This window comes from Cyclopterus lumpus, chromosome 5, assembly GCF_009769545.1.
Source record: "Cyclopterus lumpus isolate fCycLum1 chromosome 5, fCycLum1.pri, whole genome shotgun sequence".
Lineage (NCBI taxonomy): Eukaryota > Metazoa > Chordata > Actinopteri > Perciformes > Cyclopteridae > Cyclopterus > Cyclopterus lumpus.
Genome location: NC_046970.1, coordinates 13584587 through 13656675, shown reverse-complemented (window position 1 = coordinate 13656675; position 72089 = coordinate 13584587). Strand labels below are relative to the sequence as shown.

The 72089-nt window shown below is 40.5% G+C and overlaps 1 protein-coding gene across 1 annotated transcript; it reads left to right on the top strand.

Annotated features, from left to right (window-relative positions):
* Positions 1-13143: 13143 nt before the first annotated feature.
* Positions 13144-67402, top strand: col7a1 (collagen, type VII, alpha 1). Its single transcript, XM_034533592.1, has 119 exons — positions 13144-13346; positions 19531-19603; positions 19700-19880; positions 19991-20147; positions 20255-20348; positions 20440-20598; positions 20754-20911; positions 21211-21340; positions 21466-21585; positions 22602-22757; positions 23384-23503; positions 23603-23746; positions 26683-26799; positions 27142-27288; positions 27461-27586; positions 27702-27848; positions 28080-28202; positions 28354-28620; positions 28823-28966; positions 29274-29405; positions 29873-30023; positions 30472-30593; positions 30723-30872; positions 30971-31107; positions 31220-31346; positions 31439-31582; positions 32182-32351; positions 32535-32576; positions 32727-32753; positions 32848-32892; positions 32992-33111; positions 33195-33266; positions 33360-33395; positions 33481-33534; positions 33684-33758; positions 33913-34026; positions 35124-35150; positions 35244-35297; positions 35407-35478; positions 35563-35622; positions 35954-35989; positions 36072-36116; positions 36847-36882; positions 36992-37036; positions 37156-37191; positions 37335-37370; positions 37508-37540; positions 37638-37709; positions 37806-37862; positions 38086-38121; positions 38201-38281; positions 38877-38912; positions 39013-39057; positions 39148-39219; positions 39357-39401; positions 39491-39526; positions 39665-39706; positions 39836-39916; positions 40083-40118; positions 40225-40260; positions 40499-40579; positions 40686-40721; positions 41437-41508; positions 41636-41680; positions 42021-42056; positions 42443-42478; positions 43008-43112; positions 43205-43270; positions 43701-43736; positions 43826-43861; positions 43955-44002; positions 44099-44134; positions 45182-45307; positions 45485-45694; positions 45778-45813; positions 45930-45974; positions 46104-46220; positions 46309-46380; positions 46479-46523; positions 47332-47367; positions 48483-48518; positions 48608-48652; positions 48759-48791; positions 48899-48961; positions 49077-49112; positions 49639-49719; positions 49895-49963; positions 52771-52806; positions 52987-53046; positions 53138-53182; positions 53267-53302; positions 54988-55023; positions 55108-55167; positions 55288-55413; positions 55502-55573; positions 55692-55727; positions 55819-55878; positions 55986-56030; positions 56479-56514; positions 56656-56691; positions 56955-57011; positions 57107-57178; positions 57736-57807; positions 57940-57975; positions 58080-58160; positions 59360-59413; positions 60051-60104; positions 60199-60261; positions 60348-60410; positions 60566-60682; positions 61650-61727; positions 62103-62156; positions 62298-62346; positions 62571-62579; positions 63416-63499; positions 63870-63995; positions 64731-64904; positions 65351-65533; positions 65619-67402. The coding sequence occupies exons 2-119, from the start codon at positions 19540-19542 to the stop codon at positions 65645-65647; spliced, it is 9249 nt and encodes a 3082-aa protein (XP_034389483.1). The 5' UTR covers positions 13144-13346; positions 19531-19539; the 3' UTR covers positions 65648-67402.
* Positions 67403-72089: the final 4687 nt, after the last annotated feature.

Sequence of the window (72089 nt, the reverse complement as noted above, 5' to 3'; positions counted from 1 at the left end):
CATCTTTCCATTTAAAGCTCAAAGGAATCAAAGACAGCTCATGTCTTTCTCTAACATGACCATGACTCGGTCTCGTCCCCCTATCGATCACACTCTATCACTCTCAGGCAGGATGTGCTCTCTGTGTGTCTCTCCCCATCTCTGATCACATACAGGAAGTAGCCTGATGCTTGCTTTGCCTCAAAATTCTCTCATATGTTTCATTAACGCTGAATGTAAGATATTAATTTATATATTTCCACACATTGTCAATGTTAAATAAAATAATGTGCTATTGTTTGTGAGAAATGTATTGTTACTCCTGTTTGTATTATTGCTCTTATGTTAACCCCAGGAAATTAACATTTACCCCCAGTAGCTGTGCTCCATATAATGTACTCATTTTATCTTTTCGCCTGTGTATACATTCAAGACGGATAGAGAAAGAGCAGTGAAAGAAACCCAGACAGAGTTGGAGACAGAAACGCCAACAGAGATCATAAAATACAGGAAAGAGAGAGCAAACATTCAGGAGACCTCAGTTTCACTGATGGATGGCTCCATCTTGGAAACTCAGACATGTGAACCAGATGGTGGACAAGCCATTGAAACAGGACTGAGCTGAGGAATGGGATGAAAGTGAGGTTCACATTTAAACTAGAGCTTATTTAATTATGTACAGTTGCAAGGTCTTGAACAAATACGATTCTTTAAAGAGAAATTATCATTTTGTCATTAGTAATTGCTGGTGAATGATTGTAACATCACCAACTTCATAACATTCAGCATGTGCTTTGGTCTCTGGAAATGAAGAGGCCCCTCGGCGTCAATACATTCCTCTCTTTCAATTAAATCAAAAACAGTAAGTCAGTCAGCTGAGGACAATGGTGGAAGAACAACTTAGATATTTTACTTATAACCACCTCAAGGAACACTTTCATTTTGTGTTCATTTTGGCAGTGCCTGTGGACAAAACCCATCATGTATCCATGAGCAGCGCAGCCTCAATGAAACATGTCCAAATGATCTTGACCTCACGAGCATGAGCAATAGTTTTGGAAGAGAGTGGCTGTCAAAATGTAAAGATAGACTCCTCCGGTTTGCGTATGATTATTATTACCATTACAGTTATTATTATTATGACTATACTCATTATGACTACTTTACAGTGATAGTAGATACAAGTTGATACTAAGTACACAAATAGTAGTACTAAAATATACTTAAAGTACCAAATGTAAAAGTACATACAGTATTTATTATTGGGTGCATTGATATTTACATCACTATGTTGATATTGTAGTTGAGTAAATGTATTTAGTTACTTTTCACCACTAGCTAAGACTCTTTAGTTGGGGACTGGTCTGATGTTCACACTGTGGCTTTAATTCAGAGGTCACTCACTACTCACAGGACTAACAGCATCACTTCATCAGCAACGATGTAAACAATGTTTTTTGACATCAGTATTGGTTATCATAGTTAGATATATTCACAAAGTTAACACAATGCTTTCAATATGTATATTCAAAGTAATTCAGATAGTTTGAAATAGAGTTTGGACCCCACTGTTGACAAGTAATGACTAAAAATACAATTGAACATAGTTTATGGTGTTTCCGAAAAGATAATAAGACCCCGAAAAACAATGTGAACATTGGTTCTAGAAGAAAACCAAAGACATTGAAGAAAGTTGTAACTGCCTCAGGCTTTTGGCACCAGAGTGAAACAGACATTTCTAAGCAGGAGAGCTGACCCAAAGCAGCAGAGCTAAATGTGACATTGATTAATCAATAGTAAACAGATAGAGTCTTCATTATCTAGTCTCTCATGACTTAATGGTGGCTTGAGCTTGGGGGAGGACAGAGAAGAAAGAAAGACTCATTGTTCTGGTATTTGTATGACTGACCTTTACGTCGTTCTTTCTATGAACTCGGACAGCATTTTGTGAATTAAGAGCCACGGAGCATTGCGACTTTGCATCTGAGACTGCTGTGGCAACAATTAAAGGACACATTTGTCATCAGGCACGACGGTAACACACATATAAGATCAAATTTGCTATTTTATGTTTGGTCAGTTTACAGCATTATGATTTCCCCTTCTCCATGCTTTAAAACAAATGGACTGGCATGTATCCCACAGTGGACATATGAGTGTGAGGTTCCCAGAGGTTGTGGAGGGTCCAGGAGAAAGACATGGGAGACAACACCAGGGGGTCATCGAAGGGAGTTCAATTTCAAGCTGAAGAGATTTTAAAACCCTAAATAGACTGCAAAGTCACTAGTAGTGCACCAACGTTCTCATATTGTGAAAGAAATGTCCAGAAATGTATCTTAAGTATAAGTTCACAGCAAGGTGTATTATTAATAATTATGGTTTTGTCACAATATTAATACAATGATAGTGAATTCATGAAGCATTTTAGAGAAAGAAGGGTGAACTCTGGTCTGACTCCTACCTTCTAAAAAACAGATTATGCTCCAGGGCTCATGGTAGGTCTGAGTCTAGAGCGGGGGCTGTGGAGGATGTGGAGTAAGGGGGTCGGAGGGTGAACGGCAGACTGTACACACTGCAAAGAAATTAGACAGGTTGTCAGCTGAGTGTGCAGCAGGGCTTTGGCGGCCAGCCCTCCTCTGGGATCTGGAGGAGAGGCATGCAGGAACGGAGGAGTGTGTGAGCCGTGCACAAGGGGTTGAGACACGGTTTCCTGTGTGTATTTCCTGTGTGTTTAATGTGGAGCTCAGGGCCAGGGCCTGTTTCCTGTGTGTGATGGGTGCCAGGCCCAGGATCCCGACACAAAGACAACACGTCACGAGAGCCCACCAATGTCAGTAACAGGCCAGCAAGCCGGTACACACATCAGGACGGTTTCACAGGCTTATATATACAGACTAGGAGCTTCAAAGTTTACAAAATGTCGCTCTTGAGAGGCAGAGGTTTCTCTGTTTCTCTGTCTTTGTCATTATCTCTGCTGGCAGACCTCTGCCTGGAGGACTTGTTACACCGAGGTGTGCCACTTGACATGTACACTATGGTGGAATTACAGTTAATCAATAAGGCTGTTATTCTATATTAATTCTATATTTTTCTAATGCCAACAAATACTACAAAAAGACCAGAACATTTGTCCTTTGTTTGTGACTCTCAGCCTCAACAAGCCCATTGTGTACTACTCAAGATATTTAGTATAAATATATATTTTTTAAAGGCATGGTAATTTCCTTGAACATCAAGGCACTTCCACTTTTTGCAAATGGTCCTCAAACAGGAAGTAGTACATCTGTGTGTGACTATTTTAAGTGCACATTTGGTGCAGTATTTACAGCAGGATGGTTCACAGCAAAACAAACTACAGTGCTCACGTTCATTTTGATGAAGGAACATGTTCCTTTGCTGTGATGTTCACCATATAACTTTTGGTGCTGAGCACGATGTACGATGGGGGTTGGAAGAAACAACTTCCTGCATTGATGGAAGCGCTGAGAGTGAACCACACATCTAAACAATGAGCTGAAAGATGCTAAAATGCTCTGTAGAGGTGATAATCATCCGTAAGTTCATCACTAAGCAGTTTCTTTCACATGTAAGCGGTAATGTGATCCATTGTTATGATAAGGATATTGATTGCTGCCGCTTTTTGACTGGACAAACATTGTGTTTGAGCTTGATTGAGGTGTGTGCTTGGACATGTGGTAGAGTGTGTGTGAGGGTCAACCCAGGAGCTCTGACAAAGTAGCAAAACTTCACTCAAGAAAGCAGAGCATGTTTGCCTAGTAAGAGTAGCCTTAAACACACATCCAACACAAACGAAGACCCTGAGCATATGGGAAGATAAAGAAACTACAGAGAGGGAGAGGAGGGCAGGGATGGAGAGAACATGACTGAAGCTGTTAATTCACCTCAGACAAGCACAGACACACACACTGAAACTGTGACGCACTCACTGACTCTCCCTGGAATTCTCCACTTTGTGTGTGGAAGTGTGCGGTGAAGATGATCTGCGCATGCACATCATCTTCAAGCTGTGATGTATTTATGGTTGTGACACGCTTTGCTTACTGATTTGTTGAATTCCCGACAACACATCCTCAGGCCAAATTCATAAAGCTAAACACATGACTTGACTGGTGAGACAGAAACACACACTGAGATGTATGTGTGTTGGGGATTTTATGAGTCCATCAGACTCACACAGATAGGTGAGCCAGACTCCCTCCAGAGGGAAGGCCTCTTGAATGAAATAGGCTGCCAGTTCTCTATCATCAAGCGCCAGTACGCTGCAGTCAGGGATAAACACAGATGAGAAGTCTAAGGCAGCCATAGACTCCTCATCTGCACTGTAAAATATCAGTACAAAGGTAAGAGGCAGTAGATTGAATGGGAGGCAGTCAATGAGGATAAGGGAATGAAGGTCAGCTGGTGTAATAAGAGGCATAATAATAATAATAATATCCTTAAATATTCTGTTGTATATCCCTTAAAACGTTATTCACACACAGCGCAGATAGTGTGTTTCTCTCCTGATTTCTACAGAAACATTGTGAATTATATCATGTGATACAAATGAAAAGCCAATCTCAGATACAGTAGCGTGAGATTTACAGTTGTTTTGATTTGGGATTTCCAACCAGGGTTACTATTATTTAGTATATTTACAGTCACAATAACAGGCTGGTTGTATAGGACACACCTCCCACAAACCTGGTTGTTACATGTTGACACCATTGTGCCGCAACTACAGCAGCTGGCACGTGAGCAGAGAAAAATTAAATGAGCAGCGGAAAGTATCAATTCACTGTTGAATCTTCTGTCACTCCAAGTGGTTGTACGAATGCAAACTGGACATTGAAACTAGAATGATTGTATCAATATCTATTTAATAATTTGTATAGGCCTAATTAAAAGTGTTAAATAATTAAGTTAAACATATATTCAAACATGTTTGGCACATAACAAGTGTTGATTAAGCTTTGTTTGTCGGACAAAAACGGTTGAATTGTTTATGTGACATGCGATATTAGCTTTGCACATTGTAAGTCTAAAAACACATATATTTTGTGAATGATGAGGTAAAAATGCAGATATGACGAGATGCAGTAATGAGCGCAAAGATCAGCAGGATACTATTGTATCTCAAAACACAACTCCCAAGACATCCATTAATCATGAATCTGAGCAGGTACCAGATCAATTATATATGAACCTCATCTCAGCCCTCTACCCAAAGATATAAGTCTCCCGTCACTCAGCTCTCGATTCTATTCTATACATTTGTCCACCCTGCAGTTCACTGGTAATGAGCAAAGCTGCCAATCACTGAAGTGTGTGCGTGTGTCCACCGGGGCTGAAAAGATTGAAGAGGAAAGTCTATGTGATTATGTACAAAAAAGACCATGTTGGAGTCCATTCAAAAGGCTCTTGAGAACAGAAAAGACCTCTCACCCATTACGAGGAATCCCCAAAGCCCTTTAAATTTTTTTTCCACATGCGGCGTTTCATTTATCAGACGAATGAAAGGAGTCCATCTAAATGGGTGTGTATATTATTAATCTGTGTAAGAAAAATGTATATCTATTCATCTGCTCTCACAACATGCATGACTGATAAAAGCGCAGCGGTGGCCTTGTTACCAGCTGTGTATGTCTGAAGCATAATGATCTGTCAATAACAAATAACCCAGACTGAATTTCACCAAAACATTAGGATGGGCAGGAACACGGACACTCTAATCCAAGACATGCCCATTATTGCTCCACTTTTTGCAGTGTCACTAACTGACACGTCTGAACATGACAGCAAAGCCAGAAGGGTGGAAAACAAATGACATTAAAAGAATGCTTGGTACAACAGTGGAAACTGAAATCCATATGCAAAGTGTTGCAGCTTATTGTATATTAGACATTATTACAACCACTTAATTTGAAACACTAAATTCTGTACAACAACACACTCATCCTCAGCGGATGGGGGACATTACTGTTTCTGTTGTTTTTAAACTAAACGTCAGAGAGACGTACTGTTGTCCTGTTGGAGAACAACAACTTTCCATTCTGCTTTAAGTATCTAAATCCTCTAAGTAAACAGAACTTTGACATTTAAAATGTGACCTTTCCTCTGGATACTCTGCTTGTTGTTTCTTCATGTTATACCGTATATGTGGCCATTCTTTATTAATACCTCCAAAGCTTTTGTCAACAAGGCTGAACAAAATTCTGAGTTGATCTCAAATGCACTGAGTCTCTAGCTGAATCTCTGCTGCTCTCTGGGGACGAAGTAGTTTCATAACATGTTGGTAAGAAATCAGCATGCAACATTGCCAGTCTCATACTATAAGTATGTTCAGTGCAGTCTGCTCAGTTTGACTTCAAGCCTTCAGAATATATCCTAAGTCATATTTATTAATAAAGACTAGTTAAAGCCTCGGGGGATTTCAATTTCAAGATAAAATACTAGCCTTCCTAAATCACATACTATTTAGTCATAATGCGTGGACGTGAAACAAACTGCTGTTGTCCTGTGGTGCTCTCTACTGGTGGTGCTGTAGTATGACTCAGGCTACACAAATGTCACAAATGTGTTGCTTATATTTAAAAAAACACTGACCTCATAGTAAACAACTTCTGTTAGCTCATTTATTACTTATCTGTCTTCTGTTGTTCTGACGTTTGTACCGTACTTTAGATTTCGATGAGTTTTATATTCTTGTGTAATCATCTATAGATGAAAGTAATTTTTTGCGTCATGAAGCAAGATACTTTTTTTACTTATTGTAAATTACTACAAACACCAATATTCATAAATTCATACATTAATTTGTACTTCTATGGTGAAACACTAGAGGACCTCAGAGAGTTGTTGTGGATAAGAATAAACACTACATTCAAATGAGACAGTGTCTGAGAACCCCCCAGATTATTTGTTTAGGATGAGGCAGTGTGAGGATTTTCTTAGTCATCTATCTGACGATCAAAAGAGGGATTATACAGTCACGACACAAATTCCTTTAGCAATAGCTCAACGTTTCCCACCTGTGACTATTGTTGTTTTCCTTTTATGTTTCTGAAAACTCAGTCGGAGCTACTAAATTTACCAAGTAGAGTTTTTGTGTTATTCACCACATCTACAGTCAATATTCCTCTTTTATTTAAGGTTGATACAAGTTGCAGGAAGAAACTTGCATAATACGTGTCTAATGAATACATTACAATGACAGCAGTGTGTACTAGATAAATACTCTGAAACATACGCAACCACTATTATTAGTGGCTTTCTACGACTGAACATATTTATTCATAAAGAGTTAGACCACAAACTCTATCTGTCTGCAGCTTCAGTGGATTTCCATTCTACAGTTAGACATTTATATCATAAAAACAAACTATAGACAAATAACCTTTGAAACTCTGCAACATAAGCTTCATATTTTTCGCAGAGGCATGACATTATTATTATATACTCAGCAAAGTGAATATGTGTAAATATTGAACACTGCCTTTGTTGATGATACTGTACAATTAATTAAAGTACAAAGTGTTAAGAGAATGATGAGTTCATCTTTCACCTGAAGAAATGAGACTCTGAACACATTTATTCATAAAGAGAATGGAGTTGATCTGCAGACACAAATGCATTCATAACTCTTAAGCAAAGCATCATCGTGGTATCCAACACTGAATGTAAAGACTCTGAATCCTGTTGTTATAGAGAGTTATGGGACAGCATGAAGGGAAAGTGGTATAGTATGGATGAGGAAGACATAATGATTTCATTTGTTTAATCCTGATGTTTTTCCTTTAAATCTTTTAAACTTGTCAGATCTTCCAGCCAAGAGAGAGGATGCCCACCAGCGCTTTTATTGAGGAAACGAACAACCAAGCCACACTGGCGAATCATCAAAGACGGTGCCTTTATCTGCATCAGTTTGTTCAGACATGTTATTAAAAACGTGGTATTACCATCAGCTGCAGCTTTCTGTCTACGCATGACGTTATTTCCATTGCAGAATAGCACAGAGCTGTGGAAGTCAAGTTGTTACAGTAAATGAGCTGCAACTAATGGAAAAGAGTCTTGATAGATAGCGTGGAAGCACAATCTGGTTCTTTGTAAACAAATGATTATTATTATAAAAGAGATCTCTGTTATCGATTTATAGGTCTATTGTAGAATTCAATTCAATTAAATTCAGTTTATTTTGTATAGCCCAAAAATCACAAATTACAATACATGATATTTCTATTTGGACGTTACTTTTTAATCCTTAGAACTAGTACACATAAACGCTCTTCATTAACCTCAAGGTTTTATTGGTATCATTAATTGTCAAAACATGTATCCATAGCTGCAGTTGGCATGTCAAGACTTTCTTACGGGCAATTTTCCAACAATTTTCCAAATGCAATTTGGCGTGCAGGACTGTGAAAGCAGATTGGTATAATAACATAACATGATTTGATTTGAACCTTTGTGTATACAGACCTTATGCCGTAAGAGTTAACATTTAATATCACAGCACTGGACCTGTTTTAGGCCCTAGTTCTTCCATTTCCTAAAGAAGATAACATAAAGGATCATAATAACATAGTTCAGAATCATAAACATGAACATCTTCTGTACAATTTTTACAGGAAGCTATAATTTACAAAGACTTGCTGGCTCAACAGTTTCCTATAATTTCAGCGGAATGTTCTAATATCTTTCTTGTTTTGATAAATGCGCTGCACTTAGTTCACTTCTAAGTCCTCATCAATAACATTTGCATGCTTTGAATGTCAGCCACCAATTGTTCTTTTGCTTCACTGTTATAATATATTTGATTTATGCTTCTTCCCTTTTTAGTTTTGTCTCTGTGCAGCATGTTTATGTCCATGTGTCCATTGTCGGTGCAAATATGTATCAATGCTAATATCAATAGCTAACCATGGCTTCAGAGCAGACCTCTGAGCACTTCCTCTCAGCTGTTTGTGGTTTTATTTCTGAGATATGAGTTATGATGTCACTCTGTGGTGTCTCTCGTATAAAAATGTAAGATGATGTAAGGATGCCCTATCTTTCAAAGATTATCAACATGTTCTTGAGTTATTACCAGACAAAGCATTCTACCTTCTACAATAAATAGGTGTTTGACACATCATCACTTTTTATATCCTTAATGCATCTGTACAGGTTATGTAACTATAACTGTGAGAGAAAAATAAATCCTTTGGAAAATAGCCTTATTTGCTTTCTTGTCAAGAATTTGATGAGAATAAGTTAAGAAGTTAAAAAGAAGTTAAGTTTAGCTTAGCATAAAGGCTGGTAACAGCGAAACAGCTGGCCTGGCTCTGCACAAACTCCAAAATGTGACCGACCATCACATCTAAAGCTCACAAGTTTGATCTTGTTTGTTTAATCTGTACAAAAGCAACAATTCACCGTTTAACAAAAGGGTTTAATTACTATACTTTTATACTTTTATATACTAGGATCAGTTACTTTCTGGATGTCTTTGCTGGTTGCTTGGCAACTGGTCCTTGCCGTTAGACTAACCTAAAGCCTAAACCAAGTGTACCAGACTGTATTTCTAAAATAAACTATAACCCCTCAATAGTTATGACTTTGAACTGAATAGCACTTAAATATCTAACTTGGACAACCTGAATAAAGGTTGAAGGCCAGTTTGTGCATTAATTCAGCTACTTGGCCACTCATATACAGTTTTATTATTATATCTGTTAAATTGGTAGACAGTTTTCATAATATTTTTCTAGTCCCAGTGCAACATATACAATTGTATATGCTTGGATAATTTCAGTTACTTTGCTTTCTCCTTTCCCCAATTTTAATCACAGGCCTGTAATTGAGGTATAGAGCAGGTCACTGTGCTATTTGTCACCTGGACAGGTGGTCTTTGGAGAAAAAGCTGCAGGCGATTGAGGAACACAACAAGAGAGCCTTGCTGTTTATCCGCCTCGCTCCTCTCCAACTTTGCCTGAAAGAACGAGGTGATGAGGTAAACCATCCCTCCTTCATGTCCCTCTGGCAGAAAAACAGTCAGGTCAGAACCAAATTATTCTTAAGGATAACTAAGCAAACACACACTCTGAGCTTTGGCTATCTCTCAGACGACATGAACGTAAGCCGATTTATCTCTTTCGTCACCGGTCTGCACTCAGAGATGTATACACAAACACAGAAAATCCACCCGGAAATAGTATATGTATAAAGCTGAAAAGGAAAATGACTCTCGACAGGGAATAGACTGCACTCTCTTGTGATCTCTCCGGTCCACCATGTTGTCACACATCTTTAACTCCAGTTAAATCAGCTAAACATGTAGAGCAACCAGTGTTGGAGGAGAGAGTACCAATCACAAAAGAAAGCAAAGATCACAGACATCACCTGTCATTATTCAGTCCCTTTGCATTCCTATTTCCATTGAGAAAGAAAACCTGCACTTTAAAACAGCAAGTAAAATGTGATTTCCTCTCATCTTTGTTTTCAGAATTACAAATTGATTACATTTCAAGAGGACAGCAAACAAAATCATTCACCTCTCTAATTACTAAAATATGTTACAATGTTTTTGTTTTGAATGATCAAGCAATCTCATTGTAAAATCAAAGGTATTGTCAAAGAGATGACAGCGATACATCTTTGTTTAAAGGGATAATGAGACATCTGTATGTACATCTATGTAGAGAAATGATGATTTACCATTTTTTAAGTGTACAACTCCAACTCATTCCCACAAAATAAAAACCTGTTCACACCTGTTGACAGCAGCTTGCTAGTAGGAGTTCATTATCACACATTACAACAAGCTGCACTTCATGCCTACTTTACTCCTCTTGTTTCAATGGTTTACTGGGTGGGTCCTGCTGCCTGACTGCACACTGAACCCTCGCATGAGAAGCCAAAGCGCTGGCAGACAATGACAGAAATTGCTCACTGTAGGCCAAAACATTTGTTGGAGATCTTATGACATTTTCTCCTGGCGACAAATCATGTTTGCCCACTTTTCAGGAGGGTTTGCTGAGCATGTCATTCAAACACTTATTTCTTTTGCTATTTTATATTCACAGAGTCAAATCCTTGTTGTAGTTGTAAAATCATATCAGCTACTGAACAAATCCAATCAATGACACTGAGTGAAGGTGGAGAATTGTGTGCAAATTGAAGCAGTTTAAACCACAAGTCATGTTGTCTCTGATGTCCTTAACCAACGCGGGCTAAAAAAAGCAGTGTTGGGAGAACACACATTCTAGTGCTGGAATGTGTTTTAATTAATGAAGCATGGTGACGGGTTACGCTTTGTTGGCTGGTTCAAAGATGCAGAGCTGCATAACACATCTGCCTCGCATGTATGCCTTACAGCTGTGTCTGCCTGTCTTGGCTGGTGGTTTATACCAGCCTGTCTTTCTCCCGAAAAACACAGAAGACACTAAACTTTAAATCAGTTGCTAAGTGTAAATGGATATAAAAGAAATACACCACTCATCTGAACTGCAATTGTGTTGTTAAGGCCGTTTTTTTAATCCTAAAAATAAGATGAAAGATGCACTTTGCATCGCTGACATATGATGAAACGTATATATATATATATATATATATATATATATATATATATATATATATATATATATATATATATATATATATAGATAGAATATCAGTGATATTTCCTTTGGCTTCCCCAACCGAAGTTACCAAATTCTCAATTTTAATAATTTTATAAAAAAGTGAAATGCCACAAAAATCTATTCTCTAAAGCGGGTAATTGTATCTATAACAAATGCACAGAAATGTGTTTTATTGGTGCATAATTTGTGTTGAATTAAATGATGAGGTTGAGCCTGAGAAGGGCTGGTGGGGTGACAGAAAGAAGATAATAGAATCTTGATTCTTTCAGACTATTAAGTAACAACACTTTCTCTGTCTTATTGATTTTCATAACCAGAAAACAGATTCCAGTTGGCTGTCCCTCTCCGTGCGATTGTGGTTACTTTGCCTATTGCTATGATGAGGGTCAACTGATGGAACCAAGGAGGACCTTGAGAAGATCAGGAATAAAGAGCTCTTCGGTTATGAGTAGCTTGTTCTTCATAAATCCATCCCGTACAGAAGCTGTGCAAACATTTGTGACACAGCCGACCTGGATGAGGGGCTAAATGTAGTCAGAGAGCTTGTATTTGAGAAGGCCATATTGAAGCCCAACACCTCGATACAATGTGTGCTGCTGCCTTGTCAAGGTGACTTCTAGTTATAAAGTCATAAAATCAATGATGGCTAAATTCCCTTAAGATGCTTTTCATGGTCCTCATATTGTTCATGCTTGCTCACTGTCTAGGCCAACAAGTTAAGATGTCAGCTGTGACCAGTTTGTGAATCTTTGACAGGTATGTCACACATTTGACAATAAGTGTATAGCTGCAGAAGAAACTATTAGGGAGAACATTTCAGTTATCTAAATATATAAATAAAAACAGTAGAAAGCCAGCTAATATTGTATTGGAGGTGAGCATCTGGCAATGTACAGTGACATAGCCAGCTAAGCTAACACTACTATGCTTTTCATACCACAAAGGGTGCTCAATAGCTATATTTCATGGATGTTTTGGTGTCGCCATAAGTGTTCCCTTGGTTCCAGATCTCAAAATCATTCTTTTAAAATAAAAATAAAAAATTCACAAAAGCAGAGACATTACTGAACTCCTTGAGTTGGAAAATGCTCTGGATTTCCATTTTAGCACTGAATAAATTATAAAAATAGCAATTTTGAAACGCAAAAAAAAATGTAATTATTAAATACACACAGGCCAACAGCAATACAAGTAAAGCTGCCCACAGTACTTTCTGATATTTTTATTGTCAATGTCCCAAGTTCCTTACAGGTACTGAACCAAGTGGGTTGACCGTAAATAAAGGCAATCGGCGTGAAATCATGTGACCCCCGAGCCTGAAAAGTAGCGACATTGTTTGGCTAATGTTTCAACTCTGCATGGTTACATGGGCTGCTTGCAGGCAGGAGCTGGGAGGGACAAGAGGCAAAGAGAAAGAGGTGGGGAGGAAACAAATCAGAAAGGAAGAGCTTAGGACTCCCCTTCAGGCATCTGAACAAGTCTGGACTGTTCAGCTGCTGCTGGTGTTCAGCTCCACGGGAATCAGAAAGAGAGCTTTCTTCTGCAGGGATGCAACGACAGGAGTTCACTTATTGAGCTGCAGTGCTTTTTGTGCTTTTAGTTGAAGCTGTGACACTGGACACCGCTGACTGGGAATACTACTGTGTGTCCAGCCACTGCACGGGGAGCTAGGGCTGGATATGCCACAGGGGGACAGGTGAGGAGCGGCAGGCTGTGGCCCAGGTGCGCGGAGCAGAGATCCCCCAGGTAAGATGAGGTCCCGCCCCGGGCTCCGTGGCAGCCTCCTAATAAAGATACATTTATGGGAATACCGGTGTGCTACAGGGATTAGGGTTGTGCGATTCTGCTGTACATTTTTGTTTTGAATTGATTTGACTATGTCTCTTGTGTGCACGTTACCCCTTTGCTGCTGTAATCCGGTACATTTCCCCACTGCGGGACTAATAAAGGATTATCTTATCTTTAATTATCTTATCTTTATTGACGTGTATGTGTGCGATATCTAAATGTATGTATGAAAATATTGATTTTTTAAAATTGATTTATTCTGCACGTGCATACTGGGAAGCGATAACTCTTATACTTTAGAGCACTTATCTGAATTGTAGCCAATTGTTTTCCCTGCAGAAAAAAAACCTTGCCTTTGGACATGACCGAGCAGAACATGTATCATTTCATTTTCACCGTTTCTGAAATTGTATTTATCTCAGAAGATTCAGTGATTAGACAAAAAACATTGTAATGCATTTTTAAATGAATGAATGTCGAACCCCGACACATCCTGTAAATATACTCATTTGCACTGTCTGCATTAGTCTTCATGAAAGTTATAACGTGGGAGTATCAACCACGTTGACCTCAGCTGAACTCCCTTAGTTATAGGGCATCACTCCTGCTTCACACCATGATCCGTTTTTTGGGGAGTTTTTCCTGATCCGATGTATGTGTCGTAAGTGTACAGATTGTAAAGCCCTCTGAGGCAAATTTGTCATTTGTGATATTGGGCTATACAAAATAAACTGAATTGAATTTAATTGAATTTAATTGATCCTGCACAGAAGAAGGGACTCTCACTCTTCTGTTTGCGCCTCTGACTTTATGGTTTCAGTTGTCTGTTCCACTTCAAAGTGCATCCATGTCTTTGCTGTGGTTTGGCTGATGCAACAGCAAGACATCCCCAATTGACATGGAATTTAAAACAATGTCTGAAAAACCTTCAGCGGGACTGATTAGACTCTTCCTCTCTGACTCAACTTCAGCCTCCCACTCGCTCATCTTTTCATTGACTGCACTGCTGCAGCCTTACTGTGGCGTGCACTCTGTGGCATAGCTAATGGCTCCCAAGTGTGTCATCTATGGAGGGCTGCTGCTGCTGCTGGTTACTGTGTGGGTTTGTAAGGGAACATTTTGTTGTCCATTATTTTCAGATCTTCCTCACTTTTTAAGAGTAATACTTTAGATAATTGTATCAACGCTTTTTTTTTTGGAAAACCTTTGCAGCCTTATGCATATGTGCATATTTTGAGTGTTACTGGTGCTTAAATGTCTTACTGTCTTTTAATGAGATAACCTATTAATTAATCCAGTTTTTTCTCTGATTTATTCCAGCTGGCTTGTAATACAAAGCTTGTGAAATATTTCAAAAGGAGGATAAGATCATTCTGTGACCTCTTGTTCCAACAAGACTTTAAAAAAGCTGCCTGTTTTTAGTACTTTTGTTTAGTTTGGATGAAAAAACTGACTAACAATCCATTACTAGCAGACATGATAATCTCTGTACTTGACCTGAGGGTAGTGGTCAAAGGTGACAGGATCAGTTTATCCTGTTTTTGACTCCCAGACAGCCTCAGAGTAAGGCTCTTCTGTTCTTGCCACCAGCAGATTATGGCATGCAACTCTGGTGTGTGAGCAAATTTGCAGGAGACTTTGGTAATTTACTGTGACAGCCCCGTACTCCTTTGACCCCTCCATCCCCTTGTCCAGTTGTGTCACTCTCCCTGGTGACCGATTGTGCTGAGGGAGCCTGGCTCTTACACAATCCTGCACTCTGTCACATTGCAGTGGCCTGTGGCCCGCAGACGCCCCTGGGAGAATGGCATCTCTACTAAACCGCAACTCTGTGATCCTGCCTGAGCTGAACTTTCACTAAGCACAGCCCAACCTCTGTGGAGCTCCCACAAGAAGCTCTAGGATGAGCTTAATCTTGTTTTCTTCCTGTTCCTGAAAAGTTATTTTCTTTCCCTGTCAGTGTTGATGCATACAGGTTTTTTTTCCACACTAAGGCCTCACTTGATGCCTGTTGTGGATAGCTTTTAGCTGCACTTTGCTACTAAGACATTGATCTTCAACCCATGTGTAATTTCCAGGTGGCCTATAGTGGGTGTGGCCATATCTATAAACCATGTACTTCAAGTCCCAGGTGTGGAGGCCACCCCAGGAATGTTGTTGATTAATAACTTTACATATGCTGTAAGAAAAAAGGAGCTCATCAGAAGAAGTGTGTTACTCCCTCAATTGGCATGTGACCTAGACCAGTGCATTATTTGAACACATATTTGAAAATATGTACCAGCCGGATTGTATTTACTCACAGATTAGAATAGGGCCTGAAAATAGAGTATGGTTGTGGGAGTACTAGGAAGAAAATGAAATGTGGGCTTTGTGAGGCTTTTAACATTTACTGCCACTTCTTGTAGTACTCAGCTGGTGTTTTTAATGGCCCTCAAATCATTAATGCCTTTCAATTGTGATCTGTTAAGTTAGCCATTACGTACGTGCTTAGAATAGGCTGTGGGTATGGACTGTGGTCTAAACACCTGGATTGTGACATAATGAAACCTGTAATCAATAGTGTTTGGATGTGGCTCGTTAGGAGCTAATTGTACATCATTTAATTTTAAAGATGTAGAAGTCTTAGAATACTTTGGAAAAAGGGAAATGGGCATTACATGTGTTACATATTAAGTGTTATGTGATCGGCATCTTACAGAGGAAGCAAACTTGTATGGCTAATTATGATATTCTGGCTTCAGGCAACGTCGGCCAATGGAGTCTGGTGTCAACTGTTTTTTAGAGAATTGCTGCACTGCCTGTATGTACTTTATATACGATACAATATATGAAAGTAGTTACTCAAGTATTGTTCTAGAAAGACCCAAGACCCTCAAACTCTCTTGCCATACTTCTTAAAGAAATAGTATGACATTTTGGGAAATTTGCTCATTTGCTTTCTAATCGAGAGATAGATCAGACTCTCATGTCTGTAGGTACATGTATAGCTACAGCCAGGAGATGTTAGCTGAGCTTATCATAAAAACTGAAGAGCTTGGCTCTGTCCAAAGTTAATGAAATCCACCTGCCAACACTTCCAAAGTCCAATAATTTACATGCTGTTATCTTGTTTGTTTGATTCCTACAAAAACGTTATGGTTTCATGAGGGGTTATGTGCCCAACTATCTCTCAACTGGGTGCAGTGATTTAAAAACACAGTTGTTGCTCTTTAGTTTTTGTACTGACGAAATAACTGATATTCATCCCCGTCTCCAGTATTTATGCTAAGATATGCTAACAGGTTGCTGGCTGTAGCCTTCAATTTACCAGACAGTTGTGAGAGTCTTAGCAATAAAGCAAACAAATGTATGTGAAACTATTGGTAAGAGCAATTATATTTGTCAACATAGTTGTTATACAGCACTACAACAAAGTGGGAGCCATTCAACGTAGTTTTCTGTCTGCTGAATGTAATCAGCCCTGTCAACATGAGTTAACTCCAGCTTTCTTTCATGTGGGCTAGTTCTGACGCTGGAAACACTAACAGTCTGTCTGGTTCAGGTCAGTGTTCTAACGAGACAGCAAAGAAAATGACCCAATTCCAGATGATGTTGAAGCTTCTTGCATTCCTATACAAGCTCAGAAAACCACTTCTGTCTGCTGTTGTCACGCTGCCCTCACTTATACATTTGGTCTCATCAACGTAAGTGGCTTCTCAGAGTTTTGATCCCAGGAATGTTTACTCTAGCTTCCGTAGCTCTACAGAGTAGATCAGAGGTTTTGTTTGTTGGCTCAACTTCTGTCAGTTATTTCGCTATGTTGTGCATCACCTCTGTAAAAAGGTACATGTCAATAGAGGCTGTAATAAAAAGAAGAGGTGGTTTTCAGTGGTTGGTATCACTGATCATTTGTAAAGGTAAAAATCTAAATCTAAATGAGAAAGTTGTGAGAAATATATTTTTGTAAATATATTTTTGTATATTGTTTATACGGTTTTGGCATCTGCATCCCAGACATATAGTAGTGAAGTTTGAGAGTGTTATCGGTCATACCGTGGGGAGTGATATCAACAAAAAGAGACTAATCTGATCAAAGGACTATGGAAGAGTTCATCTGCTCCGATGAGGTCAAGTGAAAACACACAGGGAGACAATGTTGTCATATTGCAGCATTATCTTATTGGTTTGTGTCTCTCTGCACATATGTTTTTGTCTTAGTGTACCACGTTTAGAATTTACATAAATGTGCATGCGGATCATCATTAGGTCTACATTTTACAAAGTCTTGGCATGTTTTTTAACCGATCGTTTTAGACACTTACACAAATCGGTTCAGTAATAAGAAGAAATCTTAGCTTTTTTAGGACAGGAATTAGAATGAACACTAATGAAATGCTATCTGCGAATACATGCAGCCCTTTGTAATGTAAATGTCACAACAGGGGTGGTTAATATGTCTCCTCTCAACATCAGTGTAAGTTAGGACCAGCATTTGTGTCTGCTATTGTTGGCAGCTTGAATCCACTTAGAAATGATCCAGAGATATTGGAGTAACCATTACCAGAGTTGATATGCACTTAAACATAAATGTATTCACAAAATGGCAAAGATAAAAGAGGTAAGACATAATGAATGATTATGGCTGTATTCTGCTGTTTCAGTGAGTTTTGATCGTAAGGTTTATAAGACTTTGAAATCTGTGAATTCTGCTTTCATGATGAAATACCGTTTGCACGAGTAGGATGGAGTAGCAAAATCGCTAGCACCACTATGCACGCATTTCGTTGCTTTTTGTTGTTATTGTTGTTTTGTTGAGGTAAAAATGGTTGTCCTGGGCTTTTAGCCAAGCCTCTTTCCATTATGTGGTCGTGCAGAATGAATTTTGATATGTCTAACATGTCCTTATCTGGTGTTTACGGCAATGTGTGCAATTAAGTTTCAATGTATCCACAGTGCTTGATAGACAATGTTATTTTGTCTTTCCAGTTGAGGAATACAATCTTGATGACAATGCTAATAAAATGAAGTGTTTAAGGAGAAAAGTTCACTTGGATTTAAGATGGTTGATGCTGGAGTGGTTGGTCCGAAGGGACACTTTCCCCATTCTGCACAAGCAGTGATTCTTAGGGATGTCTGATATCTTGCTCATTACTCACAAACAATATCATTAAAGTATGGTGGAGAGAGCAAGAGAACATGAAAGTATTCTGTTTTCATGCTTAGAATTAATAGGCATAATCATATTTTCACTTGAGATCTTCATCCTCAGCTATGGTAATATAGCACCTTATGGAACACAACTCAACATTGCATTCTGGCTTTTTTATTTGTAATCAGGAACACATCTCTTACTGGGAAGAGACAAATGGGAAAGGAGTAAGCTGTTTGCCTAGTTTGTGTACATCTACTAGGAATAATATTAACATGTGTTAATGTGTGGACGGGTTGTACTCAGAAAGATCAGCTGTGCGCTAATGACTTCATATTCTTGCATTACCTTACACTGAAAGCTCCGGTTTTGTTCATCATACTAATGATTTATTCAGAGTGCTCCGATAACGGTAACACTCACTGAAACTGTATCATGCAAATATAAGTTGGACCTTAAACAGACTTGTGAAGCTTGACTGGTATGATAAGAGATACTTTACTCTGTAGAAAACATGTTCAAAGAGACGTGGTTGGCAGGCAGGGTATCAAAGATGCTCGGTGGTTTAGAACAGGTACGGGCAGGAACAATGGCTATAACTCTAAAGAAACAGACAATCTGACAAATAACAGGGCTCAACCGCCCTCAACGTATACTGAGGAACATATGACCAATTGGCTGCAGCTGCACAGGAAAGTGACAATCGGGTGACTCGCAGAAACAGGAAATTTGATGGGGATGAATAGTAATTAACTCAGGGATTGCAGCTTTTTCTCTAATAAGAGTTGGTAACTAATATAACCTGGAGACGCAAGAAAACGAAGAGTAGTGATTAAAAACAAAAAACAAGGCCCTTCAACATCTGCAAGCATGAATACTGAATCAGTGGATAGATGTTAATAGAGTTACTGTTAAAAGCAGTATGAAATCCTAATGTGGTCAGACTGTTTTGTCGTGAGTTGAATTAGTTTGTGACATAATTAAATGTTGCTCTGCTCTTCGTGTACCCAGGTTGTGAAGATGTGGAGCTGGTTTTTCACTGTGACTGTCCTGCTGTCCTCCATGAAACGGATTGAAGCTCAGGGTATGAATAACTCTAATTCTCCTCCTCAAAGTGTTCTCCTCAGATGTATGTCTGTTTATGTGCTCACATGTATTCTCCATCGCTTTGTATTTGCAGGCAGGTGTAATAATGTGCAAGCAGCAGATATTGTTTTCCTGGTTGATGGGTCTTCCAGTATTGGCCGAGCTAATTTCCTGAAGGTGAAAGGCTTTATGGCTGGGATCGTCAAGCCATTCGCCAGCTCTGTCGGCGAGTCAGGGATACGGTTTGGGGTCATACAGTACAGCGACACCTCCAGGTGACTAACAGGATTAATATTCACCTCAGTACTTTCCTGTGCATGCAATGGAAGATGATCTTACTGCAGGTGCAGACATATGTATTTAAAGGGCATTTCTCTCCCTCCAGAGTTGAATTTACATTTAGTACCTATTTGGTTGGCACTGAGCTGGTCAACGCTGTAGAGAATCTGAACTACAAGGGAGGAAACACACGCACTGGTGCTGGTCTCAAGTTTGTCATTGATAACTTCTTCAACCCTGCGTCCAGTCGGGATGTACCAAAGGTCTGAGGAGCAGCCATTCTTTGGGGGTTTATAATTATAAAACTGCATATTTAACATAGGACCTCTTGTGTTACTAATTCGTCCTGTGGGTCCTCTTTAACTTTCAGATCACTGTCCTGATTACAGATGGAAAGTCACAAGATAGTGTGGAAGAACCAGCACAGAAGCTGCGCGGTCAAGGAGTGCATGTTTTTGCAGTCGGTAGGTGTCTAACATGCAGTCTCTTCTTTCTTATTCAAAGCTTGACTTGCTTCTGAGCCATTGTGATTGCCAATTTTCTGTGGTTTGTTAGGTATAAAGAGCGCAGATAGGAACGAACTGGCTCAGCTTGCCTCCCAGCCCAGTAGTGATTTCATCTTCTTTGTTGGGGACTTCAAACTGCTGAACACACTTCTTCCTCTTGTGAGCCCCCAAGTGTGTTCCAAAGCAGGAGGGGTCTATGCTAGTGATGGTATGTTGGTTAACTTAAATAACATAACATCAGTATATAAAAATACACACAGTCAACATGTGTCTTATTATTATCTTAGACTTCATTGTGAGATTGTAAACCTGCATTTAATTGTTTATATCTCATCCTGCTTCCACTCTCTTGTCTCCTGTCAGAGGCCTTTTCTGGTCCGTCCAACATTCAGTTCACAGGCCAAACGTCTGATACTCTCAGGATTCGCTGGAATGCAGCAGGTGGGCCTGTGAGTGGCTATGTGGTCCAGTATGTGCCACTCTCAGGTCTGGGTCAACCTATCACATCAGAGCTGCGTCAGGTGAGTCCAGGTGTTAGATGAATATTCCTTACACATGGAGATGACCTAGATAGAAGTAGCAAATTGCGAGAGAAATGCATGCCTTCAGGCTGAGTATGAACATGTCCAATGGGTGGATCTTCTTTGTGTAGATGCTATTGAGATTAAAATTTGGCAGAACAAAGAGTGAAATTCCCTTCTGCTGGCAGACATGATGCAGATAGAAGAATGTCATGACTGACCGATCTATTTCAGTCATTCACTATGTTAAAACTTGTCTTAGGATTGACTGCTTACAAAAACGACTGATCTCTCTACAGGAGACTGTCTCTGCCACTCAGAGAACCTTTGCCGCACAAGAGCTGAGGTCCGGAACAGACTACCTGGTGACTGTCATCGCCCAATACCCCAACAGTGTGGGGGAGTCTGTTTCTGCCAAGCAACGAACCAGTGAGTAAAAAGTTAAGGATAGCAGTGTAACCTGCCAAAATGCTAGAGCAACCTGCCTCACTCGACAGAAAGAAACCTTACTGTTGAACTTATTACAGTCATGTCTTTTTTTTATCCTCCTTTAGGGTCTTTGCCAGGGGTTACCAGTCTCCGCCTGGTCCAGGCAGGCTTCTTCTCTCTTTCTGTGGGCTGGGATCAGCCTTCGTCTCCTGTGCAAGGCTACAGACTCACCTATGGACCACGAGGTCAGGCACACATATACCTGTTTACCTGTATTTCTCTTTCGGTCTGCCACTCATCTGACTTGTGCAATTGTGTTTTAATAACACTTACAGTACATTAGCAACATCTCCTCTTTTCAACTTTAAAAAAAAAAATGACACCACGTACTTTTGTTATGGCATAATAATCTTATCACAAAATTATTCTTGCCAGAATGAATGATTACAGTAACAATGAAGGAGGAAAAGAAGCTACAGGACTGAATAACAGTTATCCTTTGGTTGCAAGTTGGAAATGTATGCATTGACTGCTGTACATGTTGTACTGGCTGAGTATGGGTAACATGAGCTTTTCTATCACCTTGCCTCCCTCAGGCACTGGCTGTAAGGATTTTGATTGGCCAATCCTTACTTCATATTAAATACATTTGTATCATCACCAGAATTGAAATTAAGATGGAGAGTGAAAATCTTCACTTATGTCACGGATAGTCAGTAATTTTGTCTTCACATTTCTAATGACAGGGTGTGGCATAGATTATAACAGTGTCAAGATGTCTAGGTGCCTTTGCTGTGATTCAGGAGAGAAAAGTGGCCCCTGAAGGCTGATATAAACAGTGTCTCCCTCTGAACATGTGGCAGGAGTGCCAGTCTCCCACGGAGATCCTCCTCTGACTAGCCACATCCAGTATGTGAGAGTATTTAATTGAGGCCAGTGTGTATCCCTTAACAAGAGGCAAGACAAGGCATGTTTGTATAGCACATTTCAACAACAAGGCAATTCAAAAGGCTTCACATAAAACCATTAAAAGCATCAAAACATAATGCAAAAGAAAACAAGATTTGTTGCGCTGAGGTGATAGCGAGGTAACGTCGATGAAGTGAAGACACCTTTTGTATCTTTTCAGCTTTTTGTCAGCTAATTTGTCGAATGACATACTGTGTACAGTATCATTTGTGATTGCTATCAGTGCACTAATTGATCCTATGCATGCCCTCCATGACTACTCACCCTGTCTATTATGTGTTTGGGGGAGCAGGTCAGCCAGCAGCTCAGCTGTTGGAGCAGTCTCTGTCTGCAGACTCCACATCTGTCACCTTAGAGTCACTTCAGCCCGACACAGAGTACGTCGTCAGCCTCTATCCCCTGTTCCCCCGAAACTCGGCGTCCCCGTCCATCCTCAACGCCCGCACATGTGAGTCCACCCTGTGGCCCATTGGAATTACTTTGGTACTGTTATATTATTATGTAAGTGCTTGTAATTTAATTGTAATCAGTCGACACAGTATAATACAGTTGTTGATTTTGGGATAAAGTTACATGATGTAGCAATATTAGGTACATAATTGGTAGGGGTGGGCTTATAGTCTGGTGTGAATTAGATACTTGACAAACAAAAAAAATACTAGTTATTATGTAACAACCTTTTTGGAAAATGAACACAACAGTTTATTGAAAAAGAACATGAATAAATAGACTGATTTGACTCAACTATGCTGGCGTATTCCTACGTGCAAAATGCCTATCAATTGAGATTTTATGAGATGTTTGAGTTAGTATGTGCTTGTTATTATAAATCTAGACGCCGTAATTGTATTTCACGATATCTTGATATCTGATTAATTCAAGGTATTTCAATGAAAAATAATAAATTATTATATTGAATTATTGCCCAGCCCGAAGTACGCAGTATGTACGTTATACAGTATATGCACAGCATACAGTACACATTAAAAGTGATACTGTTTCTTCGGAATGTGTTTCAGTATAATTAGAAGATATGAGTTAAAGTGTCTGTGTTCATGTTTTTGCACATGTCAGTGCGCCTTGAGGCAGTGGAGCAGTTATCAGTGGAGACGGAGTCAGAGGGCAGCGTTCGTGTGCGGTGGAGAGCTGTCGTTGGTGCGCGGGCCTATCGTGTGGTTTGGGGACCATTTACAGGTCAGGACAAAGCCGACATGAGACAACATCTTGTATTTCTGCCAGTCAGTCTTTCATTTCTTTCTTTACAAATTAGCTTTTTTTTTTCTGTTAACAAAGGTCGAAACGTCGAGACAGTGGAGGTTGCTGATGAGTTTCACACCTTGTCCAGACTGCAGTCCGACACTGAGTACATCGTCACCATCATCCCGCTGTATGAGGGCAACACCGAGGGCCCGGTAGCAACCGCCAGGTTCAAGATAGGTAGGTGTGGCTTCAGTAGTTCAACACCAAACATCTGTCTCTGCTCTCTGGGAATTATTCTATTAGTGTTCATTGTACCGTCTTACCTCTCAAAATTCAGAGTTACACGCACACCAAAACTGCTAATTACACATGACACCAAATTCCATCCGTTTTTTATGTTTGTGCTTTTTAAATTAGTAATCATTGTAAAATAATGCTCGTTGAATAAGTGCTTGCCTTCTGTTGTGTGCTGCTAAAGGCAGGGAGAGATTAAGCTGACCAACAGTCTGCTCTGCTGTTCATCTCTCTTCTGAAAACATTCACATGTTACTGTTTAGCTTTGTTTAGAGAACATTTCGAGTACACCTACACACTCATTACACACACACACCATCTGTCTCTCGTGAGTAAGGCCCATATGGTGTCACTTCATGGGGTTCATGGGTGTTATTAGAATGAAGGCTGAGTCACTGCTATCCACTGAGCAGAGAGCCGGCAGAAATGGAGTACTAAAAACCTTTTGTGTGGCCTAGTTGTGCCATCAAAGAAGTAAGATATACAGTGCTCTACATACTGAACGCCATAGTAACCTAAACTGCAGCTGAGCTTGTTTCTCTCTTGTTTGTTCCTGTGTAAACCTGAGGAGAAGCAACTATTTGTGGTGTCCGTCGTTTGGGATGAGTAGTCTGTTCCTTCTTTTTTGCTTTAGTGAGGAACACATTGAATGAAGCCTTCATCTTTATTTGCAAATGTATGTATTCAGCAATACTATTAAGTCTTCATACATGTAGGGTGTCAAACATTACATGCAAAACAATTTATCGAAGACTGCATGACATTTAAAGTTGAAGTTGAAGTTTTTTATAGATGGATTTTTGCCTATGTTTATCGATTATCTTTGTATCTTCGTTAATCTTTCCCAACCACTTCACTAGATTTTGGTGGAATTCAATCAAGCAAATATGTCATGGAATAACATGTTTTATTTATTAGTGTATAGTCTAAAAAAGACATCAGTGGGTGCTTTAGGCTTAGTTATTTGGCCTGTGTGCTCCCACTAACACCTGGCACTTTCTTGTGGATTTGTTGACATGTTCGTCACACGAACAAGAGAAGACCTGTGGCCACATACGGTATCACAGAGAAAGGGTTTGCGGGTCTGACCTTTGTGATAATTTACTGCCTCTGTAGCGGCAATAGAAGGCCGCAAGGCCTCAGGTCTACTCGTCCTACTGTGTGATATCTCAGGAGCGCCTTGAGGGAACTTCTTTACATTTTTGTGTCAACGTCCACTAGGGTTGCAAAAGGGCGGAAAGTTTCCATGGGAAATTTGTCTCGGCTGGACCCTGAATGCAGCTGGTTGGGAACATTGTCTGCCAGAAACATAAACGTTTTTGAACGTCTTTGTCATCAGTGTTGCGTCTGAACGTTTCAGCCCTATGCCTGGCAAGTGTGAGAGCGCTGAGTGGCGTAGAGGCCAAGAGCGGTATTGCAGACAGATAGATATTTCAATTATAGCTCGCAACATATTGAGAAAAATAACTGAACTAGTTAATTTTTTGGAGCTGTGAACTTAGTTCAACATTTTTAATTATGAACTAAGTATATTATATTAAAATATGTGAACTATGAACTGAACTAGTTCATGTAGAAAGTGAACTTTCCCAACACTGTTTGTCATTACCTAGCATATTGATTACTTGTTCATGTTTATTTGTATACAGTAGACTAACTTTTTACAGCAGTGAGGAGGATGTTGATGAGGTCCAGGAAGAAAGTATTTAGACCTGAAAGGATTCAGGGAAAAACACACAAAAAAAAAAAAATTGGGTTGGGTGATCATAGGGAATACACTTTTTTTTATTCATGTTTTTGTTGTTCGATGAAAGAATAAAGTTCTACTCACAAAATGTCAAAAAAGTTTTAAAAGTTGTATTATAAATGTTTGCATGCATGTCTGCTTATGACAAGGTAAATACAGTTAAATTACCCCAAAATGTCTAGTTTATTCCCGATTATTCCCGTTTATTCCCGTTTATTCCCATTAATTCCCGTGGAAAGTTTCCAACTTTGAATATTACCGGAATTTTGCAACCCTGATGTCTACTTTGACTCAACAATGAGTTGATTACATTTTGGTGGAGGAAAATGTGCAGGTTATGTACCGGTATGTGAATATCCTAAAAACACTGCATTGGGCTGTAGTACACATGGGTTTGGTAGAGTTTCAAAGTGGCATGTTATAGCATGACCACTTTAGTTGGTTTAGTTGTTCTGGGTTTAACTCTTCTTTAAATACCCTAAATTATCTGTTAATCTTTAGGACAATTGGAACAAGGCTTTATAAATATCTTGTGTTGGTTTTAAGAATGGTTATTTGATGGCTTAATTGATTATGAACTAACTTTGGTTTGTCTGTCGGAGAAACTTTCTGTTTTAAAAGCAAGGCGTAGCAGCTCCTCAGGAGGAGTCCATTGTTGAAGTTAGTTAAGTTCAGGTGCAGACCTGCCGGTTCGTTGCCGCAAGCCGTACCTTTTTTCAATTGACTTATGGACTTCCTTATGTTATTTTTAAATGTTTTTTGTAGGTAGTTTAGTGCAGTGTACTATAGTATAACTTTACCAAAACCAGCCTGCTTTTTGGTGTTATATAAACTGCCAATCCTTGCAACACCTGCTTGATTTGACTGGTTTCGCCCTCTGAAGCCTTGTTCTAGCCTCAACTGCACTTAAACTGCATTTTTATACAGACCAGGCACTGTGTGTTTTGTCCCCATCACATTGAAACCACTTTAGGAAGGAATGATTATAGCAACCAATAATAGGCATTATTGTTTTTAATATTATGACTATGGGGTTTAACATATTTTATTGATTGATTGATTGATGGGGACAGAGGTTTAATTATGATGTTACATAATTACATATATGTAAAATATATTTTCTTTACCTCAGAGCGTCAGGAGCAGCAGATGCTCAGAGCAGCCACCACCGGCCCCTCCTCTATTCGCCTCACCTGGAGAATCATTCAGTTATCTCGAGGGTACCGGCTGGAATGGAGGGATGGCGAAGGTCAGATGTGCATGTCATATGCAGGCTCACACATTCACTTGTTCCTTTTGTATTCTGTTTGTACATTACATGTAACATTCTGTAGATTTAAGGAGGGCTGTGCAACATGGACAAGTTATTCTAATGATCACAATAAATCATTGTGATGTCAACATACACAACATTAATGCTATGTGTACTGTATCACACTGTTGTTTGTATACATAATTTGACAGAAATATAGCCAAATACTGTAGTAAATGCCAGCTCCACTTCTAAGTTGCAGTTAGTAGGATGAGTATATTGCACTGCAGGTATATTGAACATAAAACCACTGATCTTGGACCGTTGTTCTGTCTCCAGGAGGCCGTGTCCAGAGCCTAACCTTTCCTCGAACCACTGCCAGCTATGCGCTAAAAGGCCTTCAGCCCAACACAGAATACATCATCACCCTGTACACCCTGTTTGAAGGCCGTGAGGAGGCCACACCTGTCTCCACTACATCCAGAGGTCAGCACTGAAGCACTGAAGCACACAACTCTGAGTTAATTTTGGGTGGATTTATTGGACATAAATGTGCTGGGGTTGAATTCCGAGTGAATATGTTTTCCTTTAGGTATGCTTAAAAGATGTTGTGCCTGTATCCATGTTGTACGAGTGTTCTGATCCTCTGGTGTTGCAGAGGAACAGCCAGTGGGGAGGGTGTCCAACCTGAGAGTTGTGGAGTCTCTGGGCAGCACTGTCAGACTAGGCTGGACGGGTGTAGCCGGGGCCACACAGTACCGCATCATTATCCTGAACACAGAAGGTGCACTGACGCTTCTATTCATTGTTTTATTTGTCATTAAGATGATTGATTGCTCAATTATGAATGAAAACATGCTTGTGAAAATAGTCTCTTTGTTCGTTGCATGACATGTCAGCGGGATCAGAGGAAATACGGCTTATCCCTGGAAACCAGACGACCCTTGACCTCAGAGACCTGACGGTGGGAGTGTCTTATGGTGTCAGTGTCACAGCGCTGGTGGGAGAAAATGAAGGGGAGCCAGTTACTGTTTACATCAAACCAGGTGGGTTGAACAGTGTCACTGTGCTGCTGTGGTATTCATCCTGTTGTCTTGGTCCTGTAAATAGCCAGTCCTAAATAGCAGATCACTAATTTTAAATGTTTTTTTTTTTTCCCGGTTAATTCATTCTTTCTTCTTTATCTTGACATTTGAAATAAGTTAAATACTTTTTTATTTGTATTGATGTATACATTGAATGTTGTCACCTGAGGCGCTGTATACCCTTAATTTCAGAGCAAGGTGCGGGCAGAGTGACTAACCTCAGAGTGACAAATGCAAACAGTCGGAGAATTCGAATTGCCTGGATAGGTGCTCCAGGGGCAACAGGTTACAGGGTCACTTGGAGACAAGGCAACAGTAAGTGTTTAATGTCGCCATGTGTTTGCGAGTTTATCCTTTTGAGTCACATATTATTATATTAGTTAATTGAAGATTGAGCAAAAGCTGTATTTAGATTTTATTTTTTACATGCAGATTGTTATATTACCTCACCACCTCTGCCTTGTAGATGCAGAGCAGTCCCGTATTCTGGGGGCGGAGGTCACATCCTTTACCATAGACGGCCTGCAACCAGACGAGGCGCTGGTAATTGGTGTTGCATCTGTGGTTGATCAACGGGTTGGAGAGGTGGTCACACTCTCTAGTCGGACTAATCCCAACGGTGGATCAGTGTCTGGCCTTCGCATCGTAGACGTTACATCTCAGAAGATACGCATTGCATGGTCACGGTCCACGAGGGCAACTGGCTATAAGGTCACTTGGCGCCGTGATGATGGTACGCAATGTTTGGCATTAATACTCAGTATTTTAAAGACACAAGATACAACCAAACAGGGCAATATGAAGAATTGTATTGTAAAGGCTTAGTACGTAGATGTGGGTAGTGATCTGGCTGTCAACCTCTTCTATTCTCATGTATCTGTAATTGGAAGAAAAAAATAATTTCTACATTTCTATTTCTCTGCTATGTTTTGCAGGAGTTGAATCAACTCGTAACATGGCTGCCAACGTATCCTCTTTCACCATTGATGGGCTACAGTCAGATTCAACCTACAGCATATTAGTTTCTTCACTCACTGGCTCTCGAGAGGGAAGTCCTTCCACCCTGAGTATCAGAACAGGTACGATACTGAATCTTTGCTGTTGTCCAGAGTGTCTTTTGGGAGAAACTAAGCTATTCAATTCAGTTTATTTTATTTGCCCAATATCACAAATTACAAATTTGCCTCAGAGGGCTTTACAATCTGTACACATACGACATCCCTGTCCCAGGACCTCACATCGAATCAGGAAAAACTCCCCAAAAATAACCTTTCACAGGGAAAAAAGGAAAGAAACCTTCAGGAGAGCAACAGAGGAGGATCCCTCTCCCCAGATGGACAAATGCAAAAAAAAAACTGACTGATTGTTTTCCGTCCCGACCTTCAGAATCAGATCAATCTCTGGTCGGGACTGTGACGTCACTGCAAATCCAGGAGGGCCGTGGAGAGGTTGTCCGAGTCACTTGGGTTGGTGTGCAGGGAGCGACGGCTTATCGGGTGTCTTGGAGGAAAACGGATGGTAGATCGATTGCTGGTCCATTTCACTTGTGTTATAAAGTCCTAAATATAAATATAACATATTGTAAGCATTAATTTGCTCTTAAAGGCATAGTTTCGATGTTTTGAATTGGGTTTTTATAAGGTACTTAAAGTCACTGTATTACCGACAGTAGATGGCGTTCGGTACACTCAGTTTGGAGAAACAAAAACCTCAGTTACTGCACGGAAGTAAAGCAATGTACTGCAGAAACACGTAAAGTCACCTGACAGCAGTACTTTGTTTTGCTCTTGCCTCAGTACCACTGTCTGTTTCTCCAAACTGGGGGCGTATCGCCCATCATCTACTGTAAGTAAAATCATCTACTGTAAGTAAAACACTTACTATGGATAACAACCTCATACAACCCTACTTAAAAACATCAGAACTATCTTTTTTAACGAGAACTGTGTTACCCCACTCACTGTTGCGACTATGTTCTGCTGTAGGTGGGGAACAGAGGAGTCAACTGCTGGGGGGAGATGTGACAGCAGTGGATTTAGACCAGTTGGACCCCGGAGCCCAGTATGAGGTGCAGGTCATGGCTTTAGTTCAAAACAGAGAGGGAACCCCTGTGTCTGTCAGAGTCACCACACGTGAGTCCTGCCTTCATATATTAGTTCACGGTTCTGGCAGGTTTCTTTAAAAGAGTGTTGACTGGAGGAAATAAACAGTGGATGTTAGGAGTTTTCTAAAATGAATGAATGAATGGATTAAACACTACTTTATGTTTTTTTAAATAAAAGTATTTCACAAAGGCTGAATATGGTAAAAATATAACATACTACACATTGTACTGTGGGCCTTAGTAATATCTTCTATAATGTCAAGTCTTAACCTAAAACAATACAGTATTTAATAACTAAGTAAAACCTTGTAAGTCACTGAGAAGCCTTTGAACTTGATGCATAGATAAACATGGGAACACTGCCTTCCTTGAGTGCACTAGTTCAATATTGCACAATATACAACATCTTACATTTCAAGAAATATATTGGATTAAATGTCAAATTAAATGTCATTGCTGCTTCTGTGTCCATGTTTACAGCGGGTACCCCTCGCCCACCCTAACTGTACGGGTGGCAGAGGTTACCCAGAATTCTATGCGGATTGGCTGGAATCCACTACCAGGTGCCACAGGATATATTCTACGCTGGAGAGACGAGACAGGTGACATAACATAACATATATATATATATATATATATATATATATATATATATATATATATATATATATATATATATATAATTATATTTTGTAATCCTCTGCATCATTTGAACTGTTCACATCTCCCAGAGGTTGGTCGAGGCTTGTCCGTTACGCTCCCTGCCTCGTCCAGCTCTTACCAGGTGACTGGGCTGCGTTTGGGCCGCCGTTATCGCTTTACGGTGCAGCCCACCTTCGAAAATGTATTGGGAACTGAAAGCTCTGTTGTTGAACGCACCGGTAATGCACCAACCACACATCCTCTTTCATATACTTACCATACCTATAACCACCTTGTGATACCGTACTTTAAACCCTACAAACTTTGCTGCCAGCAGTTTGTGTGGGCGGGCGTCTGGATGTGGTGTTTCTGGTCCCGGCATCCACTGACCGGAGTAGCCTCGCAAGACCTCTGCGTGAACTGCTATCAAGTGCAGCTGGGTCACTCGAAACTATTGGAGCCAGCGACTCTCAGGTACGGCCCTTCACGAACAAGTCTCTCAACAGGGAGCGGGGAGGCTCCCAAAATCTGATGTCATTGTCACTTTTTGCTGACTAACAATTGTATTATTTTCTGCCTGTTTCAGTTCGGAGTTGTAGTGTACGGTTACAGACCCAAATTATGGTTCCTGCTTAATCGCCATGGCAGGTCTGAAACACTTTTTCAAGAGATCCAGTCCACACCATTTGATGAAAGTCCTGGGAATAACATTGGTCAGTTTCTTTCTCACCTTTTCTGTACTTACTGCTCGATGTGTGTGTATTTGTGTGTTACGAGTTGTGATATTGTCTGTCTCCCTCTGCAGGTGAGGCGGTGACATACACTAGGCAGTACCTTCTGACCCCCTCAGCTGGACGGAGGCCGAGGGTCCCTGGTGCTGTCGTTATCATTGCTGACAAAAACTCCGCTGACAACCTGACTCTTGCAGCCACCAGTCTCAGGGCTTCAGGTGGGCTGGAGACCAACAAGCAGTTACACTGCATCGTCTGTGAACTAAACTTATGGTTTGCTTTAGTCTGTCCTGCAGCCACCAGATCACTAATGTTAGTGTCATCTGGACCATTTAGTTTCAAGATTTCAGCCACAATTATTTTCAGCCTTAATTTTCACACTCAAACTGTGTTACCTTGAATTCTTGAAGACAACTTTGTTTTTGTCACATGCCTCTATGGTGAATGAATAATAAAACAGAAAACAATCTTATCAATTTAAGTAAATGGAAGCCAGGCTTAACTTTATCAAAACATTCTTCTACAAACTCTTTGTTGATTCTCCGATCACCGTGGAGGCATGCAAGAAAAACACATTTTCTTCAAGGTAACATTGGTTGAGTAGTTGATATACAAAAGATTAGTTTACAGGTGAAGTATTCCTTTAAGTCACTGGGCCACAAATGTCGCCATCTGTAGTTGATCATTTTGTTGTACTTTTTGTTTTCTTCTGAACTTCAACTATATGTAGACATATTTTACCCTGACTCATACAAATCCAAAATCCACCTCTGTTATGTGAGACAAATGTCTTGGTGTGTGTGTGTGTGTCTGTTAGGTGTGACAGTGTTAGCAGTTGGTATAGAACAGGCGAATACCGAGGAGCTGCGACAGGCAGTGACGGACGGCAGCCCCCAGAACATCCTGTATACGCGCGATGCAGCACAGCTGGACAGCGTGCACACTGATTTGGCAGACTTGCTCTGTGGCATTGCCAGAATACCAGACGTAAGAAGAAACCTGGGAAAATCCTATTTTTTGTTTAGTCATGTTTTGAAAGCTTTGTGTGATCTGTAGACAACTATTCATTGCACTTTGTAGCTTTTTTTATGGCAATAACATTGAAGGTAATAATGCTGTAATAAAGGAGGATATACTATAAAAAAACATCTACCTAATGTCCTTGTTTAGGTAGGTCCAGGTCCTGAGCAGTGTACCGGTCAGTGCCCACAGGTGAGTTCTCCAGCTGTACGTTCATACAGTATGAACCTGTGATAATAATGCACCATAGATTTCTATACTGCCAAAAACATCCTTAACGTTCTCTTGGCTCCTCCTCTCTACTGAATGATTTCTAAGTACAATCTTTCCTATTTACTTTAGGGAGAGAGGGGATATCGTGGAGAAAAGGTACATTACAGGAAGTTGCTAAATGTTTTGCCCCTCCTTGTAATTAGCATTTTCAGCTTTTTAAGGTGCCATTTTGTTTGGTTTTACTCTGCAGGGTGAGAGAGGCAGAGACGGTACAGATGGGCGCAAGGGCGATGTGGTGAGTCATTCATTATCACTGACCTATTAACAGCAATATACTGCTTTTACAAAATACAATTGATTGGACACTAATGTGGTGTCTGTATGTGTGGTGTAGGGTCGGGTTGGTCAGCCTGGGAGGGAAGGCCCCAGAGGCCCTGAAGGACGCCCAGGTACACCTGGCCAAGCCATCCCTATTGACCCCTCACTGGGGGTGAAAGGAGAAAAGGGGGAGAGAGTGAGTACAGCTAAGGCCATACCAAAACCATACACACTTCCCTCATGAGGACTGAAGAAACAAGCTGTTTGTTTTCATTTTAGGGCTTTCCTGGCATTGATGGAAGTCCAGGGTTGCCTGGACGACCAGGTTCCTCTGGAAATGCAGGGGTCCCGGTGAGTTTGAGGGAGCAAAACCCACGGACCCATTGGATGTTCATGTTGTCTACTTAGCATAGAAGTAACACAACAATGTTGTTCTCGTGTCAGGGTTCGCAGGGCCTACCTGGTATCAGAGGAGATTCAGTGAGTAACTCTTAACCTGCAGAATTGTTAGGTGGACATTTATATATGAAGTACAAGGCTTCTTAAGTGTTTTCTGTTGTTATAGGGTGAACCAGGTGGGACAGGGTCACCGGGGCCAATGGGGAGTAAAGGTGAAAGGGTGAGCAGAGCGATCATTTATTTTTCCTAAACCATCTCACACGTGTTTGTAGCTCCTTTGTGGCAGTTTGAAAGAGACAGAAAACAAAGTGTGTGTGCGTGTGTATGTGTGTGTGTGTGTGTGCTTACGGTGCTTTGCTGATGCTTCAGGGTGAACCAGGCTCGGCTATATCAGGAGGTGGTCTTCCTGGGAGGAAAGGAGAGCCAGGCATGCCAGGTATTCTGGTAAGAAACAAACCGGAGTGACAGTCCTAAATTGGCTTTGTACATTGGCCTACACTCACACAAACCATCCACACTCTAATCTGTAAGGTGATGTCCAGCTGCGGTAAAAAGGTTAGGGTGTAGCTGTCTGGATGTGTCTGTGTTGTGTACTAAGGGTACTCCTGGTCGGCCAGGCATCGATGGGATCAAAGGAGCCCTCGGAGCTTCGGGACCACCTGGTCAGGATGGTCGCCCAGGTTTATCAGGAACACCAGGACTCTCCATCAAGGTGAGCGTCCTCTACTGCTTCTCTCCATTTCCCTCAATTTGGAAAGTAACTTTTGAATGCTATCAGCTCTTAAAGTGGTTCTCTTGAAAATACAGCAGTCAGAAATAATGTTGGCTATAATAGAGAGGATTCCATCACTCCAACAGAGATATCATTATTTATTCTATTAGCCTATCCAAACTCAGTCAAAACACAAGCTGTCTTGGAAACTGCTGTGAGCGCAGAGAGGTGCACATGATCTGACGTTGGTAGGTTCAGCTTCATCAGGACAGAGAGGTCCAACGTTAGATCATCCCTTTGGCATTTTGGAGTGACATATAGCTGTGTTGGTAAACACGAGTGTGCTGTGTTCAGTTTAATAATGTAATGATTTTAATGGGAAAATATTTTTTGAATAATTTACATTATTGCAATATTTAAATATTCAGGCTTTTCCAGGAATTGTTTTTTACAGACATTAGATTTACAATTTTTCTGTTTTAAACTAAGCCAATAAAAAATATTTATTTTGTCATTTTTTACTTTACTATGTTAATTACATTATGAAAGATTTGCTAAAAATGCATGCATGCTCTCATTTAGATTTCCACTTGCGAAAAGAAAAATCTTTTCGAGATCGGGCCATTATAGAGACCTCTTTAATCTCAGTCAATGGAGTCTTTTGGCTCCAACCACTGCACCAAGATTAAACTGTTGTTGTCAGACTCGTGCACATGGTGGTAGCATTGAGCCACTTTTACTGTATGTGCTAGGAATGCTGACATTTGATGGGTAGTTTTTGTTACACAATAACTAAACTGACATAATATGAACACAATAAACACAATAACTAAACTGACATAATATGAATTAATGAATAATTAAATGACCCATAACTTATTGCTGTCATGTAAAAAATGTAGTTTACGTCCTGGTTCTGTGTTGTTATCAGTTTTCCTTTTTAAGCTTTTTCCTTAATGTCGAGATTCTATGTGGAGTATCAGAGAAGTGGGTTACATACACATGAAGCATGTCAATGTCTGTGGTTATTATAGATAAACTTTTCCTAACAATATTCAGCATTCTCTCTCTCTCTCTTTCTCTCTTGTTTTCTGCAGGGAGACAAGGGCACTCCAGGAGACCGGGTGAGTCACACCAGCTTGTCCTCTCACGGTAGAAATATTCTGAGGAATACATACGCATAATGATCCTCAGCTCTTATCTCTCTTTGCTGACAGGGACCTCCAGGAGTCGGCAGCGGGGTGGCCGTGAAGGGCGAGAGAGGCTCCCCAGTAAGCGCTGCCGATCACTGCCAATGTGCTGACATGTTGAGTTTGCAGATGAACTCGGTGTGCATGTGGGGGTGTATTTTGCATTTACTAATTGCATTTTTATTATCAGGGTATTGCAGGACCTCCAGGAGCTCAGAGTCCTAGTGGGCCAGTAGGACCTCAAGGCAGCAAAGGAGACAAGGTAGCTGAAGATTGATTAAGTGTATGAATGTTTAAGAATGGGAGGTGTTTATCCCAGAGTGATGGCTTGTGGTTGTTTTTTCAGGGCGATAGCGGCAATGGGGAGCCTGGACCTCCGGGCAGGCAAGGAGACCCTGGGGACAGGGTAGGTTGAGCACACAGCCATTTTAGATGGCTGATTTAGTTTTTTTGAACAATATAAATACAGTAGAAAGCATTGAGGGCACATACCTCTGCTACGCCTGCACAAACCCACAAGTTCCAAACTTTTGATGTGTGTCTGTTTTAAGATGCTTCTGATTCTCACAGTTGTGAAATATATAAGGTGCTTTATAAATGTCCACATGGTAGCGCTGTTTCAGTTAAGACTATTCAGTTTGTTTGTGTACCATGGCCCAACTTTCACTGACGAAAACTTGACCTCCTGAGTGAAATTAATACATTTATGATCAAGCATTTTTGCTCATATATTTCAGGGTCCTCGTGGGCCTGCAGGGGAAATTAGTATCAAGGTAAGATACATTTAAGACAGATGACTTTGTTGGTAAGCTGTTAACAGAGGAATAACATTTGTCACTCGCTCTATTGCGATAGGGGGACCGAGGACAGCCAGGTGAGCCTGGATCACAGGGGGACAGGGTGAGTACAGTTATGAGTGAATCAGTCAAGTATGTGCATGTCTGTATGTGAGCATCTATGTGTGTGGCATTTATAGTCTAAAGAATCTGTGTGTCAGGGATTTAATAGACTTAATGACTATGGTCCATATTCACAGGTATGGCACCAGGTGTTGTCGCACATTTTACCACAGGGAAGAAAGAGCACATGCAATTTCAACTAAATTAAAAGGTCAAAATGGGACATTTACAATCTTGCTGAGACGGTTGTGTGTCTCATCAAGCTCAGGTCTGAAAAGTTCAAGTTAAAAACTGTTGGTTACAAAAAGGTGGAGACACAGCAGGCGGCCTCTTTTCTTCGGTCCAATAAATAATATGCTGCAGAGAACGAGTTGGTACCTGAACTGAGAGATGGTTTTAATGTTGATTCAACGTCTTGCTGTCCTCATTTTATTTTTCCAATTCTTTTGGATAAGATGGACGTTTGTCTGTGCAATACTATGTTTCTAGTTTATAGTGCACACTTTCTGGAAATGTGGTATAGGCTGGTAAATAAAGTAAATCACTAATTTTTCCTGAAATGACACTTATTTGTAGAAGAACCATCCCAAGTAACGAACACATTTACATGATGATCATTCTAGGTTACGTAATGTACCCTTCTTTGCCAGATGCAGGATTTGCTGACAGTGAGTCAGATAATCAAAGAAGGGTCACAGAACATGTGAACCTGTAAATGTGTTTCTTTGCAGGGGGAGAGAGGACCGGCTGGTGAACCTGGGGAGAGAGTGAGTAGAGCAGAGTTAGTTAAGTTATTAATCTAGATTAGTTTACCTGTTGACATCCTGTCCTTTTAGTGGAATCATGTGCTGTTATCTGAATATTGTTTTGTCGCAGGGGGACCTTGGGAAGCCGGGCCTCGCAGGAGCACCAGGTTTGAGAGTGAGTGACAGACTGCCATGTTGCTAATAACATCAGCGTTAGTTTCATACTTGCCTCGTGACCTGACTTTTATAAATGCATAAAGTCTCATGAATGAAGTCTTTCCTTTTCGTCACCAGGGCTTATCGGGGCCCAGTGGAGCGGCAGGAGAAAAGGTGAGGCTGATTTAAATGAAGTGTAATCATACGAGAAGCAGCAGGTCAATGGGAACGTGACTCTGTCACGGAACATTTCATAATCTGATGTAATGAATTTTATTGGCAAAGATGAAAGAACAGTTGCACTTGTCTGTTTCCAGGGAAATGAAGGTGCTCGCGGGGAGCCGGGCAGAAGTGTGAGTTATCAGATGACAGAAAAAAAATGCTGACATATAATAACTGATCTGTCCTTTCATTTTGTATTTGGAGTTAATGTCCGTGACAGTCTTTGTCTGTGATGACGAGTCCTCACTGTATTATTCAAATCATGCAGGTTCCAGGTATTCCCGGGAAGAAAGGGGAACATGTAAGCTATAAAGTTCTGTTCTCGTCAGACTTTTCATCTGGACAGAACTTTTTCCTTCACTCTGACGTGTTTCCACTCCTCTGCTGTTCCTCTAAAGGGGGAGCGAGGTCTGCCTGGTACCGAGGGGGCGAGTGGAGAAAAGGGAGAGGCTGGACAGAGAGGAGAGAAAGTGAGAAACCAGGGGATGATGATGTTGATGGAAATCTGTGTCACATACAGTCTGACATCCGTCTCATTGACATGTCCTTCTCCGTAATTTTGCAAGGGGTCTTCAGGGTCAGGACTGTCAGCTGTTGGACCTAAAGGAGAGTCGGGAGAGAGAGTGAGTTCACACTGGAGTCATAGTCCCACCTCTTTATCTACATCTACATCTACATGGTATCTTTAACTAATGTCACAATGGTATCGTTTACAGCTGCTATGATATATATTATATAATTGCATTCATTACTCATGAAACATTCCCTCGTGCCAGCTGTTAGTGTAAGTCATGCCCCAAAAGCAGTTTAGTCCCAACATACATAACACCTGTGCTCTTCCCTCAGGGACCTGCTGGTTTCAGTGGAAGGCCAGGTGCCAAGGTGAGAGGCCTGCTGTGGTGTTTTTAGTTTACTTTTCTATTTATTCGATTATCAAACTGGTGTTTTAACTGTTCTTTAGGGAGATGCTGGTGAACCAGGAGAGAGGGCGGAGAATGGGAGGCCAGGAATCCCAGGAAAGCCTGGTCTTCCTGGGAAAGAGGTGAAATTGGCTCCATTGTGGAAAGTAACATGATTCACTCTTGTTATTAGCATTCTCCACATAGAGTTGGAAGCCGGGCTGGGCGATAATTAGGCCCTGAGAAATTGTTACATTTTTAAAAAATGTGTTTTTATAGACAGAACCATTATTGAAGAAAATCCACAGGTAAATCAATAGTGCACATTATTGTTAGATACAGCTCTAGTGATCTTATCATGGTATGTCTTTCTTTGAGTGGATTTCCTTACAGTGAAGTAAGGCATTACTCTGTACTGTTGTAAAATCATAGTCAGACAGTTATTGTCATTGTTGCATGTTGGTCTCAGTGCTGTAATCCAACATCAGACTGCCTGTTGAGCTTTCTTTTGTTCCTTCCAACATGCATCTCTATCTAATGATGCCATTTTAGAGGTAAAAGTTACACTTTGTGTGCATGACATTACATTTTCTAACAATTTATTTTGTATATGCAACTCCTACCCTCTACCCAGTTGTTATTGTTGTTGTTGTTGTTGTTGTTGTAATTAAGGTGTCCTTCTAGTTAAAATGATCTTGAATAAAATATTTCATTATTATGAATACTTGTGTCCTAAAGGGAGAGAGAGGAGAGAAGGGTGATGAAGGCACACCTGTAAGTACAATACATCTCGACGTCCACTCTCTTCATAACAGTGTGTGTTTATTTATAAAGATCAATGTCGACACGTCACTGCAAACTTGCTTTTCATCAGGGGGAGTCTGGACTTCCTGGGAAGGCAGGAGAAAGAGGACTGAGGGTAGTAGAAGTGTCTTTGACATACTAAAACTTAAAGATTACGACCAATGGAAAGTTCAGTCACCAGATATTTTTAATTGACCACCCTCAGGGACTGGCTGGTCAGCTGGGTCGACCAGGAGAGAAAGGAGACATGGGAGACCCGGGAGAGCACGGACGAAATGTAAGGCACACATTTATCTTTCATCATACAGAAAGCTTTTCAATATGCACTTGTGCTTTTCCACTAAAGCCTTGAGAGCAGAAACAGTGAGGAAGGTCAGCTGCTCCGTATATTTATTGATCTGTGTTCGATTATAGGGCAGCCCTGGACCCGCAGGACTGAGAGGAGTGAAAGGAGACCTGGTTTGTTGTCTGCTTTATTTTTCACAAAGTGCTTATGAAGCTTTACATCTACTGTTAGTTGGCTTAAGTATTTCACTCTATTCTTAAAGGGAACTCAAGGGCCTCCAGGACCACCAGGAAAAGTGGTGAGTGTATCATTTTGATCATAGAAAACTAGAGTTAGGAACTACATTTTGCAGAATATTCTTACCATTGAGAGAACTTCCTAAAGTTCAGCTCAACTCAATTCAACCCTGACGCTACATATTTGTGTTCTTCAAAAGGCTGACATCCAGGGCCAGTTGAAAGGAGAGAGAGGAGAGAAGGTATGTACTGTACCTGTTGCAAATAAGCATTTAACCAAATCCAGTCTTATTGCAGACACATTGTGAAAAAACTCTTAAGAAATGTCATGATTATCCAAAGGTTTCACCTCATGTTATTGTTATTTCCAGGGTGACGATGGCGACCCGGGAGAGCACGGCAGCAAAGGTCAGATAGGCGAAGCCGGGACTCCCGGAGCCTCAGGCCTACGAGTGAGTTTGCCTCATTCTTGCAATTTGTAAATGCTTCTGTGAGCATCTGATGAGCCACCGTACAGCATCTGCATCTGTATGCACACTGACCCCTTTCCCTGTTCATTAGGTATGCATGACTGATGATCATTTGTGACTTCTTGTTCTTTCTCCGCTACTTATACAGGGTCCAGAGGGACAACGGGGACTTGCAGGCACAAGAGTGAGTTGGCTTTCTGTCACTGCTTCTCTACTTCAATTTTCATCACTAGATATCTGTTAATACCTGAGTGATTTGTTCACATTATTTTCCCTTCTAATGTTTACAGGGCGACGCAGGGGAAAGAGGAGTGCCTGGAGAGAAGGTTTGAAATCAATCAGAGGAGCTGGTCCTCACAATATCAAGTCATTTTATCAATATTTTAAAAAATTAATAATCTAGCAGTTCTTGCTGTCCTTCTGTTGACCATGCAGTAATCCTCAGTGGGATGCAAAGGGGCTTGCAGAATTATTCATGGCCTAAATTTGAATTCAGCCACTGTTTTCTAACTGTAGACTCTAGATTGAATGTGACTTTCTGACTCTAAACATCTGTGTGATCAGGGAGAAAGGGGACCATCTGGGTTAGATGGACGTCCTGGTCTGGATGGTAAACCAGGTGCTGCTGGACCACCTGGTCAGAGGGTACTTTATGCCATCTTTTCTCAAAACTTAAATGACATATGCATGTATGTGCAGCCTCACTGGCTTATGAATGTGTGTAACTGATGCACTGTTCTTTGTGTTACAGGGGGATCCTGGGAAACAGGGGGATCCTGGAAGAGACGTGAGTTTAATTTCTCCTATTTGGTTGTTTGAAATATACAATTGGCCCTGATGTTGTATTAGTTATCAGTAATTATATGAAAATAGATGCTGATATTTTTTGCTTCTGCTTACTTTAGTTGTACGATTTGTATTTATTTAGTGAGTAGTTTAAATGTTTTTTTTCAGATTTTAATAATATTATACAAATACTGTATTAAACACATTTTCAGTAAACTCATACCTGCCCCTGATTTGTAATCCCGTCTGCACATTGTGTGTGGGTGCTGCAGGGGGCGCTGTGGAGGCATTAAAGATCAGTCTTAACTACTGTGGCCAGTTGCATAAGGCAACTGTAGGGAAAGACATCACTAGGCTAGTCCAGTTTCATAGGAGACTATTATGTAATATTTGCCATAATAATTATTCTAAAAGTCCTGCTAAATGTACAGCTTAGTTAAAGAGTCTAAACCATATTTTGATGGGTAGACACAAAAACTGCTGCTGTACATCCAAAACAAATTACAGTTGCTATTTTTGTCTTATCTGCTTTACTACACTTTAAAACTAATAAATTAAACATTTTAAATTCTCTTCTCTTTTGTAAATTCTCTTTCTGCTCACAATACAGTGCTACATGTGAGCAAATCTAAACCGGTCTGAGCTTGGCAGGCTTTTAATCTGAATAAAAGTGGGATTAAGCCATTCATTGTAATGCGTGTTTGTTTGATTTACAGGGTTTTCAAGGACTAAGAGGGGAGCAGGGTCCCTCAGGGCCTGTTGGGCCCCCGGGCACTGCAGGGACACCTGTGAGTAGACACACACCCTAAAACACAAGCTTGTATTTTCATATTAACGTGTCACTCTATCAGTCTCATCCATTCTTGTTGTTTATTTGCACCACATAGTGTCATCGTCCGTGTTGTTATATTTCAGGGTAAAGCAGCTGAAGATGGCAAACCTGGTTCTCCTGGCAAAATGGTAACTCCTTGTTATAAGACTTTTCTTAGCTTATATACTTCAGCATCTTCTTGACCTCACTGATACTTTGATATTTATTCCAAACAGTCAGAATATGATTCTTGTTTAGTAGTGCTTGTTTTTTTCTTTCTGTCTTTCTTTCTATCATTCTCTAATTTGGTAATGGCCCTGACAATAAAGCTGTGAGGACATTTATTTCAGGCCCTTCTGCATAATGGTGGTCTTAAGTGAGTCTCTAAAGCAATAGCTATGAATTATCTGAGTGCTCCTGCAGCAGACCGGACATTATTCAGTTGGTTTGTTAGTTCAAGTCTGTGATGCATTTTATTTTGACTTACAGGGCGAGGATGGTATGCCCGGTGAAGATGGGAGAAAGGTTTGTGGCTATTATCAGTTTATATAATCATCTGGCACTGACAGATGCTCAACAACAGCATTTTTCTGTTTCACAAATGTACAGTATGTGGCCAATCTTAAAACATTTCCCCAAAGATATCCTCTTATGGATGTTATCATGTAAAATGGTCTGTTAAAGTGTAGCATCTTTGATAAAGTACTATTTGTGAATATCATCTTTGCAGTGCTTTTAATACAGGACACACGTCCATGTAAAAATAGCAAACAAAAATGATTTAAAATAGAATCAAACAGTACTTTAAATAGATAGGACTATTGTCTTTTTATTCATTTGTTTTCTGAAATTGTTTACTTATTATGTCTGTATTCTTTTGTGAATCTGACTGTGCTGTCTTTAATGTGCAGGGTGACAAAGGAGAATCAGGATCTGCTGGAAGAGATGTCAGTTTTTCCAAATCTCTTTCATATCATTATTATCTCTTTGTGTTTGGTTTGTTTCTACGCTGTATCCTGTCCTGTCAAGCTGCCCCTTCTCACCCCCGTCTTCCTGTATTAATCCTTGACTTTATTGTATTACAAATCAGCTTTCCTCCTTTCCTTTCTCCTCATTACTTTCCCACTCTAGTGTATTTATCAACTGTAGTTGGCTCTGACATTGACATTACCATCACACCCTCACTTACTGCTGAATCAATAGGCTTCTCAGAAGCAGCTATACAAATTAACTAGCCTCTAATGATCAAGCCTAGTCTTTAAGGGGGAACCACTTCTGAGAGGAATCCAGAGAGGCACCAAATGTCAGTGCTGTGCTGTTTTCATGTGCAAATTCACATTAATTATCTCTAGAACATCAGTGGAGGGGGGCAGAGGCCACCTGCTTTGATTTTATAGTTCAGCCTCTTCTGTATCGCAGGAGGAAGCAACTCTTTATAGAGAGAGTCTCAGTTGTGTAATTGCACCTGTTTTCCAGGGCCAAGATGCACAGAAAGGAGACCGGGGTCTTGCTGGGTCTGTCGGACCCTCTGGCCCTTCCGGGCCTCCTGGAGTACCTGGCAGCATTGGTCCTCCTGGACAGGTGTGACTGTTGTAGACACATTTTAAATATATAATTAATGGGAATTATAATGTGTCATCTTTACTAATCTTTACATTGTTCCTGTCTCTCAGGTGGTGTACTTTAAAGGAGTCGAAGCAGCACCAATCCCTGGACCGCAGGGGCCTCCAGGAACCCCTGTGAGTATGCATGACTTTGCAGCATTCTGACATTGTTGTTAATTACAGTCTTTAAATGCAAGTTACTGCTTTTAGTGAAGGGTTGTCTGCTAGAAATTATGAAGACCTTCAGGGCTAATATGTACTAGTGGGAGATAAAATCATTATATGCACAGGATAATTCCTCTCTATGTAATTATGTTTTCATTTCTTGCTTCTTTTTGCATACTATCATATATAATAGTTTATTTTACAGAAACATCAAATGAGAGACCTCTAGCCAATATGTAGCCCTCGTGTGGTCATGTTGTCCCCAGCAGCATTGCTCTCTCTCCCACATGTAGTGGCAAATGTGTGTTCCTATCTCCATCTGTCCCCGTGTGCTACTGCAGCCCCCCCCACAGTTTTATCTGTTGATGTTTTTCATCATTGTCCTTGCTCTGTCCTTCAGGGCGTGCCTGGGATCCCTGGAACTGTGGGAGCCAGAGTAAGTTGTGGATGTCTGTTGATCCCAGTTTGCTTTAGATTTGTAAACACTTGGTTGTTCTCTTGACCTTCTAACTTTCTTTGTTCCAGGGGGATAGAGGCCAATTTGGCCAGAAAGGTGATGCTGTAAGTTAAAAGTCCATTTTTATTGTATTGAAAATGTGTCGTGAGTGAGGTTTTATGTGTTTTGTGTGGACACTGATGTCATTTTATTGGCAGGGAGACCCAGGAGAGGACGGGTCGCCGGGCAGACCTGGGACAGCAGCGGTAAGATGTCAGCTCATCGCTGTGACTTGTAGAACCCTTTATTGTCAATATTGTTGATATCTCTTTCGACTGATGTTTGTGTATTTCTCTGACCAGGATGTACAAAAGGCTCTGGCCAACCAGGGCATTCAGGTACGTAGACAGGCACACAATTAGGATTTGCAGTTCAATTATTCTGTAACATTTTAGTTTGTTAGGCCTTTTAAGGTGCAGAAAGGTTTCTCGTCTTAAGTAGTTTATTAAATATAAGGAGATGTATTTAAATGCAATGGATACATCTTTACTCTGGCTTTGAACATGATTAGGTTATAGCATGAAGATCCCTTCTGAGATAGAAATGTATATATGTGTTGATGAAGAGTAATGCTTTCACTGACACTAAAGCACAAATATATTTTTGAGGGACAATTTTTATTGTTAGTCCTTTCATCAATACTTATTTCCAAAAGCCTTGCACCTGCATGTCATGTGGGTATAACTACTTTCCCACTTGTCGGTGTAGCGCTAAACATTCCTGGTTAGTAGACAGAAATGTTCATTAGGCATATTTAAAATGTCAACATTAATGTGTGCTGTCATTTGAAAATACATTTGGGAAATTGTAGTTTCCCATAAAAACAGTAACACGATTTTAATTTGTATTAATTCCTTGCAGCCATAATCTTAATTCGTACTCATTTATCTGTATTAGATATATATATGAACATGTTAGCATAATGGTTATGCTAATGGTAAATGCCCTGGAACTTGTGCAAAGTGTTTTTATTTGTTCTTGCAAGTTTCATCATGCCATTTACAGCTTCCAGATGTATTTATAACTAACAATTATTCTGAAAATACAACGTCATCAACCAGTAAAAGAGGATTAACAGAGTTACCACGGTGCAATATGGGATTGGCTCTTGCTTAATGGGCATTATAAAAATAGGACTGCAAGTAGTTAAAACCCACAGCAGCATGTGAGGCTTGATGTCATAGACGTAAAATAAACGTTGCCCCGATAGTGTGGAGGAGTTTGTTAACCTCGTTCAATATTTTTTCAGATGAAAAACGATCTCAATCCCTCACAGTAAAACAGTAAAAAGTTGTGTGCAAATACATTTTAAAATGACCATTAGGCCTGTGGCTGAAAGTGATGTAGCTCTTGCCAACCATTTCCCTTTTCTTCCCTCCACAAAGATGTCGGATCTGAAGGCCGTTGTGGACAGGAAGGACTTATTACTGCCTTTTCCAGTGCAGAAGGTAGTGAAAGGTGAAAAAGGAGACAGTGGTGAATCTGGACCGAGAGGACCGTCTGGTGCAGACGTAAGTACGACGAAGGGCATCTTGGAGGCTGGCAGTGAATACAAAATATACTTGACGAAGACCCTCAGTCAGACCACAGCAAATCCAGATGTTGCAGTCCATGTTGATGTCTAAACAACATAAGTCAGTTTAATATTTAGAGTTGTTTCTCTCTCTCCTTTTCCTGTTGTGCACCAGGGTTCCCGTGGTTTTCAAGGAGAGAGAGGGGCTAAAGGAGATCAAGGGGAGCGAGGACCCTTGGGAGCAACTGGGCCTGCAGGTAGAGCCATTGGAGAGCGAGGGCCAGAGGGACCCCCAGGGCCTGCTGGAGTGTCAGGCAAACCAGGAATACCGGGAGTTCCTGGGCGAGTTGGGGAACAAGGCGAGGCTGGAAGACCGGGAGATAAGGTGAGTTGAGAAGAGTTGGGTGAACAAATTAAGACTTTTCATTGAACATGATTCTGCTAATAAAATGTATATCTGCATTTCAGGGGGAGAGAGCAGAGAAAGGAGACAGAGGAGAAGGTGTAAGTGTTTATTTTACATTGACATATTTTGGTCCAACACATCAAGGTAGTGAGAAGAAATTCATGTTTTATGTAATGACTTCCAAATTGAACTGAGAATGTAATCTATTTTTCAGGGTAAACCCGGGCTAACGGGAGTAGCCGGCCCACCAGGTCAAAAGGTAAACTCCTTCTCAGCTTTTGTTATTAATGCAGTAAAACTAAGAAGATTTACCATTTAAATAATGTAAATATTAGATACACAGTACATAGAATGGAGTTCATAAATATATTGTGTGCACATACTGTAGGGAGCATCTGCTGAATCTGTACTGATTGGTCCGTCTGGAGCCAGAGGCCCTCCAGGAGTTGGAGGACACAAGGGAGAACCTGGTGCTGCAGGATTACCAGGACCTCAAGGAGAACGGGTAAGATTTACTCATAGTACAAAAACTTTTGTCATGCACTGTCACATGTTTCTATGTGCAAATGAGCTATATGTCATGTGTCCTACAGGGTGTTGTGGGGTCTCGTGGCGACAATGGAGACCGAGGACAGTCTGGAGAAACAGGACGTGATGGCTCGAAGGTGAGCTGAGCATTGTAATAATAAAATAATCTGGTTTTGATCTTATTGTTACGACATCCAAGACATGATAAAAAGCAATGTTTACTTTGTCCTTTTAGGGATCACCAGGAGAACTAGGAAAACCGGGTCAGGATGGGAAACCGGTAAGTGTGAAGTACTGGTCGTCGCCTCACTTTTTTTATGAGAGCGTTATAGTAATGACTTTCTTGGTTTACACACACGCGTGTAACTATTTAGTGAATGTTTCTTTCAACAGACTTGGTAAGTAAGTTCTTTTTTCTTTTGAGAATAACAATATATTGTTAATAATACTTAATAAATGATTAATTTACAGTATTCTATATATGAGTATTAATTCATATAAAAGACATAATGCACCCGCTCAGTTTTTATGAAAATATTAAAACCAGCATAATTCCAGTTAACATCAGAGGTCACATTAAGGTTTGATCTATATCCTTACCATAGTATTTACAGTGATCACCTAAAGCCCAAACACAAATGATGTGATGTATGTCATGATTGCGTGGTCGGGTGCAGAAATGTCAGGAGAGGTGAAGTATTAAGCACTTCCTCACACTCTGTGTTTTCCTTCCCTCCATGTCGGAGCAGGGCCCAACAGGGCCCGCTGGTCTTCTGGGCCAACCAGTGAGTAACCAGTAGCCCACCAAAGTGGCTCTCTCTTTGGCTTAATCCTCAGAGTAAACCACAGGGTTGGCTGATGGAGATCTCTTTTCCCCCTCTTGGGCCGAGGCTTCATAGATCCTTAGACTGTAACCGTTTGCAGCTGTGCGGCTAACACCTTACTCTCTGACTTCCTCTCTCTCCTCATATGTGTCTTATCTCTGTCCTGTGTGTTGTTTGTTTCCCCTCTTCCAACACTGTTCTTCACCAACCTGTCTCCCCCTCCCCTCCTGTGATCCACCCTCCTCCGTCTTTCGTCCTCTCCAGGGCCTGCCTGGGTTCCCAGGAGTTCTAGGCAGACCGGTAGGTTCCCTGCTGCTGGCTGGCATGCTTTAGCTCTGGAGGAGGGAGGGCTGCGAAAACCTGTCCCTTTGGTATCTTATGCAGATGGGGAAAGCACCAAAGTGTTAGAGATGCCAGTGGGGTTTAGCTTAGACAGGAAATAGCTTGAAAGATGTATCCGCATTTAGCAACAGGAGACTAGAACAACCTATCATCAGGATGCACACATCGTCATATACCTCCCAGGCAAATTTCCCCCCTTTAATCTCAATGCATTTGTATTGGAAACATCCTTCTGGGAGCTGGGATAAGAGTCAGACGTTGATCAGTTGCTCATCAAATATTAATCAATACCAACTGTCCCCAAAGCATCCGTGTCAAACTCAATAGTTAAATTTTTATGACACCAAAGATTTGTTGGAAGAGATGACAGGAAGTCAGCTACATCCTGAGATAAAACTCTCGCCAGGATGTAGTGTACAATAGTAGAGGGGAATACAAAATTGGGTTTTTGGTACTCCAAAAAGTCCTGTGTTGTCAATTCGCTTGAGTCTGCTTATCGTGCATGCAGCTGTTCCTGATGCTGTCTGATGTGTGCTTATCCCTCTCACAGCACTGGTTTTTCAGAGCTTACCATGCCAGTGTGTCTTTGTTGACATTGTTGATCCTCTGTGTTTGTATTGTCAAATGTTTTATGTGACACATCTATGTATTATGTATGTGAACTCCATGTTGTCCAATTTTGAGTAAAGAAAAATTTATTTACAGTTTTAATTAATCAAGTTTTATAGACATACAGTATGTATTCAGAGATATGTTGCTTTAAGGAATAGTTTAATATTTTGGGAAATACAGTTATTCTCTTTCTTGCCGATAGTTGGATGAGAAGGCCAATGCTGCTCCCATATCTGTTTGCTGAATATGAAGCTGAAGCCAGTTAGCTTAGCCAGTTTCCTTAGACTCCAGGAAGTCATTTTAATGACAAACACAAGAGCGGTATCAGTCTTTTCGTCTAACTTAAGCAAATAAACTCTTCCAAGATGTCAAAATCTATGTTTTTAAAATGTGGCTTGTGTGCTGTTAGTGAGTATTTTATGATGTGAGTACACCGTACATGACTTGTATTTTTCTGCTAGGGAAACCTAGGAGAGCCTGGAATTAGGGGGCCAACTGTAAGTATCACACGCGGGATGAAGCATGACCACATTCACAGACTCTCAACAGCAACTGTTTACATGTTGGTGGTATGTGTTTCAATTAGGGCCCCATGGGTGCCAACGGGCTTCCAGGTCCCCCAGGCGTGAAGGTGAGTGAAATACATCCCAGTGTGCTATGTGTCACAGCATGTACACTGAGATTCTTTTGTTTGTTGCTTGCCGGCCAAAGTCATAAAATGCTTGTGTCTCTCACAGGGTAATCAAGGAGAGCCAGGTGTTGGCGTCAAGGTAAAACAATTCCAGTTGTATTTTGCATATTTTAGTCGCACCAAATCACATAATAATCTAGTTAGTAAGGGTTTAGAACAGTAAGTGAGTTTTTCTGTTATCTGCAGGGTCCTCCCGGTGCCCAGGGGAGTACAGGTCTGCCAGGACTACAAGGTCCCCCTGGAGCTGTGGTAAGTGTCCCCTGGGAGAAACCAGCTTTGGTGTTTTCGCATGAAATTCATAAAAACCTCATGGTGTGTATCAGATTGTGTGCATTTTTACCACTGCATTTATTTTCTTCTGCAGGGTCCACAGGGCCCTCCGGGACTGTCAGGGCAGGTGGTGAGTATGTGATCAGTATGTGATGTGAGCACAGTGAGGAAGTGTAACATTGAAGAAATGTTCTTAGCCTGGGGCATTTTAATTATAACTGAAAATGTGAAGGTAATTAAATAGAAATGCCAAAACATGTGTACCAAGCTTTTGGTGACAAATGGCGGCTTCAGCTTTGTTTTGTGTTCATAATTTGAAAAAGGCAAGTTACATAACGTGTGATTTGTTGTACCGAAAATGAGCAATCCTCTCGGCATGTTGTGTACACTGTCCGGACTTTCTATAACTCTTCTGCAACCTTTTCCTTTTGGTTGTCAACTGTTGGCTGTTTGTGTGATTATTATGGAAAAAATATGTAAAATAAGTGGAGACCCCATTACTGATCCATATTAATTGATGATGTGTGGTGTTAATTGAAGCACATATCTTTTTAGATGATTTGCTACCTTTTGTAGTGCACTCAAATGCAAATGTGACTGCACATGCTTGTGAATACACATACTACAAACCTACTGAAGTATGTGCTGCTCCTCAGGGTGAATCGGGTAAACCAGGAGTCCCTGGAAGAGATGGGGTGCCTGGCAAAGAAGGAATACCTGGATTACCAGGAAAGCAGGTGTGTGTGTGCGTGTGTGTGTGTGTTTGTGTGTGTGTGTGTGTGTGTATGTGTTTCACTATCTGCCAATGTCTGTATGTTTTCATGCGGCGACTGTTTCTGTAATAGGCAGTGTGCACTGTGCTGTTTTTATCAGGTCTTCCTCTGCGTCCTCATTGTGTAATTTGTTCCTCAGGGCATTGCTGGACCTCCAGGCCATGCTGGTTTGAAGGGGGAGCAGGGAGACAGCGGTCCTCCAGGGAAGGTGAGAACATGCTGTATCTACCGAGCAGCCTTTGGCTAAAAGGACAGTCAATGAAATTGGTTTTGTGGGAGATTTTATTGGATGTGATAACAGCTACAGAATTATTTGCCGCCAGAAGTGATACAAAAAAAACATTTCTGTAGTGCTATTATTAGCTTCTAACTGTGCCAGTTTTCATCTGATGCCTATTCTGAGTCTTCCTTCAGGGGCTGTGGTTGGGCTGCTGTTGTTTGTCCACCTGGGGCCGGTGCCGATTGTAACCTAAATTGTGCTCCAGAGACATTCACAATTTGTACACAATGTAATGTTGTCCAGATGTACCACTGTTAGCTGGTTATATGCTGCTGCTAGCTGTCTCTATAAACTGATGTTTGATATGTCGTAGTAGGCTGCAGCAGTGTGAGGTATGAGGCTGTATGGAGAGGAACAAGATCAGCGCTCCAAATGGCTCTCAAACAGAAAACCTTAGAATATGTAGACAATCTCTATCGATGAGGGGATCTTTCCGTAGCCTGTAGTTGAAGTCAATACAATGGGCAAGGCAGAAATTGAGGGTGTTTAAGTCATAAACTGAACTCTACTTAGCAACATGAAGCACAAGAACATCGTACTTTGATGGAGTTGCACCAGATAACCTGCTCTCATCTGTTTTTCATTTTGCGTCGACATATGCAAACAAGGTGGTTGGCTACATACATCTAATTTAGGAGATAATTAGTGTCGGTTATGAATTGTATGTGTCCTGGTGAAAACGTGTCCAAAGCTACAGATCTGAATGAAAACATTTGAGTAATTGGTTTTCATTAATTTATCCTAAGGTGTATATGGTACCCAGAATCAGGAGACACACCCAACTCTTATAGTTACATTATTTTTTTTATTCTGTGAGTGAGCTACCTTCTGTAATATCAAATAGCCAGCATAAAATTTGCCGGTTATTTTGAGCTTGGGTAAGGCAGAAAAACAAGAGCTCCATCTTCCCTTGCAAGTTCTCTCAGTGGTATCTTTCTGTTATATGACTGTTATTGATTGACATTCAAAGATCAAATTCTCTGGCACATATCGGAACATATTTAGTCACTCTTTATGTTCACACTACCCTCATATGTCTATATTATCTGCAGCAATACAGCTCTGGAGTTGTTTGCATAAATGTAGCTAAATGGGGAAAATCCCTGTGTAGGTCTGAAGTGCCTCCCACTCTAAAAATAACCGAAGAATCAACCATGAATGTGAATTTCAGCTAAATCCTTGTATAGATTTTTGGATAATTGGCTTAAGTGTTCTATTAACAGCCAGTCTGCAAGTGGCAAAAACTGGTCTAGATTAGAATATATATTTAGATAGAACAAGAATAAGAGCCTGAGAACAGTCTTCACAGATATAATGCATGCTAGTTCTAAGAGTTCATCATCTTATCATTCACTACCGCACACAATCTATTTCTGGAATTGGCAAATCAGAGTGAACTGGATGTTCTAATGTAACTGCTCCCATTATTGCTTGAATTTAATATTATTCTCTTAAAATGTACATGCATTAACATTTTAAGTGCAAAGCACACTTTGGTAGATGACTAACTTGAACTCCTACATTATAGTAAGTTCTGCTTCTGCTCAACAGTGATTTGTCAGCGCCACTTGGATTATACATGCAAACTACCTTACCACTGACACTGACATATTATTGCGAGCCAGTTCTCTGTATTTGAATGACTGCAGTCATCTGTTTAATAGGGATTGGCGCAGCGTGATAACATCCGGGCCAATTCTGATGATGAGGATCTCAATTAAGCCACATTTCAGCTCAGGGAGACTGAAAATGACAGAGAAGGTCACATGTATTCATAACTTTCTCTCTGCAGGGCTCATCACATCATCACACGAGTCAAAATCATCTCTGTTCACTTTTTATCCAATATGGCTATTACAATATCAATATTAATACACTGCAAATATTGTGGCAGCACCAATCGGATTCTTTTTATGAGATGAACTGCTACCAAACTATTAGTAATCTTTAAGTGCACCTTATCTTTTAAAATAAATTGCACTGTATCCAGGTAATTTGCTGTTGCTGTGGTGCATATTCACCTTGTCTGATTACAGAGCAATCCAACTTTTTAGCCTCGAGCGCAGCTTATTAATAAAATACTTGAGTCTTTCCAGGATTGCTGCCAGATATCATAATGGCATGTATTAGCGCACACATTTACAGTGACTTGCTTATACAGATGTGGAACCGTTGTGTTAGAGATGTAATGTCGGTTTGGCGGTATTTAGAGAGGGATAAAATTACACAAAGATGGAGCCTGATTGTCACGCATTCTGTAGTCACGGCCATTCATGCTGTTTGTAATATTGACATGAATCGCGATGAGTATCTCAAACAGCTCCCTCACTGCCGACTGCCCCGGGTTCAGCACCCTGGACAGAGCCACGGTGACACTGTCAGTGAGTTCACTAGTTTGATGAATAACGAGGCAACAATTGCCCATCTGCTCAGCAGCTCCATTTGTTCTCTCTCACACACACACACACACACACACACACACACACACACACACACACACACACACACACACACACACAATTGAAGAGAAAAAGCATTTTCCAGCTCCACAGTTGGACTTCACAGAGAAGAAAGTGCAATCTTTAAGCCTTTTATTATATGTCTTTGCCAAAGGTATTAAGGCTCTTAATCTTTGAGCTGTTACACATATATGTCTTTTCATACAAGAACAAGAAGCCATACTATGCTGCGCAGGTAATTACTATTATTTTCAAAAAATGTCTGCACTCTTACAGGCTGTGGCTGGACCACCTGGAGCCAAAGGAGAGAGGGTGAGTCACGGTTAATGGCAATAATGAGGAAGTAGCTACTTGAAATGTTCTTTAATTCTGTAACATACTCAATTATTGCATTATTATCTGAAAATCAAAATACTAAAAGTTTGTAAATTAAGAAGCAGAACAGAGCAACTGAATTCCGCTGACATCACCTTGCGGTTATGATTGATGCAGGGTCTTAGTGGTCTAACACTGCCGGGCACAACTGGAGAGAGAGGTTTACCTGGAGAAAAGGTGAGTCTGCCTAAAGCATGAGCACTGAAGGCTCACTCCACAAGACAGTCTTTTTCATTTACGCCGATCCCTAATATCTGCTGTCTTTCAGGGTAACAGGGGAGACAAAGGAGCTGCTGGCAACAAAGGAGAGAGAGTGAGTTCAATCATGCTGCAAGGAAAAGCATATTAATAAAGTTCACATAATATTTACTCATCATGTTATCTGTCTTCATACTAGGCAGTGGATGGTGAACCAGGAGAGCCCGGAGAAGATGTGCGTTATCAGCTTCCACTGCCACTGTTTGATTTCTAGATTTCTTTTTTTTTTGTAACAAGACTCTCATATGTTATTTACTGAATGTGTTTTTTGTTATTTGCATATATCTTGTTTCTAAATATCTAATGTCTTTAATCTATTAGTGAAGGTGTAATTCAATTCAGTTTATTTTGTATAGCCCAATATCACAAATTACAAATTTGCCTCAGAGGTAATGTAATGCCACCATTAGACTACCATAAGTAGCGTGTAATTTAAGGTAAAGGTTTTTACGATAACAATGTGAATAACTACAGCAAGCTTAGATTTTCACATTGATATGAACAAATGCAGCATATTGCTATTTAGTACGAAGGGACAGATGACATGGAATCAGGCGAGTGCCTGGGAGCACCAAATAATTAAGACATTGACTAGACTTTTAAAATATTTCTATAGAAATTAAAAATTAACTGGCATCAGCTAAGCGGTTGTTGCTAAACTATAAAATAAAAACAATCATGACCCATAGCCATGATTAAAAATATACTTGGATTGCAAGCGGTCAAAATCAATCGAGAGAGGTGCGTGAAAACAGCTGTTTGCGGCTTGTATCTCTAGCTCTCTCTCTATCTCTCTCTCTCTCTCTCTTTCTGAGGAATAAAGTTATATTTACAACCACGAAAAGCAAGCGCTGAATTAAGTGCTTGCTGAAAAATCTGTTTATCCATGTGCTGGACTTTGCCGCACGTACAAATGCACCCTTTACACACGACAAACAGCGCTGTTCATGGTTCTGAAAGCTGAATGCAAATCGACAGTCACATCATGTATCTCAGCCAACTGTTTTCGGGGGTTTTGTTATTTATCTTAGATTTAAAGAAAAAGCTTCACTGAAGGAGCAAAAATACGACTGAGGCCCCTTAAGACCCCCTCGTGTTGCCCGGCCTGTGCTATAAGTTCATGTAGATTTATGGTCTTTATACCCTTGTGGAAATTTGACATTTGTTTACATGAAACACTTAAAGTTTGGACACCCTAGGGCACCACACTGGTAATCCAGGGTTGTGAGCATAATCAGCTGCAATAATCAGCTCCAAATTGGATATTTTGATCATCTTAGTTAGGTAATCACATCCTACTTCAGCGTTTGATTTCTTGATAACAGAAATGTCATATCATTAAGACATGAGTGCAGAAAATATGCAATGATCCTGGTAAAAGCAGATTTTCCACACATTTAAAACAAGCATTCTTTATGCCAAACTGTTTCTCTTCAAGGTCAGTCCAACTATTTAAGTTAATCTTGATTAATCAATGTTCTACAGCAGTGTTTGTAAAGTCTCTAAAAGTGTAAACTGTAATTGTGACCAATCTCCTCTGATGGTTTTGATTATGTGTGGTCGAGGTTAACGAGGCACTGACAGTACACACTCAAACTGATGGAACGTGTCTTCACCTGTATCATAATGAATGCCAAACCAATATTTAGGGGGCATGCAGAAATGTGTTTGAACAAAGCAACTTTTCTTTATTATTATTATTATTATTTAATAATAACCATTATTTTTTCATTATTATTATTATTATTAAATAATAATAATAATGAAAAAATCAATGGTTTACATGTTTCTGTTTTCTTTCCAGTACGGTATTATTAGAATGAGTCTTATTTTCACACATTACATTTGTTTTGTATGCAGGGGTCACAGGGTTCTTCAGGGCCAAAAGGAGATAAGGTAAGCTTCTGTCATGGATTTTTATTAATTTGCCTGGAATCAAAACCAATCCATGTGAGCATAATGACAACATGTGTGTTGCAGGGAGAGAAGGGCATAGGACTGCTCGGTCCTCCTGGTCTGGTTGGGCCTCAAGGCTTAAAGGTGGGTAACAGCATGTGGTTCAACATAGGATAAACTACTGTATGTGTTTACCTCTTTAATCAGTAAATGTATTTATCAGATGTGAGACAGGTCCACAATCTAACTCTGGTTTAATTTCAGGGAGATTCAGGCCTTCCTGGTTCAGCTGGACCTCCGGGGCTACAGGGGAAGTCAGGTGGTGCTGGGCCGCCTGGCCTGAGAGGAGAAACTGGACAACTAGGACCTCCCGGACAACAAGGGGAGAGGGTTGGTGGAGCCGCTGATAACACAATACTGTATGCTTTTTCTCTTAACATCTGTGTGTTGTTTTCAATTATTGAGGTCTCATTTTCAGGGTATCCAGGGCTTTGCAGGCCGTGCAGGGAATGTCGGACCCCCTGGACCTGCTGGTCCTCCTGGACAGACAGTGAGTTTAGATGCTGTTTTTGTTACTACAAACATGTCTGAGAGAGAAAGGGAAATCAACAAAAACAGATGAGTGATGAATTATGATTTATTAATCTTTTATTATTAATACTTTATAGGGCTCTCCTGGTACCAACGGGGTCCAAGGGGACAAGGTGACTATCCAAGCGACACACATATTTCTTCCTTCCTGCTTAAATGTTAATGGATTTTTTTGAAGGGTGTACATATTATTTCTGCTGCCAGGGGGAGGTTGGCGTTGGAGTCCCCGGTCCCAGAGGAGAGAGAGGAGAAACGGGGATGAGAGTAAGAAATCGGTGCCAGTAGTGTTTTATTGAAGATTTGACGTGATCTGCCTATGGATGATAGAAACTGGTGTGTTTGTGTTCTTTTTTCTGTCTGGCATGTCTTAGGGAGAGGAGGGCCGGGCTGGCTCGGATGGGGAGAGAGGGCCAACGGTAAATAATATTGGATAACTTTCTTATCCATCACTCAGTAACACAACATACACCAACAAAGCCTCTCCATTAAGGCAGAGTGTCCATATAATGTTCCAAATTAGGAGAAAGCGGCTGCGTGTGGCCGCCAACCCCAGAAACCTTGCACCCACCATCTTTCTTCAGAGCCACAGCTCCTAGCGCTTCCTGTTGAAAATCGCTGAACTTTTCAGAAAGCTGCGGGTGTCGTCACTGTGGAGGAAGCACTCTCCGGTGCACTGCCATTCATAAAAACACTATATGGACACTCAGTCTCAAGCTTTAAACTTTTTTTTAGTGTTGTGTTTTACAAAATGCTTAATTTACCAAGAGGCTGTATATATACAAGTAAACATAGCCCTGAGTTAAAAACAGGCACGGTGTTTCTACCAGTATGTAATGGGAGTGTGTTTGTTTGTGTGTTTATCAGGGTCCCCCAGGGAATCGTGGTATTCGGGCAGAGAAGGTGAATTCTACCAGGCCTTTTCCCATTGTTATGTGTCATCATGCTAGTTGTGTCCTCCCCCGGTCTTTTGCTTATGTATAATGGTGAATTAAATTGAAACGGCTGAATGAAATGTTTTGCTCAAGCTATTTCTTTTTTCAGGGGGACATCGGGCTGCAAGGTGACAAAGGAGAGAAGGTGTGTGCATTTTAATATCTATTAAGCACTATCTCTCTCCCTCTGACACAAAAATGGATAGAGGAATATAAGACGCATTGTGTCTGTTTTGAAAGAGCTCTTTCATGAGAGAGCAGGAGGAATATATGAATACACACAATGTTAATGAGCTACGATAATAAAAGTGACACCGCTTAAGGAAAGGTTACAGTATGAAACATTGTTTGTTGATGTTTTGGCTTTGGGGAGAAGCCAGATGTTTACAGCTGTACTGTCACTCACAGGGGGACACCGTGCTGGTGGGAGGACCTGCTGGAGAAAGGGGCAATAAAGGAGAAACAGTCAGTTAACACCTGGATGGGTCCAAATGTTGAATATAATAAGATGTTTGTTCATTTTTTTGCTTGTTGTGGATGTGACTGTTGTTTCATTTTAGGGTGACAGGGGAACCAAAGGTGTGCAGGGAGAAAAAGGGGGGAAAGGTCAAGAGGGTCCTCTCGGGGAGCAGGTAAATGTGTTTCTTGTCTGAACATATGTTATGGTGTTATGGATGCTACTAATGCTATTTTTTTGTTTTTTGTTCTACGTAAAAAAACATTTTTGTTGGTGGAATTTACAAACGATTTGGTGAAGGAAATGTCAGAAATTATTGATAAATATCCTCCTGAATTTTAAAAGATCCATGGTGATATCTTCACATTTCTGGTTTCATCCAACCAACTTCAGATATGAAGCAGAGACATTTTCAGAAGCTGACAACAGCAGTATTGCTCAAAAACAATTATCAAAATGGTGCTTATTTGAGTACTTCTCAGAGAGATAGTTAGTTTTAACATAATTGTATCTGAACTAGTAGTTGATGGATATATTATAATTAGTAACATGGATTGGATGGCCAAGCAGACGCATCAATTGATTATTTAACTCATTCATTTAACTGTAATGCAACAAGGAAAAGATGACATTTAAACAATATTCTTATGTCGCACCAACAAAGAGGCCGCTATACTGATATCACAAATGATCAATATGCATATTTCTGTGCATGCGTGTATTTGACATTAGGGACTGAGGGGAGAGCCGGGAGAAAGAGGATCCATTGGATTCCCGGGGGCCCGTGGCCCTGGTGGACAAAAGGTGAGTAATGCTGAGCATGGCTGATTATTGTGATTAAATCAGTGTCAGAATGAATAGCAAAGCCAGTCAGTAGTTAGTACATGTAATAATTGTGATTGCTCTAATAACTATAATTCTGTCATCTCCCTGCAGGGAGAAGCTGGCCATCCTGGAGTACCTGGCGAATCGGTCTGTGATTTTAATTCCATCCAAATATAGATTTAGCATTTTGTGTGTGTGGTTTTATCTCTTTGGTGGACAGACAAAGGGATGTTTTCTGTTCTCTCTTCCAGGGTTTACGAGGAAAAGACGGGATACCAGGGCAGAGGGGGGAGAAGGGAGAGCTTGGTGTTGTAGGACTGAGAGGAATCAAGGTATTTTCTTTGTGGCTGTGTGCTTGTGTGTTTGTTTTTTCTGTGTGGTTTCAACCTTCAAGCATCATTCAGGAGTCGGTGATGACGATCACAAGTCAATACTAGCATAAAATGGATATTATTGCAGAGGATTAAATTAAAGATATCCATGCAGAACATATGCTTTCACCCTATCATTATGATTATTAACACGCAAAAATAGGTGGTTTGCTAAGCCTGATAGAATTAATGCCCATTTGTCTTTCAATTAATTTATTCATTTGAATTATATTTTAATCACTGAAGCGATCAAAGACGTGGGCGACAATTCAGATGTGTGGAGACAAGCTAGTTTTTTTTATTTTGATAACCTTTATCAGGTTATCTCATTGACACATATGTATTTTGCAAGAGAGACCAGATTAAATGGACTGTACTTGTATAGCACTTTTCTATTCTTCCGACCACTCAAAGCGCTTTAACCCATTCACACCCAATCATACACTGATGGGAGGAGCTACCTGGACATCAGGACTAACTAACATCCACACACATTCACACACCGTAGGCACAGCTACGGGAGTAATTTGGAGTTAAAAGTCTTGCCCAAGGACACATCGACATGGGCTAGCGGAGCCGGGGATCGGCTGATTGAAAGACAAACCTACTCACCACTGAGCCACAGTCACCAGCTGGAGAAAGTACAGAAAGAAGACATACAACATATGCAGCCAGTCACACACAAATATTTACCTACAAACAGCATCAGAAGCAATCTTAGACCTCTCTAAAAATGTACAAAGTTCAACATTTCTCAATTGGATGAGACGTTGAAGCTTTGAAGCAATAGTTTGACATTTTGGGAAATAAAGCAAACTTGGCTCTGTCCAAAGTTAACAAAATCCAACGTACAATTATTCTTACAAAAGTACAATAACCTCAATTAACTGTTTATATGCAAGACTATTTATTGGCCTCAACCATTTACTTCCTGAAGACTAAATAGTTGTGCACATAACACTCTGTAAAGGGATTGAATGGAGGTTTTTTATAGAATGTGTTTGATATTACATGTTAATTTGTGACCAAAACCCCAGCCACACCGGTGGTCTGTGTCAATGGATGGGCTCTCTGTCCGGCTGGTTTAGAGCATCTTGTCCCTTTGTCACTCACAAGCTTCTTCATGTGCGTCTTTCAAAGATGAACTTATTTGCTTCCAGGGTGACCGAGGACCCAAAGGAGCTTGTGGAAATGATGGACTCAAAGGAGAAAAGGTGGGATCAAGACTTAAGAATTTGATTTGGAGGAGAAAGAGGAGAGGAAATCAGCATGAATGAAGCAATTGTATAGTGGTAATTTCCCACCCAGGTATTTTTTCTGTCCCAATAATGAACCAAGAAGTTAAAATGTCACTGATAGCTCGTAGTCTGTGAAGTGGATCCTTTTGTGGTGATTAGAAATGCAGCAATACCGAAACGGCTTGATCATGTTTAGGTGACAAATGGGTTGATATCGGATCCCATTATTGTAATTAATAACAATTCAATCAATTTACCAGTAATACATATCCATGTATTTATGTACCCATTGCTTCATATATAAAAGAATGAGCCCAGTCACTGGGCATACAGTAACGCATGCAGCTTATTAAATAAATACTGTATTATCTAATCGGTATCGGCCGATATCCAAAGCCCAGGTAAGATCCAGCTTTGCAAACGCCTTCGACCTGCGGTTGAAGTTTTGTCGGGAGGAGGAGAGCGACTCTGGTGCTTTTGTCCATAGGGAGTGCTAAATCAACACAAAATGAAAGTTCCTCGTTGTCGTTTTGAATAAGTTATGAGTCAGACATGTATGAGTCATGTAATGTGTGGTAAGTACTTTGGAAATTGAATGAGTGTTTGTGTTTAGGGGGATGCTGGTACACATGGGAGATCAGGCCTCCCAGGAAGAAAAGGTGAACAGGTATGAGTAACGTCAAACTGACACTATGTGCTGTATTATATACCTCTATGTGCTCTTAAGATTAGTCTACAGCCATGCTCTCTGTGTTTTCCAGGGGGAACTTGGACCTTCTGGAGCCCTAGGGACTCCTGGAAAAGAAGGACTAGTCGGTCCCAAGGTATGTGCTGTCTAACTTTAATGTGTATTTGACTAACTGTAAATGTGTCCAATATAAAGTGTTAACACTTTTCTTTGACTGTGTAGGGCGACCGTGGATTTGACGGCCTTGCAGGACCCAGAGGAACTCAGGGAGAGAAAGGTGAAAGGGTGAGTTTCTAACTTACCAGTACAGTGTGAGCTTACATGTTGTCTCTAAGCTCCATATTATGTATGTACTATCAGAAGCACAACATGGCTCATCCTTAGAGCTACATACAGGGAACCTTTAGATTCATAATTACCTGTCTCTGTGATACATGTAGGGTATGTCTGGTGTACCTGGTCCCCCTGGCCCCAGGGGAGTGGATGGGGCACCGGGCCTGAGTGGCACTCAGGGACTTGCTGGTGCTAAAGGCCCAGAGGGGCTCCAGGGACAGAAGGTGACTATGCTTACTTTGGCTTGATAATGGCGAATTCCATACTTCTCCACCTTATGGAGGCAGATGTCTATTAAAGTGACAAGATAGGATATAATGACAATTCAACAAGAATTTGTAGACCAGCTAATGGGTAACCCATCAAGTATGACTGTGCACGCATTTCATGGCAATCTAGCAAAGAAAAAGAATGTATAATGGAAGCAAGAATAGACTAACATGTCAATATGCAAGTGCACAAAATAGCAGCAGTCAGAGATGTGTGAGGAGCAACAAAGATTTTGTTTTTGACATTTGTGAGGAATATGATTTACGACTTCTATAAAAAGAATACAGTCTTTTGTTTTTCTCCTTAGTTTGTTCTCCTGTTTCTTCTTCACCTGACTGCTCGTTTTGTTTGATTTCTGTGTATTACTTCATCATAATGAGTGACAGTTTGATGGGCCCTGCGTTCGACTGGCTTGTCTGGTGCATCATCAAATCAAGAAAGAGAGCTGGTGAAAGGAGAGCAGGGCCATATTGAGTCTCTTTTATGGGCACACCTTTTTTCAGAATGAGACACTGAGTCAACCCAGTTGCATTATTTTCCCAAACCAATATTTTTGCTTTGGTGCAGGCTGAAAGGAAGACTTGAGTATTCATTTCCCATCCTATTAACAGATCAGATCAGCACTAATGCAAAACAACTGTAAACACATAATGGCACAATACTTGTGCACCAGAACTGCATTAAGTCATATTCTCTATAGCTTTAAAGTCTGCATCATAGTGAAATCACTTTTGCATATTGCGTGTGTGAACTGAAGGAGTATAGTAGCAGCATCTTTGGAGAATAGATAGCAGTGGACTAGAATCAATTATCTACCTTTGATTTCACTGAAGCTATGCAGGCAAATACAACCTGTCCAGAGATCTTTGTAAAGATTGTTGTAGACATGTTGTATGTTGTAATGTTGTTTTACCTTGTCAGGGAGAGAGAGGTCCATTTGGTCCCTCCACGGTTGGTCCACGTGGTATCCCAGGGATCCCAGGGGAGCGAGGAGAGCAGGTGAGTGTCACACTCGTCTCCTGGTCTTTTTCTTGGCAAACATCTCTGATAGGAAACCACTTTGATTGCATGGTTCCCTTATCAAAAACCTTTGAAAATCTTATTCAAATTAACTTTTGAATTCCAGTAAAACTGGTAACTTGAAATGACAACGACATTTTATTAACGCCTCTATTGGAATTTTTGGTCCGACAAAATACATTGGTAAAGGATGTCGAGACTGGGAAATCTTTTTGTATGTATCTGTAAAAGTCACAATTGCTGATCTTTCACTTTGACTTAGCATTTAGTTCATATGCTGCACCTGATCTAAGCTTAATTAATAAATGTGCTGCCCCTGTGTGTCGTGTGTCCTAATACGTGACCATGTTGCAGGGAGAGTTGGGACCAGATGGAGCCAAGGGAGATAGAGGAGACCCGGGCATGACGGTCAGTGCTTGAGCCTTACCGTGGGGGTTCAATTTGAATGTGTACATCAAACAGCACACACACACAAAGCTATATTAGGGTTGTGTTTGTAAGTGTGTGTTTTTTTTGTTTCTATCTTCCCACTCTTTGTTTCCAATTCAGGAGTATGAGGTCAGAGAGTACGTTCGCTCCGAGATGAGTCAGCACTGTGGTGAGTCTTTCATGCAGCTTGCATTGCTAATTTATAACAGAGTTGTCCCCAAGTTGAACTTCAGATGGTATACACGGCATATCAGTCACAGCTTCAGCTAAACTCTTTGAAAGTATGATACAAAAGAAGTTGCAGAGAACTACAACAATGCCATGGCTCTTTAAGCTGACCTTTTTTATTCCCTCTGTTTCTGCTTCCTGCCTGTCCATCTGTCTGATCCTCAGCGTGTGGAGGTGAGTGAGCCAATCGACTGCAGCAGAAGAGAGAAGGTTGGACAGAAGGGCTGTGATTTATCATGAGTCACAGACGCACACTATACCACAAATACTGCTGTGGAGTCTGTCGGCATTTGTGTGTGTTTTTTACAGTATCATTTAACCCCATGCACACAAAACAATCATAGTTACATTACCTACCATTATTATAAAGACTTAATTAACAACATACTTTCTCCAATTACTGAGACTGGATAAAATACATTAATTAAAAGACAATTGGAAAAAAACTCAAAATGATCAACTTTCTCAAAGTTTATCAATGCAAGACTTCATCAGTGTTGTGAAGCAGCAGTTACTATAACTATGTAGTGTTACTAATAATGAAGCAAAAGCAAAGATTTCACTGTTTATTTTATTATTCATACCTCAGAAGTAGTTAAGCATTTCATAATGTACAAATCAGTGATGGTTTGAGGCAGCAGTCTTTAGTTGAATCAGCGATGATTTGACTTGGATTCAAGTCCATGCAGCAGCGACTTGAATCCTTAAAGGATTACAACCCGTCTTTGGAAGATTGCCTCATGGTGACCAATCTTACAAAAACTCTGTAAATCCTTTCAGCTGGTGTGTATGTTGGAACGGTGGAATGATTTTTGTGGGGCTTCGGGGTTGTTGTTTTTGTTGTTGGCTCATGTGTCTGAAGGTATTACTACCAGAATGTTCTATCCTATCATGTTACCTTTCCGGTCCCCCTTTTGTAACACTTACCTGGTCCCTCTCACTCTCTAAATCCTGTCTCCGCTCCCTCGGTGTACCTGTTCGCTCCTCCCCGTCCTATCTGGCTCTCTCAGGTACAGGCCCAGTAAATCGGTCCCAGCCCCCGAACAGGGCTCGGCCTGCACCAGAGCAACAACTGGTCGTGAAGGGTGAGGAGGGTGAGTGTGTTCGTCCATCGCTCTGCCTGTCGACCTTGATCTGTGTGTCTGTCTGCCTGTCCGTCCGTCCCTAACAAACAGGTCTAACTTGGTGGCGCTGGGTCTGGAGACCTCTCACAACTGGGTGGTTTTCTCATTAAGAAAACAGAGGACTCCATTTGTGTTACATTCCCACATAATGTATTCTATAGGCGTATCCAGACAAATACAAATGTTAGTGAATAGGCTCACTGACTATTTTGTACTTGTATTTATAGTCTTCTTGAGTTGTGCCAATATGGTCCAGAGCCTTCCATCTGTCTGAAGCTTGAAGGTCGTCAGATGCAGGTGAAGGAGATCTCTGACCTGTGTGGTGTTGCATTTCTCTCAGGCCGTGAGCTGCGTGTGGTGGTGAACACCAACGACCCCGACTACGAGCACATCTACTCCATCCAGTCCTACGACGACCCCTTGGACGAGCTGCTCTACTTCACTCCCTCTGCCGACCACAGCGATGGTACTGAGTTTCATACTGTGTCCGATGCTACCGTGCAGTGACATAGCGCTTTCCAATACACTGAGCACCACCTTAACCAACCTGGTCTCGCATGAACTGTGTGAAATGAGCTCATGGTATGAAAAACCTGTTCAGGTTTGTGTTCCCTGCTTTAAAGCTGGGGAAACAAAGTTTGTACTGTGTTTTTTAGGCGATATGTCTTAACAAAGACCAAACTATAAACATCAAAGAAATGTGTCAACCTGATTGTTACTTCCATATGTTTATATTATATTATTGTATTATGACAATTATGCAGAATTCCAGGTTTTCCTAATTCTACAATGGAGGTGGTGATTAAAATGTTCCCAATCACATTGGACAAAAGTACGGGAATAATAACTTTTTAATTATAATGACCCCAACATTAACAATATTTGTTCACATGCTACAGACTTGATCTGTTTCATGTGATGAACAGAAGATGGTGTGTCAAATTTGGTTTATTCAATCGGCACATAATCAAATTTGTGCTGGAGGAGCGTGTCTTCATATTCAGTGTGTGTTTCACTTTGTGCTCATTTCATGACATTGAGAGACCGTGTTGACCTTGTATAATGTTTCACTCACGCCTGCTACAAGCGCCCACCATCCTGAGTCTGTGAACAATCATGATCTTTAAACCCGTTATCACACTAATGTATTGTTCTTTCTATTCGTACTGAATGTGTCTATGCTGTGTGTCTGTGTGTGCAGGTGAGGTTAACAAGGATGAAAATGACAAAACAATCACAGTTGAACAAAACAAATCAGCCACAGCTGATGTTAAGAAAACAGCAAGAGCTGATGGTCAGAAAGCAGCCAAAGTTACATCTCTGAAAGCAGTCAAGTCCAGATCAGTCAGAATCAAGAGGAGCGTCGAAGGGGAAGGTAAACCAGCTCATGTGCTGTATTGGGATTTAACAAGGATTCATTCTGCCATCCTGCCTGCCTGAAGTCTGGTCCTCTCTGCATGTCCCAGGCTGTGTTGGCTGTTTTGCTTTTGACTTAAAGGCATCCAGTAAAATCAAACACAAAAACCAAAAAGTGCTAATGATTTGCTTTACATAAAAAGAAATGATGTCAAATGATCGAAAGTTTTTGAGCTCAGTGGTCAGGAATGCTTGTTTTGGGTCCCATATTGCTCTTTATTACTGCTCTGCCTCAGCTCCTCTCTGCCTGGCCTGCTCTTTTCTTATTGTGTGTGCGTCTTTGTGTCTCTGTGTGCACACTCTTGATTGTGTGTTTGTCTGTGTGTGTCTGTGTGTGGGTGTGTGTGTGTGTGTGTGTGCGCGTGCATGTCTGTGCCTGTGCCTGTGTTTGTGTGTGTTCTGCAGCTCCAGCTGACTTGTGCCTGCTGCCCATGGAGGAGGGGAACTGTGGACGATACACTCTGCGCTGGTACTTTAATAGTCAGGTTCAGGCCTGCAGGCCCTTCATCTACAGCGGCTGTGACGGAAACGACAACCGCTTCCTCCACCAGGAGGATTGCGAGGAGCTCTGCCTTGGGGAGGCTGAAGGTACACACACACACACACACACACACACACTGTAGGTTATGTCAGTATTGAATGTATGTAGACTAACGAGTGATCTGTTGTGCAGGTCCTCATCCCTTGAAGACTGCAAGATGATTGAGGACAAATCCTCCTCATCATTATTTTGTCAAATGTCAATGTTCAAGATTTGTTTTTGTTTATTTATTGTTTCTGTAAACCCAAACAAACTTTACCTGAGGTTGAGAGGGGATACCAGAGGGCTCCCTTGCTTTAGGCTCTCCAAAAGATAAACAGTGTTAGGTTAGTTTGTTAGTACGATTTGTGCAGTAATACATTGGCACATTTAAGAATAGTGTCTTTGCTTTCATCCGTACCTTCAGTACCTTAATCCATTTCGTGTTGCAACACAGATGATTAGACTTACATCTGTATACAGAAAGCAAGTGAACAAAATGACCTGACTCACTCTACATTGTAATGCAATAGCCTTAAGTAAATATCAATATGGTGAAGCTCATGATGTTTTTTGTGTTTTTCTTTAACTCAGTGGTCATTTTTGAAGCTGTAGTTTGAAGTATAGTTCAATTATTATGTGTGTTTGTTTACGTGGAGCCAGTCACTGACAAACTGAAAAGAATTGTCTCTTTGTTTTGAAGTGATGGTTATTTTGTCAAAATAGGTGCATTTATCCGATTAGAAATACCCTTGCCACATTGCTGCGTCTTCCATTATTTGGTAATTGCAAGCATTTGTTCCACCTTTTCAAAAGGTACATACTTTTAAGCCTCGGCAGCAACTGTGTCCGGAGGCATTAGGTGTACATACACGGGAACACAATATCTCAAGAAGGTGGGATTTTCTTCAAATTTGGCACAAACATCAACCTGGACTCACAGATGAACTTATTACATTTTGGAGGTCAAAGGTCACCTTGACCTCATGTCCGTCCCATTCTCGTGAATGAGATATCTCAGGAATGCTAATTTCTTTAAATTTGGCACTAATTCATTGTGACCTCACAAAACATGTTTTTGGCCTTTACTCAAGAATGAATATGCTAATTATGTCACACAATGGTCTAATAGTATTAATAGCTTAAGTTATCACATTTTGAAAAGACATATGGATGTTAATTGCAAAACGACTGCTTTGCGGATGCGCACAACGCAAGCCTGTAATTCTAGTTCTAAGTAACTTTAAAAGTATTTTCTGTAAAAGCATACTGCCTTATTACAGATCAACAGCAGTAAACCAAAAACTTGACGCTTTAACTTTCAGTCATTAAACTTAGCTGAATTAGGACAATAAGAAGGAAATGGTCTAGGTGTGCCCAGTATTCCCTTTGCTCATGAAGGTGTCTTATGTTTGGTTTATTTCCTAATGATTTCAGTTTAATGTGCCATCCGATGCAAGCCGCACAAATCTAGGCCTGTTTTCGGCTGTAATCATGATTTTCAGTAGTGAAAGCTACTTTAGCAAAGAGAACGACAAGTAGATACTCAACAACACTCAATAAAATACACATAACAGGATGATTTGGCAGCACAGACTACAAACTACATTTTTTGTGGACTTCACTGAACTGGTATTTACTGCAAGGATGTTTCTAAGGTGCTTTTATTATTTTACTCATTCCATATATATATATAAACTGTTTAACTGTCCTGACTTAGTAACAAAGTGGGCAGAGGTGTAGGTTGTGGTAATGATGATAATTCTACTGTAATGTCTGGATAAAGAAACTTTTGTGGTAGTATTTCAGCTTTTTTTCAAAGAAATCCTTTGGGTTAGCAAATGCTGTAAATATTAAGTAGTATGTAGTAATGTCAACTTTAAGTTGACATTGCTATGGAGAAGACAAAAGCCACCTGAATTCATCCAACATTGACCCCGAATCCAAAAAAAAGAGAAATAATATTTTTTTTCTCCAACATGGTTGAAATTAATGAGTTTAACCAGGAGATTTCCATGAAAGCCTTGAAAGTGCTCGAGCTGCACCAAATACCATCTGCAGGGGATGAACATGACCTTTACTTCCAGAGCCTCAGGTGCCTAAAATAACTCCTCACACTTCTCTACATGATTACTATGCAAGCACATCTGTATTGGGTTAGGTTATATTATGGATATAGTTTTTTTGATTTGTATTAAATATGAAGAACCAAGCACAATATTCTGCAAATATTTTGTACATATTGTATTTTACTGTTTGGGGGAAGTCATGTTTCTGATCACGACTGCATGTTTACTGCCAGAGAAAAGGTGCTATTTTTAAAGGTATTTTTATACTGTGTTTTGAATATGGAATATGTGCTTTTGTTGTGGTGCAATCTATTCTGTTTCTGTAGAGTTATGGAACATTTCAAAAGACATTTCTAATAAACCAAATGTTTGAATAAAGACAAGTCGGTTCTATACCTATTAGCTATTTGTTGTTTGTATTTTAAACATTGTATGGTAGGAGGTTAGCATACACAACACTAAAATGTGTGGCTTTTGAACCTGTGACTTTCACATTAACAGTCTGTCTGACAACAAAATAAAATGATATGGCCTCAGTGATCTGTGTCCGTGTGCACACACACACAATAGAACATTTCCAATGATGGAAATTCACCACATAATTTGTCAATGGAAGGGTTAATGAAGAAGATTAGGAGACTATACATTGTTAAGTGTGTATGTGTGACTGATCAAGATGTTCTAATTTCATCAGCAGATTTTATTAATGAGAGGATTTTCTGCTTGTTGGCCACCCTTCGTTTTCCATGCTCTCTGCCCTCGGTTAATTTCCCCTGGTGTTAGACACGCCGACTCTATATTCACCTCATCACACTCCAACAGGCTTCACGCAGGTTCGCCATCACCTCGTCATCTTCTTTTACCTGACTTAATTTCAAAAGTGATCTCAGTCAGCACCTCATCACGCTGTGGGCCTGCATGTGTTGGCAGAGGCTGTGTGAGAGCTTCAACACCTTATGCACACGGTAGCAAGGAAAAGATCACAACATGCTGACAGTGATTGTGGATGTAGAGATGAATAGATGGAAAAGACTCAAATTAAAATTGTTCATGTGATGGACAAAGACAGGCCACTGCTGTGAGTATTAGTAAGCTGCTATAACAGCCACCACCTTACTGGGAAAGCTTACCACAAGATTTTGGAACCTCACTGGAGGGATTTGATCCCATTCAGTTAGTGAAGAGCATTAGTGAAGTGTGACACTGATGCTGGGCGATAAGTCCTGGCCAATGTTGGAGGGGGTTTAGGTCTTCACTCTGTGCATGCCTGTCAAGTTTTTCCACACCAAACTCTGAAAACCAGATATCTTTAAGAAGTCATACCTTGTGTGTTCATTGTTCTCCAGCAGTATTTTCCCTTGTTTGCTTCTATGGTTTTTGACCCTGTGTAGGACCTTTTGTGCCTAGTAAAAATACCTTGCCTTTGGCCTCACCTCATTTCTAGTGTCTTCCCCTGCATCTGAGTCTTGGCTCTGTCCTAGAACTGTGACAGAAACAGCTGTAACAGGAAAGAGCTTTCGCCAAGCAGCTTACACAAAGCTGGAAGCACACAATTGCCTAAAATATTAGTGAATGCAAGAGCCAGTGGTGGAATAAATAATGAAGATATTTTACTTAAGTAGAAGTACTAATAATGCTATATAAGAATAGTCCATCACAATGAAATGTTTTCAAATTTAAGTTCAACGTAAATACCAGTATTGAAGTATCAAAAATAGTACACATTATTTACACATTTTTCAGAATGACTCATATGACTGTTATATTACTTAAATAGTATTACTGATACATTAAAGTGTAAGCAGCATTTAAATGTCATGGTGAGGGTATTTATTTTCTGTGGCAATGCATCATATTTTAAAAGCTGATATGTTACAGTATCAATAGTGGAGTAAAATGGCACAATAAATCACACTGAAATTCCGTGAAGCAAACATATAGAAAGAAAAATTGGAATACTCACAAAGGTACAAGTACCTAAAGATTGCATCTGAAAACAGCACAAGTACATTTCACTTTGTTAGGATTAATGGTCTAAAGTAGTGAATTCAAGTAGTGAATTTGCAGTAGAAATGAACCATGAAATGATATATTATTTTTAAAGACTTTATAGCTTCTTTTAATATTAAATCTACAGCAAACTACTGTTTGAAGTGTACCAGAAAAAGCATAACAGTTGTGTCACAGTTTCACTGTATGTATTTGGTTTTAAATGTAATGAAACACTATGAATCTGTAGCATTAGGGCTGCCTTCTAAATTATCAGTAACCATTACCTGTGCTGACCCAGCACTGAAGCTGGCTTATGTAATGAGTGTTTTTTATCAGCTCATAATCCTATGACCCATGACTTTAGTGGATAGATAGAGGACAGTGTTTGAGTTACAAATATAACATGGAAATACAACCCTGCTTGTGTGTGTGCATGTGTCACTGACACACACACGTATTGCATATGATATTTCCTCATGATTTGTGTGTTAGAGATGTATTTCACATATTCCAAAAATAGCAGCCGTCACTGATTTGAGTAGCCGTAACAAGTCAGCTTTACCCAAGACACCAAAATCCTTCAGAGCAGTCCCGCAAGTCTTCCAAAGGACATGTGAGGATATAGTAGCTGTGTGTGCGTGTGCGTGCGTGCGTGCGTGTGTGTTTGTGTGTATGTGTGCGTGTGTATGTGTGTGTGTGTTGGCGGGGAACTGCAAACTTAAGTCTCTATGAATCAAGGGGAGATTTAATAACCATAACTAATTTTAAATTCACTCTGCCGAGGTTCTTGGGCTCTCTCTCTCTAAACACACACAGTCTGATTTCATGACTCAAGGTTGTCCTTCGCGGACTTATGCTAATGTGGGGTGTGAACGTTGACTACAACTGAATTGTAATTTAATATGAACTAAGTGCCCGCCTCACTGCATTCTGGTGTTGTAATTGTAATTCCCACCATAACAGTGGCACTGCTGCCATTAAACTTGAACTCAGAATGGAACATTATTGAGAAGATTAGCTTTTGCATAGAAAACAGGAAGCACGTCTGCTTGTATATGCATTTTTCTTCAAATACAGAAGAATGGATATTATGTTGTTTTTCTCTATACTATTTCAATGTTGCCAGATAAAGGCATTCAAATGTGGTACAATGAGGATTATTGTGTGTGACCCTTCAAGGGTATTTCTCAGCCACCATGATCCTTCTGCTGGGATAAAGTGAGTCTTGTGGAGGACAGTCATGCGCATGTTGTGAGTACACGGGTAGCTCCCCCTGTCTGTAAGAGTCAGAACTGCTCCCCTTCACCTCCCTTGTATGTGGAGTATGCAGAAACACGTTTAGGAGTTGTTCATTTTTCCTCTTCAGTGACCTTGACTGTTTAAAGCCCCAGGGTCTGGGGTTGGCAGAGAGCTGGCTTGGTAGAACCTCGCCAAGAGAGAGGAGTAAGTCAAAGTGTCTCTCTCTCTCTCTCTCTCTCTCCCTTTCTCCCTCTCTGTCACTCCTCTCACTCTTGCTCTTTTTTTTCTGCCACCCACAAGTACAAAGGCTGTTGCTATAGCAATGAAACATGCTAGAAATGTTCTCAATCTCACTTTCACCCTCTCAGTCATAATAGCATATGATCCGTATCACTTCTATCTGTATTCCTGTCCCACTTGCTTGCACATATTGCTCATTAAGCAAAACATAGGAATCATTTGTGTGTGAGTCATTTTAAGGTGCATATGCTCTCCATCTATACTTGAATGTCAGGGGGGGAAATGAAGGAGACAAACATGGGATTACTGTAAAGCTTGTGCATGCTGTTCACAGCAGATTCCCCCAATGCTTTGACTCCTGTGTTCTCTCTATTTGATCTCCTGGAGTTTGTGAGTGTGGACGGGGCATCAGAATTTTCTTCTGTCCTGTAAGTCTTTCACCTAAGCACTCCAAGTTGTGCCAGTCTAAGCATTGGTTCAGTGTATTGATCTGAGCATTTGGTTTAGCCTCTCTGGGCTCCTGGCTGAACTAAGTACTTTCTCACAAAGCGGTTTCAATTAGAAGTGGGTATTACACACCAAACTCCCTCTGCTAACCTCATATTTCATTGACTGGGAGTCCAGACATTTATGCAGGGAAAATGTGTGTTTAAAAAAAAAAGAAAGATCTTTAGAGAAACCTTTAAAAATGAACTTTAACTTTGTCTATATATATTTCTACATTGCAAATGTCTGAGCGCATTTATTCCCTCCATCTCATCTATCTCTCTGCATCCATGCCTCTTTCTCATATTGTCTCCTCTCCTGTCCTTAAACTAACAGAGAGCAGTGAAGGTGTTGTTGACTTTGTTTAATTCTTCCTCCAGCATATTAGCATATTCTCTTCATTATGGCAGTGATGAGCACGGGCCACCTGAGTGTCACAATGCCTCAGCATTATCAACAGCCTCTCATGGGATATTTTAGATGCATAAGCCTAAATTAGCATATGTCATTTCACATCTCTGCCTGCTGTCATTCAGCAGCCTATGCTCTATTTCAATTTACGCTCAAACAACTGATGGCCTGAGATTTTCAGTTTTCT

Coding starts and splice junctions, on each gene's coding strand:
- col7a1 (XM_034533592.1), top strand. CDS start 19,540: ATGTGGAGCTGGTTTTTCACTGTGACTGTCCTGCTGTCCTCCATGAAA. Junction 43,737..43,825: donor CTGGAACTGTGGGAGCCAGA/GTAAGTTGTGGA, acceptor TCTTTGTTCCAG/GGGGATAGAGGCCAATTTGG. Junction 48,792..48,898: donor AGCCAGGTGTTGGCGTCAAG/GTAAAACAATTC, acceptor TGTTATCTGCAG/GGTCCTCCCGGTGCCCAGGG.